Here is a 71841-nt window from a genome sequence, read left to right as displayed (position 1 = left end):
AAATATAATAATGAAAAACAGAAAGGAGTTCGTATTTCATTTTCTTGGGTCTGCTTGAACATTAATGAAAACATAAAGGGTATTTCTTAATACGTTCCTTTCATAATATTTAATATTTTTTAATATTATATTTTTATATTATGAAATATTTATTAGTATATATATATATATATATATATATATATTATGATCTATTCATTTATTATTAAAATAGTTATATGGAAGACTATTAAAAAATAGTTATATAGATTTTTTTTATAGCTTATGTTAGTCTTTATTTTCTTTATCTTTATGATTGACAGCGACGGTATCAGTCTTGATATTAGTTGTTGATCGTCGATATTCATTATTTTTCTTTTATTTTATTATAACGTATCTTTATTTTTTCTTATTTTTTATTCTTATTAATTCTACCTTTTGGCGCATATTATTCTATCTTTATGACATATTTTTCTCTGTCTCTATAACATGTTTTCGGTTGTTTGGTCGTTGTTTTTGTTTATTTTTTTTAGGGTTAAATTTGACATCTCCACGACTGATCAATATGACACTTATCTATTAACATAATGATATTCCCTGCTTTGGACTTTCGGATTAGATTTGGATATACGATTTGTATTCGTGTATAATATATGTTTAGGAAAATATTAACAAGATGATCTTATGTTTAGGAAAATATTATTATTATATGTTTAGTTTACAGTTGGCTAGATTTTAAGTGGCACTTATCTATTAACATGATGGCACTTATCTATTAACATGATGATCTTCCCTGATTTTTAAGTGGCTAGATTTTTTATGTTTAGGAAAATATTCTTATTATATGTTTAGTTTACAGTTGTGGTTGTACATTTTCATTGTAATTTAATTATTTTATATTTTTAATAAAATTTATAGCTTCTATAAAAATAATTATATAGAAAATGTTTAAACAAATATTAAGAATAATATCTATTATTAAATAATGATATAGTAGTATCAAATAATACTTTTATTAAAACTACAAATATTAGTGATTATATTAATAATTTATTATTTAGTATTAGAATAAAAATATTATACTATATATATGTGTGTTCAATACAATTTAAAGTAAATAATATTCTATTTTACATAAATATTTTCAAATTAAAGTTATTAATATAATTAAACTAATTACTTTTAATTTAAAAAATTATATTAGTTATAATGAGCTCTCTTCCCAAAAAAAATTTGTTACCTTTTTCAAGCGATGAAAACAACTTACAAAAAAAAAGTAACTGATGAATGAATAATAATAGTGTAGAATTTGAGAATTACATTCACTTTTTTTTACATTACTTGATAATATTAATATAAGATTATCAATAGTAAATATTATTTTAATTGATTTTATTTTAGAAATCAATAAGATGTTATACTTTGAATTTTGGTGTTGAGACTCCTCTTAATGATGATATTGTTCGATTGTGATCCTAATATAAACTGTGAACTTGTGCACAAAATAACAAATTCCCATGATTAGCTCTTATCAAATCTCACTGGTGCACACCAACTCTGTTATTTTGTAAAAAGGAGATAAATTCAAACAAGTTAAAATACATAGCAATTCATAACATACAGGCATGATATTGAGAAAATCCATTTTCAATCGTAAATATATCATACTTCCTCCTCTCTTTTTTTCATTTTTTTTTAACTTTAACTCATTATTATTTAAATTTTAGGATAAAGTATATAAATAGTCCTGAATTTTTAGAGTGTTTTCATTTTGATCACTCAACTTTTAAAATTTGTAATACAATCATTAAATTTTTAGTTCATTTTCAATAAAATCTCTGACATTATCCCCGTTGATTTTATCTGACGTGACACGTTACCTCCCGTTAACTATTCTTCTTCTTCAAGAGCTTAAACTCATAACAATTAAAAAATAAAACAAAACTCTTCTTTTTTAAAGCTTAAACCCATGACAAATAAAAAATAAAACAAAAATTATCCGTGTAAGTTTCTCTAGTCGGGTGGACCTCCACCTCAACCTTTTACGCCTCTTCACTCTTTTTTCTTTGTTCTTCACGTCCCATGCAATACTAGCTCTCGTTCATTCAGACTCAAAAGCTCTTTTCGTCATTGTTAAAGACTTTGGCATCAATAGTCAACGCTTCCTTACCACTAATCGTTGCACCGCAGTTTACGTTTTATATGAGCAGAGGCTTGTCGAAAATGAAACTTACGTTCTCAAAATCATCAGGCTCCTGCTTAAATCCAAAAGGTGTTGCGGAAGACGGCTATCGGATAGAGCAAAATCGTAACTGATAATTTGAGAAAATAAAAATAAAGATAAAAGAGACACAAAATTTACGTGGAAAACCCCTAAAATTATTAGGGTAAAAACCACGGGCAACGGTAGAAGAATTTCACTATGAGAAAATAGGAATTACAACCTCTCTCGATCTACCAAGGAGAAAACAATGATAATTCTCTCTTGATAAAAAGGAGAAAATAACTCTCAAGAAACTCTCTAAATTCTCTCTAGTATTGGAAGAAAGCTATAATGCTTTGGGATGGTTTTGAAGCTAAATGAGCTAGGGTATTTATAGTTGAAGCTTTAAGGACTAACTTGTAAATACCCTAAACTACAATGACTAAATTATGCTTATACCATTTAGCAATTTCAACAATTGTGTGCTCCTTTTGACCATTGCACCGAATTGTGCATTAATGCACCGTTTTCGGTGCTGACTTTTAACAATCTCCCACTTGAAGATTTGATTGGAACAATCATATCTTCACACCATTCTTTCTACCTTGTACCATCATGTTGCTTACGTTTCTGACAGGCCACATGAGGATCGACACCAAGTATATTTATCGGTATTGATTGCCTTTGTCATGAAATCTGCTATGTTGTCTTTGGTATGGATCTTCTGCATATCTACCGTCCCTTCTTCTACCTTTTCACGAATGAAATGGTACTGAACTCGTATATGCTTTGTCCTTGAATGAAATGCTGAATTCCTTGCTAGATGCAAGGCGCTTTGACTGTCACAAAATAGAGAGACATACTCTTGATTGTGCCCAAGCTCCTCCAATAGCATCTTCAACCAAATTGCTTCTTTACTGGCTTGTGTAGCTGCTACATATTCTGCCTCTGTTGTGGATGTAGCCACAACTGACTGTAATTTTGAAACCCAGCTTACAGCTCCACCAGCAACTTTGAACACATATCCTGTAGTATATTTGCTTTTATCCAAATCCTCTGCATAGTCAGAATCTACATACCCATTGATTAGTAAGTTTTTGCCTCTAGAATTTGATGTGTTGAATTTCAACCGGTGCTGCTTACTGTTATGCAATGCTCACACAAAGTAAGTGATACATTCGTTAAGCCTGGAAGTAGCTTTTGCTCACAAGGACTTTCATTCCTTGTTCTGACATGTGTCCAAGTTTCTGATGCCATAGCATTGCGAATCTGAATTACATGAGGCAACAGAGGCTTCTGCTTCTAGCAAAGTCTCTCCTTCAGCATGTACAAGTTTGCTGTACTCGAGACATCTCCATCCTCTCTTCTTCACTGCTAGGACTCATACTGGAGGATAATTTGAAGTTAATAGGAAGAGGGGTAGAAATTGGCTTACAATCTTGCATGTTGAATCGTGACAAGATCTTCTTCAAGTAATTCTTTTGTGAAAGCCAAATCTTCCTATTACTTCTGTCTCAGTGAATTTGCATCCCTAGAATCTTGTTTGCTGATCCCAAGTCCTTCATTTCAAATTCCCTAGCCAGTTGTGCCTTCAATTCTTCAATATGATCTTTGTTGGGTCCTGCAACCAACATGTCATCCACATACAACAGCAAAATAACAAAATCGTTATCACCAGCCCTCTTGAAATAAGCACAAGGGTCTGCATTAAGTATGTTGTATCCAAGGCACATAATGAAAGAATCAAATCTCTTATACCAACACCTCGGCGTCTGCTTTAGACCGTACAGAGATTTGTTCAACCTGCAAACCAAGTTCTTCTTTTCGTCTTCTTTAAAACCTTCAGGCTGGAGCATATAAATCTCTTCTTCAAGATTTCCATGAAGAAAAGCTATTTTAACATCTAGCTGTTCCAAATGTAAATTCAATGTAGCACACATTGCCAAGACTACTCGAACTGTTGTTAGTCGAACCACAGGAGAAAAAATTTCATTGAAATCAATACCTTCTTTCTGAGCATATCCTTTGACCACCAGTCTTGCACGATACCTCTCCACTTGATCGTCACCATTTCGCTTGATTTTGAAAACCCATTTGTTACCAATTGGCTTCCTTCCTTGTGGTAGTGGCACAAGGTATCATGTATTATTTTTATGAAGGGCTTCGATTTCTTCTTGCATCTCCATCATCCACAGTGAAGCATCTGAGTTGTTTATTGCCTCCTGGTATGTTGATGGCTCACCATCCTCTGTTAAAAGGAAGTATGCAATATTACCTTCTATAACATAATCTGAGTGCCAATTGGGACGTCTTCTCACACGATCTGATTGACGAGTTGTTGGAGCTTCAGAACTCTCTGGTTCTTGTTCATCATGGTGTTGGTTCTGCTTTAGAAGAATCTCCTTCTTCAAACTCTTTTTTCATATGTATCTGAGTAGTCTCTGACTTTTCAGCGCTATCAGCGTCTTCTTTTCTTTGTAGTTTATCTTCTACAAAGATAACATCTCTATTAATGATCACTTTGCGGGCAGTGGGATCCCACAAGCGATACCCCTTTACTCCATCAGCATACCCCAAGAATTTGCATTTCCTGGATTTTGGATCCAACTTTGAAATTTCTTGGGAGTTGTACATCACGTACACTATACTTCCAAATATATGGAGGTTTGAATAATCAGCTGGTTTTCCAGTCCATATCTCCATTGGTGTCTTCAGCTCTATTGCAGTTGATGGAGCTCGATTCACCAAATAACAGGCGGTATTGACTGCTTCTGCCCAGAATGATTTTTCTAGGCCTTCCACTCCATTTTGTTGAGGAGTGTTCGCCACTGTGAACTGTCTTTTGATGCCTTCTTTCCTGAAAAAGTCATCAAATTCTTCACTTGTGTATTCTCCTCCATTATCTGTTCTGAAACACTTGATTTTATTTCCAGAATCAAGTTCCACCCGCGCTTTGAAGTTTTTGAAAGTTGAAAACACATCGGACTTTTTCTTAATAGGGTACACCCAACATCTCCTGGAGTAGTTATCAATAAATGAGACAAAGTATTTTGCTCCGCCTAGGGATGTAACTGGTGCTTGCCATACGTCAGAGTGAACCAATTCTAGAACACTTTTGCCTCTAGAATTTGATGTGTTGAATTTCAACCGGTGCTGCTTACTTGTTATGCAATGCTCACACAAAGTAAGTGATACATTCGTTAAGCCTGGAAGTAGCTTTTGCTCCACAAGGACTTTCATTCCTTGTTCTGACATGTGTCCAAGTTTCTGATGCCATAGCATTGCAGAATCTGAATTACATGAGGCAACAGAGGCTTCTGCTTCTAGCAAAGTCTCTCCCTTCAGCATGTACAAGTTTGCTGCTATCTTTTCGCCTTTCAGCACCACAAGCGCTCCACGGAACACCTTCATGATTCCTTTCCGTGTTTCAATCTTGCTAGCATTATTATCCAACAATCCATAGGATAATAAATTTTTCTTCAGGCCTTTCAAGTGCCGCACATCTCGAACAACTTTAATTGTTCCATCATACATCTTCAATTTGATGGTTCCCACACCAATGATCTCTAAGGCATGATTATTGCAACTATACACAGATCCTCCTGAGATAGGTTCATAACGATGGAACCATTCTCTTCTTGAGGTCATGTGATATGTTGCTCCCGAATCAATGAACCATATATCTGCAAATCGTTTTCTACCTTCCACGGTGGTTGACGCTTCACAGCATAGAGCATCTCCATCATCTGAAGTGTTTGCGGTATTGCCTTGTGGATTGGAGTTTTTATTTAGACTCCAACAATCCTTCTTCAAATGACCCTTCTTTCCACAGTTGTAACACTTTAAATTCTTCTTGCTCCTCGACTTCGATCTACCATGTTTGTGACTGCTGCTTTGGCCACGTTCTGTTGATCTCCCTCTCATCGTTGTCAACGCTTCTGCTTGTTACAGATTTACTTGTCTGTCTTCATTGTTCTTGCACCGATTTTCTTCTTGTAGAACAGCAGCTGCAACATCATCAAAGATTAGACTAGTGACATTACTGTTTGTCAAGTTGATGATGAGTTGATCATACGAATCCGGTAGACTTTGAAGTAGAAGTTCAGCACGTTCTTGTTCTCCTATTTTACAACTTAAGGATGTAAGCTGAGAAAATAAAGTATTCAGTGTATTTAAGTGCTCCGTCACTGAAGTAGATTCTGGCATACGCAGAGTTTACAATTTTCTCTTAAGGAAAATTTTATTGTGCAGCGATGTGGCCTCGTACAATTTGGTGAGATGGTCCCATATCTCCTTAGTTGTCTTCTTTTCCTCGATGCTTGACAATACTTCATCTGCTAATGCTAGATGAAAGTTTGCCATAGCATTCCCGTCCATTTCGATCCATTTGTTGTCATCTGTGAAATCCACCGGCCTTTCACTGATAGCTGCTAGACAACCGTCTTTCCTCAGGATGGCCTTCATCTTCAATTTCCACAATGAGAAATTTCTCCCATTGAATTTTTCAATATCTAATTTCGTTGCCATAGCTTCTTTTACGGATAGCTCCCACTATTTCACTATCGTGAATAGTTCTCTGGAACCTTCAAAGAATGGGTAATAACTTCTTATTTTCTTATGTTGGAGGATCCACCTTTTGGTGGCAACCACAAAGACAATAAGCAGATATTACACACTCTAATCTAGCTCGGATACCAATTGTTGCGGAAGACGGCTATCGGATAGAGCAAAATCGCAACTGATAATTTGAGAAAATAAAAATGAAGATAAAAGAGACACAAAAATTTACGTGGAAAACCCCTAAAATTATTATGGTAAAAACCACGGGCAACGGTAGAAGAATTTCACTATGAGAAAATAGGAATTACAACCTCTCTCGATCTACCAAGGAGAAAACAATGATAATTCTCTCTTGATAAAAAGGAGAAAACAACTCTCAAGAAACTCTCTAAATTCTCTCTAGTATTGGAAGAAAGCTAGAATGCTTTGGGATGGTTTTGAAGCTAAATGAGCTAGGGTATTTATAGTTGAAGCTTTAAGGACTAACTTGTAAATACCCTAAATTACAATGACTAAATTATGCTTATATCATTTAGCAATTTCAACAATTGTGTGTTCCTTTTGACCATTGCACCGAATTGTGCATTAATGTACCGTTTTCGGTGCTGACTTTTAACAATCTCCCTCGATGGATTCTTGTCGCTTGAAGTCAGGAAGCTTACTGAGATTAAAGAGCTAACTATTTCTCACAACAATATCGTTTATCAAATCCCGATCAAAATCGTTGATGGTAAAAAACTCTAAGTTCTTGATCAGCCTCGATACGTTCATTTTGAAACCTTCGATTCAGTTTCTCACAACAAGCTTACCATCGATACGTTCATTTTAAAACCTTCGATTCTTCTAAAACAGTTTCTTTGAACGTTCAGCTTCATTGATGAGCAAAGCCGATGAAGCGACAGTTTTGAGGAACCCAAAACGGTACATGTTTGCTGAGGGAACTGATCCAAGAAGCAGTAAAGGAAGTCAATCTCAGCTCCATCACCTCATGGAAGAAACTCCGCAGCTGCTGAAGAAACACCACCCCGTCACAAACACAAAGGTCATAAGAAACTGATGGGATGGTTTTTGGGTTCCTCGGCAGAGGGTCAGGCGAGAGTTTTTTTGGGTTTATCGTCTCGGTTATGTTTAAACTGTCCATTCAAACTATTAGAGGAAGAAGCAAAGATGCATGTTAGATAATCCAAAGGATCAGAGACTTAAAACAGAAAACAAAGGAAGGCCAGAAATTCTTTTTGGCATGGACTTTATGGGTCTGAGTATGAACATCTTTGATGATCATTCTTCTTGCTATCTTCAATGCATGAGAAGATGAACGGCCGCACAAGAGTTCATACATGTTAATAACTCTTCTTTTCCATCAAGAAGTTATTAAGGGACTGGCCAATGAGTTCATTATTCCCAAAGGTGAAAATCCAAGGTTAGATATAGGTGATCAGTGATGGAGAGTCGGACACGAAGACAGAGAAGATGAACAACCGCCCAAGTGGGGAAAACAATTCCAAAAAAGAACGTGAGTTAACGGGAAAGAAATGAAGGAGGAGAACGGGGTAAAATGAGGTAACGTCATAGACCTTATTAAAAATAAATTAAAAGTTCAATTATTGTATTGTAATTATTAAAAGTTGGGTGTCTAAAATGCAAGTGCATTAAAAGTTTGAGGATTATTTATATATTTTATCCTAGAATTTATTATTAATAAAAATATAAAAATATTTTTAAAAAACTTAAATCAAATAGTAGTTTTTAAATATAAGTTTAATAAAATTTAATTGTTTAAAATATTTAAAATAATTACAATCAAACTTTAAAATTGTAACTTTTAAAAATCAATAAGGGACACAATTAATGAGACAAATGGAGTAATAGATATACAATTTAGCATCGTTACAGATATTAAAACACATCTAGTGACATTTACATTTAACATTTCATCTTATTATTTACTCGTATCGTCCAACTCTATACAATATCCCAATCTTATTATCTATATGCATTTCAACAATATCACTTAATCTATAATCATCATCACGCATCCAATTTATCACATAATGATTGATATATATACATCATTTAATATGTTATGCTCATTCCATATCCATTCATTTAGTAGCACAAGTATACGTATAGAGATTCTAATCGAGTACGTGGATCTCCATCTGGTAACTATGACATGTACACAAATGTGCATAAAGCTAATAATTATAAATCTGATGTGTGCGTAGCACAACTTACTATCCAATCGTTATAACATTTGTATATGATTTAAGATATCACCAGTGTATGTTAAAATGTGTATATATATATATATATATATATATATATATATATATATATATTTAATTTATATCTCGTTTTAATTTTCAAACTTTGGTGGATTTTTTTTAATCATATGTCCTAAAAATTATTGACTTTTATGAAAAAAAATTATGTGCTCAAATCTATGATTACTAATATTTTAGAATTGGTTTACTAATGGTTATCATCTATAATCAATAAATTTGGAAACTTTTTTAGGAGGACAAGTTTAATATTATCTTCAAATTTAGTCATTATCACCTCAAATTCCATTAATAGAATAAAACCAACATGTGAAAGTTGAATTCCAATGAATGTCTTCCATTGCATTCCCGAAGCAAGAACTATCTACACCCAAACATTATTAATAGAATAAAACCCAACATGTGAAATCACTACAGCAGAAGTGGTCTATAGCGGCCTTTCTTCCTATAGCGATGTTTAAAAGCGCTGTTAAAAATACTGTCGACGAAAAAAAAGCCGCAAATGTTAGCGGCGTTTTATAAGTAGAAAACGTCGCTAAAGGTCATGTTATATTGCGACATTTTAGAATATAAACGCCGCAATATGTTTGATATTTATAGGCGTTTTGCAAAAACATGATCGATATTCAATAGAATAAATATTTCACGGCGTTTGTAGTCAAAAATGTCACAATAGATTTGATATGTAGCGGCGTGTCTGGAAGAAACGCCGCAACAAGTTGGTCATTTAGCGGCCTTTTAATCGTAAAAACATCGGTATATATGCACTCTATTAGTAGCGTTTTTCCCCTAAAACGCCGATAATCGAAACTGATTTTAGCATATCTTTTTCATATTTTGTATTACCCAAATTTAACTTGTAACAATATCCAACAACTTATAGTAAATTTAATTAAGATTCGAATTAAGTAATTGTTGAACTATGTTTTGATATAACAATTTAAGGTAAAATGGTTTTTGGACTTGAATTGAATTTACAAAATGCTTTTGGACTTAATTGAATTTATTCAAAGTTTTAAAAGGTCTCAAAAATAATTTAAAGTCCATTAAATTCGGATTTGAGCCAAAATTCTAAAGGGTGTCAAAGTGCATCCATGTATCCCTGCAGTGCATCCATGCACCTGCACTAGTGCATCGATGCACCATGCAATGCATCCATGCACTCAAACACCGAATGCAATTAGTGCATCAATGCATCCTTCTGTGCATCGATGCAACAAGGTTGTGCATCGATGCATCCTGTTGTGCATCCATGCACGAAGGCTGCAACGGCTAGTTTATTTGAATTTAATGAAGGGGTATCGATGCACCATGATAGTGCACCGATGCACCATGTTATGGGCAGCCTTTTTGAGTAGAAAAATCATCCCCAAATAGCTCCAAAACATCCCCAACGGTTATATACGACATCAAACACATTCCAAGCTATAAATACAAGCTAAGGACACTTGAAGAAGTAAGAGAACAACTATCCAAGCAATCAAACACAAGAGAATAGTTTTTCATTCTTATTTCATCTTTCTCTTGTAAATATTTTGTTCTTGTGAGCTCAATCTTGTAAACACCTACCTTAGAGAGGTTTTCTTGTTTACTTATTTTATCCTTTTGTAAAGGGGAAATGTTCTAGCTTATCCCGTGTAAAAGCTAGGGAAAAGTTCTAGTTTAGCCCGGAAAAACTAGGGAGTTGTAAGGTTATCTCTTTGTCCTCAAAAGAAAGAACAAATTAGTGAATTTGTTGGAAAATCCTTGGTGAGGAGCTAAGGTAGTGGACGTAGACTTTTTTTTAGAAAGTCGAACCACTCTAAATCGCTGTGCAATTTTCTATCTTTCAATCTCCTTACTCCCTAAACTCAAAAATCATTCCTACCCCTCTTTACAAACCGTTCCGGTTGTCGAATCGAGCTTCCGAAAATCCCAACAATTGGCATCAGAGCCTAACTCGTTAAGAAGGTTTAACCACCTTGAGATAATCCTCGAAGAAGCTCTACCAATTTCTAACGCAACTGACAAAGAAATGACTTTTTCCTCCGGTGCTTATTATCTTGAAGAATATCCCATTATGGATTCACAACCGGTCAACAAGCCACCCTTCTTCAATGGAGAAAATTATGTACATTGGAAGAATAAGATGATGTACTTTATTTAATCCTATAATCTAGGAGCTTGGAGCTCAATCATGGACGGTTACTCCTCTCCACCCGGCAAGTACAACGATTGGAGTAGAGAAGAGCAGAAAAATTTCCAGCTTAACTCTAAGGCTATACATATTCTATTATGTGTTTTAGGCCTAAATGAATATGGAAGAATCTCATCTTGTTCCAGTGCCAAAGAGATTTGGGATAAGCTCCAACTCACTCATGAAGGAACCGACAAAGTTAGGGAATCAAAGAAAAGTCTTCTCAACCATAGCTACGAGAACTTCAAGATGAAACCCAATGAAGACATCAAAGCTATGACAGATAGATTTTCTGTGATTGTCAATGGTCTCAAGGGATATGGAGAAGTAATACCTAATGAGAAGCTTGTGAGGAAGATGATCTACTCTCTTCCAAAGGAGTGGCAATCAAAGAAGACAACCATTATCGAAGCAAGAAACTTAAAGTCTCTCACTCTCGACGAGCTAATTGGTTCCCTTCTCACTCATGAGATGATGGTGAAGGAAGATGAAGAAATGGAATAGAAGAAAAACAAGAAGAAGAATGAGGTAGGCATTGCCTTCAATCAACCAGAGGTTTTCTTGTTTACTTATTTTATCCTTTTGTCAAGGGGAAAGGTTCTAGTTTATCCCGTGTAAAAGCTAGGGAAAGGTTCTAGTTTATCCCGAAAAAACTAGGGAGTTGTAAGGTTATCTCTTTGTCCTCAAAAGAAAGAGAAAATTAGTGAATTTGTTGGAAAATCCTTGGTGAGGAGCTAAAGTAGTGGACGTAGACTTTGTTTTAGAAAGTCGAACCACTCTAAATCACTGTGCAATTTTCTATCTTTCAATCTACTTACTCCCTAAACTCAAAAATCGTTCCGACCCCTCTTTACAAACCGTTCCGGTTGTCGAATCGAGCTTCCGAAAATCCCAACAGTAATAATACATAAAAACATAAATAAATCAAAGTTTACAAATATCGAAGTTAAATATAATGTAGTTCAACATTTTTCAATAACATAAAGTAAGCATTAAGCTAAGAAAACACCTAGGGTATGAATTTTTTGTTTGATTTTACTGCATTATCTGCCTCATAGCTTCAATTTGTTGTTAAAGTTCTTCATATTTTCTCTAAAATATTGCTTCTCTCTCTGATTCTCTTGTTGCTCTCTCTGATTCTCTCGTTGCTTCTTTCGCTTCAGCTTCGGCTTTTATTTGAGCAAATATTTTATCAAATTGACTCATCTGTTGTTTTAATCGAATAACTTCTTGTTGAGAAGACTGTTTGTATGATGACATGTACTGAGACGAGCTAGATTCAAAGAATTTGGTTAGAGTAAGAAATGATCCCTAACAACGAACTCGATCATATCTTTCAAGACCGAAAACTTTAATAATAACTTGATTTTCAATCTCCTCTGCATTAATAGAAGCATGGGATGAAGTTGTAGCTTCGTATTCTACCCTTTTATCACTCAATTTTCCTTGATAATCAGTTTAGAACATAGAACAAATTCAAGAATTATTTAAAATACACAATTTCATACTATCAATATAACATATTGCAAATTTTATGTCCAGTAAATATACCATAATTTTTGTAGCTTCAGAAGCCATATGAGAACCATCTTTTTTTTGTATGTGTCATTTCAAAGAGTTGTATTTGACCAACTCTACTGTCGGACGTTATTTCATACAATGTAGAATACAAATTAATACTTACAAAAAAGTAAGAAATAATAGAAAAAAAATGTTGAAAACTATATGCTACCAACTTAAAATGACTATATGAATAATCATAATTAAAACATGAATACCTACCTGTTCATGAGCTACACGAGCAAAGCTCTTTGATCCAGTAGTGTAAATAAACTTTTGTTATTGTCTACTAGCAATACCAACGTGCTCTCGGTCCTACAATTTGAACTCCATGTGACTTATAAAGTTAATAATTTAGTGACATAATATTATTTTCAAAGTGTGTCATACCTCTCCTTTCTTTGAACTCCAAAACCTGAATGTATCTTCTCATTGATATCTGAGCATTCCAAGTGGGACATTTTGCAGCTTTCCTTCAAGGTTGAGATTGTTCTTAAAATATTTCTTTTTTAAGAAACTCTTGTGGTCTCTCCATTTCTTTCCTAATGTTTGCTTCAAATATCCATATGAGACCTCTAACAAAAATTTCTCCTATAATTTATACAAGTGTTGAAAGTAAATATATATTACTATTGAAGTACAATATATAATTTTTTATAATGAAGTTATAACCTTAATGCAATCCATAGCCCGGTTTTTGCTACTATTCGGTATCACACGCCATGACTCATAATTGATCGATAGAATACTTGCATTTCATGCAATTACACCTAGGTAACCTGATAGAACATGTGTTTCTGTCCCAATAGGTTAACCGACATCGTTACTTGAAACTCTAACGCGATCCCCAAGAGGAAGTTGTTACAATTCCTTCATTATCGTACGACCTCTACTCTTGCGCCTTTGACCATTTTCAGCTACATAAGAAATAATTTAGTGTAGTTTATCAAAATCAAGTCAATAACCAGTCACCATTTAAATAAGGAGTCGAACATTACCTTCAATTTCTACAGTTCCTTTAACGGTGTTCGGAACTTCTATAGATCCAACACCAATCGACTCTTCATTATTTGTTTCTTCCTCCTCTGTAGGATCTCGAACAATCTACATATCACTTAATTTTCTTCTAGGCATAATATCTGCAATAAACAAACAACAATATTAGTAAATATTGACAACAATACTAGTAATATATTTATTTGACGACATCAACATATATAAATGATAACATTATAAATTACTTAATTAAGATATAACATCTAACAACATTGTTATGTCAAACCAATTTTCATAAGTATCTTCATCCATGTCATCCTGGACCCATTGGAATTGTGAACTAGTACCAATAATAGGTTCATCTAAATTTTGTTCTACAAAAGGCAATTTTTTTTATCTTGTTTTTATGTCATCTCTACTTCCATCCGCGATGTCTATCAAGTCTCTAGGGGTGTTACGAAGTACAACATACCAACCCTCATCCATTGGATCATGGCAGTAAAAAACTTGTTTGACTTGAGAAGAAAACACATATGGCTCATCCATCAATTGTTGACCAATGTGAATTAATTGAGAAAAGTTCACCATTGTAAAACCTAATTGATCTCTTTTAATTCCTTGAGTACTATTTACATCAACCCAATCACACCAAAATAACACAACCTTTCGTTTGCCATAATAATCCAACTCAATGATATCTGTAAGGATTCCATAATATTCTACATCTCCCTCTGCAGAATGGTTGTCTCTAGCACTAGCATAACTTGTAGTTGAAGAAGTAACAAATACTCCACAATTTTGTGTCCTTCTTAATCTTTCACGAGATTTTGTGTGGAACCTGAAGCCATTAGTGATTATGACATTATATTTTTTTAATAATTCTATTCGGACATTGAGAAAGCCATTTAACCTCTTCACTAACTTCTCTCCCACTCCAAACCTATTACACATGAGAATTAAATTGGTTAGCATTTATATCAATATATTAAAACAATAAGAGTTATACATAGTTATTTTTGTCGTGAAAAGAGTTATTTGCTTACCGTATGCCCTAACCATTCATGAAAAGTTTCTGGAGAGTGATTGAGATCTTAAGACTTCTTTAAACTCATTGAGGTAGAAGATTATATGGTTAAAGAAAGAGAAATATGAAAGGTCACGAGAAAGTACATTAGGATTTTTCTTGTAAAACTTACATGCGTAAAGGATCTAATGAATTGTGATGGAAAATAACATATCGGTGTGCTTGTACCCCAAGACTTCTCATCTAACTGTGCAATTTCAACTTTCCCGAGTGATTCACCATAACTTCCAAACAAATAAGTCTCAGCTAAGTTATTCATATTGGACACTTCATTTCTATTTGGTCTATTCAATCTTGTTTCAGCATCTTCCAAATATCTAGAGCAAAAAGTTATATACATTCCTTTGCCAAATACCCTTCAACAATTGATCTTTCTGGATAACGCTTATTACGACAATAATACTTCAATTTGCACAAAAACCTAAACACCAAACACAACTATATATTAGTAGTTTTCATTGAAAGATATATGCAATATATATTGAATACGTATAACCCAACCAGTACCTCTCTCTAGAATACATCCACCGATAGAAAATTGTCCACCAAGTTTAGCTTCATGAGGGAGATGAACTAGAAAATGCACCATAATTTTGAAGAATGAAGGTGGAAATATCTTCTTCAGATTGCATAAAGTCAAGGCGACTCAATCTTGCAGTTTCTCAGCTTCTTCAACCATGAGAACTTTCCCACAAATAAATTTCATTATATTGGAAAGTTCAATTATACAAGATGTACCTTATTCGACATGCAACCACGTAAAGTAATTGGCAATAAATCTTGCATCAATATATGATAATCAAGTGACTTTAGAGAATAAAGTCTTCAATCTTTAACACTGACTCATAGAGATATATTTGATGCATACCCATTTGGGACTTTTATATCCTTCAACACCGTGCAGAAGATTTCTTTTTCTTTCTTTGACATTGCAAAAATAGAAGGCGGTATCCAAGATTTTCCATTAGGAAGTAATTGAGGATGAAGATCACGCCGAATTCCCATGTCAACTAAGTCAAGTCAAGTCTTTATATTATCTTTAGATTTACCATCGACATTGAGAATGGTCCTGATAATATTCTCACAAACATTATTCTCAATGTGTATGACATCAAGATTATGTCTAAAATAATATCCTTCCAATAAGGCAACTCGAAGAAAATACTTATCTTTTTCCACAAATCCACCTCATTTGGATCATATTCGACCATTTTCAGCTACATAAGAATAATTTAGTGTAGTTTATCAAAATCAAGTCAATACCAGTCACCATTTAAATAAGGAGTCGAACATTACCTTCAATTTCTACAGTTTCTTTAACGGTGTTCGGAACTTCTATAGATCCAACACCAATCGACTCTTCATTATTTGTTTCTTCCTCCTCTGTAGGATCTCGAACAATCTACATATCACTTAATTTTCTTCTAGGCATAATATCTGCAATAAACAAACAACAATATTAGTAAATATTGACAACAATACTAGTAATATATTTATTTGACGACATCAACATATATAAATGATAACATTATAATTACTTAATAAGATATAACATCTAACAACATTGTTATGTCAAACCAATTTTCATAATTCTTCATCCTGTCATCCTGGACCCATTGGATTGTGAACTAGTACCAATAATAGGTTCATCTAAATTTTGTTCTACAAAAGGCAATTTTTTTTATCTTGTTTTTATGTCATCTCTACTTCCATCCGCGATGTCTATCAAGTCTCTAGGGGTGTTACGAAGTACAACATACCAACCCTCATCCATTGGATCATGGCAGTAAAAAACTTGTTTGACTTGAGAAGAAAACACATATGGCTCATCCATCAATTGTTGACCAATGTGAATTAATTGAGAAAAGTTCACCATTGTAAAACCTAATTGATCTCTTTTAATTCCTTGAGTACTATTTACATCAACCCAATCACACCAAAATAACACAACCTTTCGTTTGCCATAATAATCCAACTCAATGATATCTGTAAGGATTCCATAATATTCTACATCTCCCTCTGCAGAATGGTTGTCTCTAGCACTACATAACGTAGTTGAAGAAGTAACAAATACTCCACAATTTTGTGTCCTTCTTAATCTTTCACGAGATTTTGTGTGGAACCTGAAGCCATTAGTGATTATGACATTATATTTTTTTAATAATTCTATTCGGACATTGAGAAAGCCATTTAACCTCTTCACTAACTTCTCTCCCACTCCAAACCTATTACACATGAGAATTAAATTGGTTAGCATTTATATCAATATATTAAAACAATAAGAGTTATACATAGTTATTTTTGTCGTGAAAAGAGTTATTTGCTTACCGTATGCCCTAACCATTCATGAAAAGTTTCTGGAGAGTGATTGAGATCTTAAGACTTCTTTAAACTCATTGAGGTAGAAGATTATATGGTTAAAGAAAGAGAAATATGAAAGGTCACGAGAAAGTACATTAGGATTTTTCTTGTAAAACTTACATGCGTAAAGGATCTAATGAATTGTGATGGAAAATAACATATCGGTGTGCTTGTACCCCAAGACTTCTCATCTAACTGTGCAATTTCAACTTTCCCGAGTGATTCACCATAACTTCCAAACAAATAAGTCTCAGCTAAGTTATTCATATTGGACACTTCATTTCTATTTGGTCTATTCAATCTTGTTTCAGCATCTTCCAAATATCTAGAGCAAAAAGTTATACATTCCTTTGCCAAATACCCTTCAACAATTGATCTTTCTGGATAACGCTTATTACGACAATAATACTTCAATTTGCACAAAAACCTAAACACCAAACACAACTATATATTAGTAGTTTTCATTGAAAGATATATGCAATATATATTGAATACGTATAACCCAACCAGTACCTCTCTCTAGAATACATCCACCGATAGAAAATTGTCCACCAAGTTTAGCTTCATGAGGGAGATGAACTAGAAAATGCACCATAATTTTGAAGAATGAAGGTGGAAATATCTTCTTCAGATTGCATAAAGTCAAGGCGACTCAATCTTGCAGTTTCTCAGCTTCTTCAACCATGAGAACTTTCCCACAAATAAATTTCATTATATTGGAAAGTTCAATTATACAAGATGTACCTTATTCGACATGCAACCACGTAAAGTAATTGGCAATAAATCTTGCATCAATATATGATAATCAAGTGACTTTAGAGAATAAAGTCTTCAATCTTTAACACTGACTCATAGAGATATATTTGATGCATACCCATTTGGGACTTTTATATCCTTCAACACCGTGCAGAAGATTTCTTTTTCTTTCTTTGACATTGCAAAAATAGAAGGCGGTATCCAAGATTTTCCATTAGGAAGTAATTGAGGATGAAGATCACGCCGAATTCCCATGTCAACTAAGTCAAGTCAAGTCTTTATATTATCTTTAGATTTACCATCGACATTGAGAATGGTCCTGATAATATTCTCACAAACATTATTCTCAATGTGTATGACATCAAGATTATGTCTTAAAATAATATCCTTCCAATAAGGCAACTCGAAGAAAATACTTATCTTTTTCCACAAATCCACCTCATTTGGATCATATTCTTCATCAGATTCATCATCACTTTGTTGTTCAACATCATAATGATAAACCTATTTTGCCTTTTTTCTTTGGTCGTATATTTGGGGGTTGATTCATCTTTCCATAAGTAAACTTCATATGTTTCAACATTGATAAGATATCCGACCCGATTTTTTGTTCAGGAGCTTTTATAAACTCTTCAGTACCATTAAACAATTTTTTTGATATTTGAATATGTGATTTTCACATAACCACCAACGATGTCCCATGTAATAGAATTGTTTCCATTATACAACCACTTTGAACATGTCTGCATAGCATAAGGAAAAGCATAACGACCTTTGGTACTCCAACCATATAGATTTACATAAGTAGGGAAATCATTAGTAGTCCACATTAAAGTTGCACGTAAATTAAAGTTCTCCTTCTTCAAGACATCATATGTTTTGACACCCACCCATAATTGTTTCAACTCTTCAGTAAGAGGCTACAAATAGATGTCAATATCATAGTCGGGACCTTTCTCCCCAGGGCTTATCATTGATAAGATAAAGGATGATTGTTTCATGCAAATCTACGGAGGCAAATTGTATGGAACAAGTAAAACATGCCAAGTACCATACGAAGTACTCATTATTTTAAAAGGATTAAACCCATTAGATGCAAGACCGAGCCTGACATTTTGGGGATCTCTTGTAAAACTTGGAAATTTTTTGTCAAATGACTTTCAAGCTAAACAATATGTAGGATGCCTTAATAATTCATCATCTATTCGCCCATCATGATGCCACCTCATAGACTCTGCAGTCTTTGAAGACAGCTATAGATTAACTCTATTGCGGCGTTTGTATAAAAATGTCGCTAAAGTACTATTTATCACGACATCTGTTGGAAAAACGCCACTAAGAACGAACACTATTGCCGTATTTGTAGAAAACGTAGCTAAATTACTACTCTATCGCGACGTTTATTGGAAAACGCCACTATAAACTAACCCTATTACGACGTTTGTATCAAAACGCCGCTAACATACTACTCTATCGCGGCGTTTATTTAAAACGCCACTAAAGTATCATTTTTGTGGTGTTTGGATTGTAAATGTCTCTATATGTTTCAAGTTTGTAGAGTTTACTCTCCAAACGCCGCTACAGAACAGTTTTACTGTAGTGATTCCATTTAATGTCTTCCATTGCATTCCTCGGGTAAGAACTATCTACTCTCGTGATTGTAAACATGCCAAGTGACATTCAAAAGTAGTATTTCTTTGATATAAGTGTGATAGACATGAATTCAAGTCGAATTTTGTTTACTCTTGTTCATGCCCGTTAAATGTTATGATGATAAGAAGACATGGAGCATGGACTTTGAAGAAGCCTGCAAGGTAAAGGAGGAAAGACAAGTACACAAATTTAATGCTAAAGAGAGAGTAATATTGTAAAGACAAGTACACACATCTTGTAGACGCAACTGCTCGAACTCAAGAACTCTAGAAAAAATAATATTTTCTTTTAGGTCACTTAACGATTTCTTATATAAATATGATTGATGATGTTTTAAAAAAATAAACTTACAAATATTGGTGAGGGTATTTTGTCACAATTGGAGTCCATAATTTAGATGGCAGAGAATATAGTAATATATGTATTAGGTACAATCAAGATCTTCATGGAGGCTTCAATATATGCTACTAGAATTAATTAATAATACTTCATTTACGCAAAGTTTCTAGGAGCAAGAAACGTGCATCCCCAAACGAACGTTAAGCTAAGCGTGAAACAAGTTAAAATCACACATATAAAGCATACCCCAACACAAATTATCCCCCACAATCACTTATCCAAACAAAATATCCCCATCAATTTGTTACCAAAAGCCATTTCTTCTTTCTTTTTTTGGGCAGAACCTCCTGATGAATACTCGTCTTGCTTGTGCTCTCCTCATCTTCTTTCCGGCCTTATCGGTGGTGTCATCATCTTCCAACGCTTCCATGAATCAGGGTCAAACAATGTATCCGGATGTGGTCCACTATCGAGGTGGCGGTGCTACCAAACCATGTGACAGACTCTCCGGTGAGTGCGACGAATATATAGATGAATGGGATTCGGAGATGACTCGAAGATGGTTGGCTGGGAAAAGGTACATTAGCTACCGTTCATTGATGCAGAATGCCGTTCCATGCAACGAACGCGGGCGATCCTACTACAACTGTGGCGCTAGTGGACGGGTTAATCCCTACACAAGAGGGTGCAGTATCATAACCCTCTGCGCTCGGATCACTGATTAAATGATGCAAATCTATTCTATGGCTTTAAATTTTCGCATACACTTGCTCTTCTTCTTTTGAAACATTTAATATATAGGTATGGGTTGAGATTTTGTTTTGGATGAGACTTGTTACATTTATTTGTTTTTTTTTTTTGATGTTTTTAATTTAATTATTTGTATTTTTCAAAATGATTGTCAGTGTATAAATTTACACAGTTTATGAAATACAAATGTATGTGTTTTAGATTATTTTGGTTAATATTGATGTGTACATATGCACATTAGTCTATCTGATCGGTATAAGATTTTTGGTAAAAAAAGTATAATTTTTAGTTAAAAATAGCTTAAATGATTTTTAAAAAAAATAAGTTAATCTTAACAAAATTTGAGATTTCATTTCCGAATTTAGTCAAACTTAAACAAATATATATAATATTAAATCATATATAAATTTGACTAAAAATCGATTTGACCTAAGTAGTGTAAGCAATTCCCTCTTTATTGAATATACAAACAATGCTTTACTTGGACATAAAACAACTTGTTTTATATTATTTATATTTGTTTAAGTTTGACTAAATTCGAAAATGAAATCTCAAATATTGTTTAGATTAATTTATTTTTTATTTTTAAAAATCATTTAAGCTATTTTTAACTAAAAACCATTTAAGTTTTAATATAAAAGATGTTAATATTTTAATATTTTTGAAAAAAAATACTTAATTAAATACAAATTTAAATGTAAAAACTTATCTAGAACTATCGAAATAGTGTAAGAGAATTTTTTTGATATGTTACTCAAATGTGGAAACTTTCATTTAATAACAAAGGTGAAGCTAATAGGGAACTAAGGGGTCTTGACTCTTGACCTCCTCAAATTGGGAAATTTTCAGTTTAAGTCCCTTTAAATTTGTAAAGTTTTAAGTAAATGTATATTGAAATTACATTTAAGCCTCTTATAATGGTAAAACTTCAGTTTAACCCCTTTAAAAACTAAAATTATAAGTTAATACACTAATTAAATTACATTAATTTTTCAAAAATTTATGATTTAATATCAAAATTGAAGATCTGTCACATGAATAGATTATAAATCCAGTATTACTTGTAAGCATTAACAATATAACCGACCAAAAAGTCTTCGCCCTGTTTAATTATATATTATACAAACTTTAATCTTTTCTTTTTCTTGTTCTCTCAAGACTATGTTTTCCGGATGCCATGGGGCAAACTGGGAAGCAACAGTGGCGTGATCCACTTATTGATTAGGCTGAGACGGTTAGTATGTTCCATTTGGAAATTCAAATTATTTTTGATTAATTATTTTTTTATCGATTATATCTATCTTAAAATTTAATTTATATTTAATTTGTATAAAAAAATTATTTTATTAATATATATTTATCTATGCTGAAAAATATTCATGAAATCGACATTATAAAGTAAAAGTAATTCACATGGTGATAGCTGGATGCTTGCTGCCTTTGCTTGGATTGATGTGGTGGCTGTAGGCTGTTGGTATGATGTCTGTCTTTTGACGGGATATATTTGATATGTAGTCAAATAATATATATATATATATATATATATATTATATATATATATATTATACATATGATGTTTCTTCTGGGAAGTATCGCAGCAGTACCCTTCTTGACCGCTGCAAAGAGACGACTTATTTTACCTTATAATAATCAAACAAACAAGATTGCAACTTCTTAATTAGAATACTTCATACGAAATTTCCTGTTATATTTTTGAATTTTGTATACTTTATATTCAGCAAATTCCTTCGTGTATTTATACAAGGGCATATTCATGAAGTACATGAACAAGAATAAACCTGTTTTCTCGGACCCCAAACAGGAGAAGGGAAAATAATAATAATCATCATCAGGATAGTCCCATGTCAAATATAGTCGGTGTTGTATGTTTCTTTGTTCTTTGTTTGAGTGGTGGGGGAATGATGGATGAATTTGCTGAAGCGAAGAAGATGGTGGATGTGGGAGTAATTGTTGATCTAAATTCACTGGTTGGATCAGTGGCGAACGCATGCATTCACATGGCAATCTCTGATTTCTATGCTGCTCATCCTAACTTCAGGACCAGATTGTCTCTGCACCTTCGGCCCTCCGATGATGTTCTTGGTGCTGCTTTTACAGGTTTTTCTTTTCTCTAGCTACTTGAAGAAATTATTTTATGAATCTTGTTCGAATAAACTCGACAATCAGGTCATTAATCTATTTAAAATAAACTCCCAATTAATCATTCACTTTCATATTCATATATAAAAAAGTAAGTTAAAAATGAGACGAATAATTTTTTTGTTTGAGACCATGAATGATAATGATACGATGAACATGATTTATGTAATAATTTTTCCTCCTCCTAATAGCAAATAATTTTTTTTTAGTGTTTTAGACCATTCGAATCTCAGTGACACCTCCTATCACCTCCACAAAGTAATGAAAATAATATGTTTGATAATGGATAAGTTTATAGTATACGTCGCGTACCGTAATGTATTACTAAAGCGATATACCGAAATATACCACAAGCAAATTTATCATTATTATGTAAATATTAAAAAGTATAAGGATTTGTTTAAAATTAATCATTCATTAAAATTTAATTATAATTTTCATAGAATTGTAATTAAATTATATTTTTATTAAAAAATAATAATTAATTTAAGTAATTTAATTTGTTTAGAATTAATATTATTAATGACCACCTTCACCTGAAAAATCAACTGCTACAACATATGACGCTTCAGTTCGCCATAAAATCAATTGCTCATGCTATTTTTAATAATAAAAAAATGGGTAAGCTACACTTTTAGTACTTAAACTATTACTTTTATTCTGTTTTAGTACCTCAACTTTCAATTATTTTCAAAATCATACCTAACATTTACTTTTTGTTTCATTTTAGTAACCCGCCGTTAAAAAGTTAATTGTACATCTTACTGATATTTTTTATTTGGTTAAACTACACAGGTCATCACTCAACTATATTCACGCACCTATTTTGATCACTAAAGTTTTAAAAATAAAAAGTTAATTGTACATCTTACTGATATTTTTTATTTGGTTAAACTACACAGGTCATCACTCAACTATATTCACGCACCTATTTTGATCACTAAAGTTTTAAAAATTTAAATTTAATCATTAACCTTTTGAACTGCTTCTATTTTGATCTTCTCGGACTATATTATTATTTTTAGTATGACATGATAAATTAATATTTAACATCAATTAATATTTATAATAAAAATATATAATTTTAATCCAACCCTTAATCCTCAAACCCTAATCATCGATTCAAACCCCAACCCCATCGACATCACCCTCCGACCACCACATAAGAATCTCTTGAAAAATCGTTTGCAGACTGGAAACAAATGAACACAAAGAAACAAATTTAAGTTTCAAAAATATAGCAACGACCATCACCTTCACAAAGACAAGAAAAATGTAAACATTGCTCAATATCCATAATTGAAATAACAAAAAGCTTAGAGTTCTTTTTACATAAAAACAAAAACAGCAACAACAAAGGGAAAGCGCACAAAGTAGATGAGAATGAAGTTGCCAACCATACTTCCTCATTTTCTCTTAAAATATTGTAGTTCCAGAAAAAATATAATTAAAATAAAGAAGAGATAAAGAGTACGAAACAAAAACAAAACAAAAAATCTAAGTTTCTGTTTATACTTGTTTTCTTGCACTTTCCCTCATTTTTCAAGTAAAATAAAGATAACCCATTTCACTAGATCACCTACCAAACAAAAGCAACATTACCCCTTTTTACTTTCACAGACATTATCATAAAATCAAAATGAAAAGAATAAAGAAAAAGAACAAGAACATGATGAAGATAGGTATGGACTGCAAGGTTATTTTTTTTATTTTTTGTGTAGTTTCACTCAATCGTAGCATTGCCTCGTGCAAGGAAAGAGAAGGAAATGAAAAACAAAAACAATGGCTAGTCTGGGCTTTTGGGTTTTCTTTATTTCATGAAGATGAAGTTAAGGATGGGTTTAGATCGACGTTGGGTGTGGAGATTTAGGATTAAGATTAACGATTTTGATTTTGATTTTAAGTTTTATTTGACATTAATAATAATAAATTTGTCATGTCATACTAAAAATAATAATTAAATAATCCACATCATCAAAGAGAGATCAAAATACAAGTAATTTGAAAGTTAAATGATTAAATTGAAAACTTTTAAATTTTAGTGACCAAGATAGAAATGAGAAAATAGTTGAATGATTTGAATCGTGTAATTTACCTAAATAAAAAAATACCACGTCAGCTGTGTTGTTAACTTTTTAACAGCAAAGGTACTAAAATGAAATAAAACATAAACGAAAGGTATGATTTTGAAAAAAAATGAAAGTTGAGGAACTAAATCAGAACAAAGCGATAGTTTAGATACTAAACATGTAGTTTACCCTAAAAATTATAATTTAATTATAATTCTATTAAAATTATAATTAATTTTTAATAAATACATAATTTTAAATAAATCTTATACTTTTTAATATTTATATAATAAAGATAAATTTACTTATGGTATGTTTAGATACATTGCGTTGTTGTATGTAATGGTATATGACGTACGTTGTAAAAATTTTCGTTTGATAATATTATAAGTTAGTGGGTGCCCCTTATTATTTTAGTTGTACTTAATATATTTTCTTAACAAAATGATTTATTAATAAAATATTAAATTAATTGTTTGAAATAATATAATATATTTCTATTTTATAAGGTCTTATTTTTTATCTTTTACTTAAAATTCTGAAAAATATCTGACACGACTTTACTTGATGTAATGAATGAACAAATTTAGTTGAAAATGTTGTCATTAGACATACGTAGTACTTCTCCGTCTAAATTATTGATTGGATATGATTAATAATAAAAAAGGTGATTTTATTTTTCTTTTCAAATAATATATTTAAAAGAGTTGACTATACATTCACTTGATCATATATTAAAACGAATTTTACAATTATTAAGAATAAGTTGATCTAGTGAGACTAGATCTCTTAAGAAATGTCAAATGTTTGAATTTTTGATATTTTGAATGAAGCAAATTCGGTTGGGAGGATAATCGTCGCCTTTACAATATGCAATCTGAATTAGTCGATTAATAAATTTGATACTTATACTAAACAATTATAATAATTATTTTTCATAATTATATTAATAATATTTTAAAAAATACATAAATTATCATTTAATTTTTTTAAAAAAAGGTAAATAATTATAGTATAATTAATTTCTTCTATTGATCATCGATACCTATCCGAATTGCAGCACTAGAGTTGATTAATGAGGAGGAAGTTAATGCCATCATCGGACCACAAAGTTCAATGCAAGCTAGAGTTGTAATGGATATCGGCCAAAAGGCTCAAGTTCCCATCATTTCATATTCAGCAACAGCTCCCTCACTCTCCACAACCCAGAACCCTTTTTTCGTTCGAACAGCTTTAGACGATAGCTCGCAAGCTAAAGCCATCGCCGCCATCGTTCATTTATATGAATGGCACGAAGTAGTCCTCCTCTACGAAGACACTGAATACGGAAGCGGTTTAATCCCCTACCTATCAGAAGAGTTTCAACGGTTCGACATACGGGTGAGTTCGAGGTTTCCCGTCTCCCCAAACTCTGGTAACTTGACCATCTTAAAGAAGCTCAACAACGTAATGGCGACGCAGACGAGAGTGATCGTCGTACATATGATGTCTTCGTTAGGGTCTAAACTATTTTTTCTTGCAAAAGAAGCAACCATGATTAGTGAAGGATATGCATGGATCATTACAGATGGACTATCAAGTTTGTTGGATCCCATGGGAGCCGATGTCATTGGCTCCCATGCAAGGTGTGTTGGGAATAAGGCCATACATACCACAGTCCAAAAGCCTTAAGAATTTTAAAAGGAAATGGAAACGTGAGATTCACTCTAGTTCGACCAAATTAAACATTTACGGGTTTTGGGCATATGACACTGTTTGGGCACTAGCTAAGTCTGTCGAAATGGTTCAGCGTGAGAGTTCCGATATTATGAGACGAAGTTACCGGAGAAAGGCAAGTCAGATTCCTGAAATAAGAGTTTCTACAATAGGTCGATCGATCCGAAAAGAGTTAGTGAAAACCAAATTTAAAGGTCTCAGTGGAGATTTCAGTTTGGTTAGGGGACAGTTGCAGTCTTCAGCTTTTGAAATCATCAACGTGGTAGATAAAATGGAGAAAGTTTTAGGGTATTGGACCCTTGAGAATGGATTGACAGCAGAATTAGGCAAACCTGTGAAGGCGACATATTCAACCTCCTTATATCATGAACTTAAACCACCTATCTGGCCGGGAAACATGAAAGCTATGCCCCGAGGTTGGACGATACCGGTTGTAGGTAAGAAACTAAGGATTGGGATCCCTGTGAAACCTGGTTTTGAAGGATATTTGAAAGTGAAACAAGACCCTTACAGCGATGAGTTCATCGTAACAGGGTTCTCGTATGATGTATTCAAGGAGGCATTAGCGCTTTTACCTTTTGCAGTCCCCCTTGAGCCTATTCGTTTCCCCATTGGTAACAACACAAGTTCAGGAACATATGACGAGCTTCTTTACGAAGTCAAACTTCAGGTGCTTCGCCTAGTACTTAACCCGAATCTCGAATGTTTTTCCGTTTATTTTGACCACTAATTAATAGCCTACTCTTTGTGGTGGTGTAGAAATTCGATGCTGCAGTGGGAGATATAACAATTCTGGCAAATCGATCTCGATATGTAGATTTTACATTGCCTTACTTGCAATCACATGTGTCCATGGTTGTGAAAATCAAAATGATGGGAGAAAGAACATGTGGATATTCTTAAAGCCGCTGAGTTGGGATCTTTGGTTAACAACAGGGGTAGCATTCACCATGGCCTTCCATTTTCTGAAGATATCGAGACTTCTGATTTCTTCTTCAGAAAATAAACCCACACCTTCCTTGTTGAATCATCGATGAAGGTGACATAATATAGTGAGCCTGCAAGAGATGGAACTGGGGATGGTCCCCATACATCAGTATGAACCAATTCTAACCTTTCTGTCTTGGGTGTCTTGCCAATCTTTGCAAAACTGACTTTCTTTTGTTTGCCAAAGATGCAATCCTCGCATAGTCCGACATCTACATTCTTTAGATCCGGCAGCTTCCCTTTTGACAAAAGTGTCTTCATCCCTTTCTCGCTCATATGCCAAGCCTTTGGTGCCATAGGTTTGATTTTCCATCAGCATCTCTACTGCAATGAATTCTCTAAATTTGAGGTTACATAGAGAGTACCAGTCTTCTTACCACGAGCAATGACGAGTGCTCCTTTGGTAATCTTCCATTCACAGCCTGAAAAGGTTGTGCTATATCCTTCTCCATCAAGCTGTCCAACAGAAATCAGATTCTTTTGAGGCCAGGAATATGTCTCACTCCTGTCAGCTTCCAGGTGGTCTGGTTTGGCAACTTTAGTCGGATGTCTCCTTTTCCGACGATCTTTAAGGTTTCATCATCAGCAAGATGAACCTTCCCAAAATCACCACTGACATAGTTCTCCATGATTTCTTGGCATGGGGTGGAGTGGAAAGATGCCCCTGAATCCAAGATCCATGATTCATCGGACTGTTGACGCTTAGAATCATGGCATCACCTGTCCTCTGTCACGTTTGCAGATCCTGTGCACCGGTATCTTTCTTCAGTGCTCGGCAATCTCTTTTAAAGTGACCTTTCTTGCCACAATTATAACAGGTAAAATCTTTCTTCCCGTTCTAGATTTTTCCTGTCTGGATTTTGATCTGCCACGATTTGAATATCTTTTCTGAAGTTCTTCCTCTAGACTCCGTGTGCAAGGCTGATGAGGTTGATGCTTCACCCGATTCTCCGTCGAATTCTTCACTCAGTACCAGATCCCGAACATCGTCGAATTTTAATTTGCTGTTTCCCGACGAACTGCTGACTGCTGTAACAGTAGCATTCCAACTGTCTGTAGAGATGATAAGAGAATTAAAGCTCGAACTTCATCATCGAACTCAATTTCCACTGAACTCAACTGGGTTGTGATTGTGTTGAGTTCATTTAGGTGTTGTGCCACCGATGCCCCTTCCGTCATCCGCAAATTGAATAATCGCCTCATCAAATGAACTTTGTTTGAGGCCGGCTTCTCATACATACTGGAGAGAGCCGCCATAAGACCGCCGTGGTCTTTTCCTTTGCTGTTGAAAGCAACATTTCGGGACAACGTCAGTCGAATGACTCCGAGGGCTTGTCGGTCGAGAAAGCCCAGTCTTCATTCTTCATGCCCTCTGGTTGCTTTCCTGAGAGAGGTTGATAAAGATTTTTCTGGTACAGAAAATCTTCAATCTGCATCTTCCAAAAGCCAAAGTCCGCACCATCGAACTTTTCAATTTTCACCTTCCCTTCGTCTGCAGCCATCGCTTCCACTCGAATCTGGCTTCTTTTGGATCGTTTCTGACAATTCTTGCGAACCACCGTGTATTAGAACACCACCGTCGCAAACTCGTATCGCCGACCGAAATTTCACTATTCACGAAATTCACTATTCACGTGAATAGTAATGAATAGTAACCTCGCAGAAAAATTGACAAAATTCACAACCAAAAGCTCTGATACCAGTTGTTAGGAAAATAACCGAGTACAAGTAATTCCCTATAACCAGATTAGTGAGAATGCGAAATAAAAGCGGAAAAATAATACCCAAAAATTGATAACGAGTTCAGCCAATTGTGCTACGTCTCCGGGCTGCTGCAGATCTTTTACTAAGAGAGAAAATTTACAGGTGTTTACAAAACACTCACTACTCACAAGAAAGCTCTCTAGTATAGAAGAAAGAAATGTTTTGGGATGATTTTGAAGCTAATGGGTAAGGTATTTATAGTATAACTTAGGGACTAATCTTTGAAATACCCTAAAGTGCAATGACTAAAGTGAATTTACCCATTCCTATTTTCAACAAACATCTACCAAATTTTACAAACTTTGAAAAACATTTTTCAAAGAAACATTTACCAAACTTTGAAAAAACATTTTCCAAAGTTGGTTGCCAAACTTTGAAACTTTTAACACTTAATTCCAAGCTCAAGAAGTGTCGATTATCATCCTTATCTTCACTAAATTCGAATAGAATGCTAGCACAAGAAATTACCACCTTAGTTACCTCTACCTAAGCTTTAGAGAAAGGGGAAGCAGAAGACAAGGGCATGAGAAAGATGAACAAGAAGTTTTCATCTTTCCCCCAAAATCTTCCTTGGTGACATAAGCACAACTCAATGAAAATCATTATTTTTATTAACTAATGACCCATTTGGTCATTTCTCATTTGACCGCAACTTAAAAAGCTCTTTTCTATAGTCATTCAAACCATAATCTTATCTGATTGGGCCTAACCAATGTAATCATATTTTCACATCAATCTGTAAACCTTTGACATCATTCAAGGCGTTACAACTTTCTCTTCTCAAAAAAAATTTGTCATTGAAATTTACTTGAATTGAACAAATCTGGATATTGAAGTCGCATGGACTCCTTCAACTCTTATGTAACCTCCTTCGCTTCATGGTTTATCCACAAAATCTTCAATAGTGGAATTATTTTTGTTTCGAAGTTCTTTAACCTTTTTAGCAAAGATCTCCAATGGTTCTTCTTCATAAGACAAGTCCGAGCTAATCACAATATGCTCAATATAAACGATGTGAGATGGATCCAGACAATACCTCCTCAACATCGATACATGAAAAATATTATGAATACACATATGATTCATCTCCAATGATGAAATCAATCTATAATTTATGGATCCAATCTTATCTAAAATATCATATGACTAAATAAACATTGAATTTAACTTTACTCTTAAAAAATAATAAACTTTTTTTTGGGTTAAAAATAGATCTCATTATGAACACAAAAATTATTGTGGTGTCCTACTATTATTGATATTACTCGAACCAACTACTTTGACTTATTTTAGGGTAAAATGCTTAAATAATCTCTTGATTATAGGGAAAATTTTTCAAATCCTTTTATTTAAAAAATTATAAATTAATCATCTAATTTAAATGATAATAAGCCAATCAAAAAACTATTTGAGTATTTTATCCTAAATCGGCCTATCTTAAAACTGCCCTATTTTGACTTGGACTCTTTCCACCGCATTTTTGTCATGCCTTAAATATTTTTTTCCCAAGAAAAAGAAAAGATCCGCTTGCCAAACACATTTTTTTTCTTCATATTTTAGAATGGGTAAACCCACGGCAGATGAATAATAAAATTATTAAAAATACATACAAGAGAAAAGAAAATATTATTCGTTACCTGTTAAAAATCATTTTTAAGAAATTAAAGTAAATTATACTATAAGTTTTATAATTATTAGTACGACTATAAATAAATCATTTAATTTTAAAAAATTATATATGAATCATTTAATTATTCTATTCGTACTTGGTAGAAATATATCCTTGTACAAATAAAACTGTTATTAGAAAACGATATTAAAAATATCTTTTAATAATTTTCTTACTGAATAATTATATCATAAGTAATTTAATTTTAATAAGATTACAAACGGGTTACCAATTATTACTAATATTACAAATAGGTTTCTTAATTTTAAAAAATTATCAAAAAAATACTTAATTAATAAAAAAAATATAAAAGGAAACACATTTTGAGTTCTGAACTTCTCAAAGATTACAAATGAATCATTAATTTTGTGTTATAATTGACCCAGAAATTAATATTAAAAATGTGAGTAGTTTTTCAACAAAATGGAAATAGTATTTTTAGCAATGGAGTGGAAAAAGGGAGATTAAACGATATGAGTAAATAATCATAATAATAAGGAACTTATTGAGTTGCATCAGTTGTTAGAAAGAGTATTATTCTCCCTTGAGATTTTATTCGAATAGTTACGTCTGCAGAGTGTGTATTGTCAATGATTAAGAAAAATTATGAACATATATTACCTTATAATCACCCCATACTATTCAAAATGATAATAATAAGTGTAAATTACTCGTTTAGTACTTCAATTATTATTTTTGATCTAGTTTGTACCTAAATTATTATTATTTAGCATCGTTGATTTTTTAACAATGGGTGTCAAATTGAAATCTAAACTAAATATTAAATATGATGTTAAAAAAAATGAAGTTTAGATATCAAAATAAAATAAAAATAATAATTTAAATACTAAAGATATAGTTTACCCTAGTAATAATAATAACAATGATATAATAATATTGTCAATGAAAGTCGTCGGCAAGAACGCGTCCATTTCAAAACAGGCGGGGGAGGAAATGCTAAATTCACACCAAGGTAACATATTAGGCAGTCAACGCTCCCTTCCTTCTCTCTGTCTCTCAATATAAACTGCTTTTTACTTCCCTCTCTGAAGTTTTTCTTCTTCTAAATCTATTATTGTGCTTCTCTTCTTTCAAGTTTTTGGAAATTTTCAGTGTTAAAAAAAGGTTGCTTTTGCTGCTTAGTGCGATAAACCAAAAAGAAGAAACTACGACATGCATGGGAAAGATATTCTTCAAAAAATGAAGGTCAGTTGAAAGTTTAATCGTTTTTCTTAATCTTCGATGTACGTTTTTTTAAAGAAAAAAGGGGTTTCATATTGTTTAATTTCTTGCTTTGTTTCATCTGTTTATTTTGCATTTGGCGGTAGATTCAATGCATAAAACCAGAGTAGACTTTCTTGGTGTCACAGTTGGCTAATGGGTTTAAAGATTGTAATTTTAATAGTTTCTAGGGATGAGTTTGGGAAATTGTTTAATTGGGTTATGCTCATTCCATCTCAAAGGATTGTATGATCTATCTTTGAATTTTAACAAGATTGGTGCTGGAATGGAGCTCTTCTGATGATTAGTCGTAGTGGAAACAGTGATGGACTGAAGGCGGCTGGCGGTCACCCCTAAAAAATTTAAAATTTAAATTATCGTATAATTTAGATATTTTCTTTGTATTCTGATAATATGTTTTCGCTCCTAGAATTTTATAAGTTTGTCCCCCTCAACATTCATTTCTCCTTATGGGAAAGGTTCTGGTTGACATAGGAAATGCTTCATTTCAATATAATTGCATCATGTAGTTGAAAGTAAGGTATTTAGTCAATCTGTGATTCTAAGCAAGGTTATTTATCTTCGTAATTGGACCGTATTTGTCCAAGTTGTCGACAATCCGTCGGATGCTGCTGCTTGAGAATGTTCTGTCATAATATGGTGAATTGGTGACTTTCGTTTGTGGAACCGTGTAATGCCATTTTCATGGAAGACAATTGTCATCTTTGTGTCAAAAGCTATACGTTGCTGCTCTTCTGCTGTATACAGAACGAATTCGTGAAAGAAATTACCTAAGCATGCTGTTTCTGTGCACTTATATTACCTAAGTGTTTATGTTATTTACCTGGTGTGTTGTTTTCATCTGAAGGCGGGGCTCTTTCCGTCTGGGGCCGACACGGGGAAAGGAAAGAGCAAAATGTCGAAGCATATTACACATGGTTTTCATTGCCTGAAGGGAAAATCAAATCATGACATGGAAGATTATGCTGTCTCTGAGTTCAAGAAAAAAGATGATAGTGAGTTAGGTTTATTTGCAATCTTCGATGGACATTTGGGTCATGATGTTGCAAAGTATTTGGAGGGCCATCTGTTTGATAACATCTTGAAACAGGTAGAGATTCGTGTGATAATCGACCTATGATTCTGTCTCAATCCTTAAATAATGTATGTTTCTTATTGCATGCAGCATGACTTTTGGACTCAAACGGAGGATGCAATAAGAAGAGCTTATCACTCTACCGATGCCGAAATACTGGATAAAGCAAAGCTTCTAGGCAGGGGAGGCTCAACCGCCGTGACAGCAATACTTATCAACAGTCAGAAACTGGTAGTGGGAAACGTAGGTGATTCTCGGGCAGTTATATGCAAGAATGGTGTGGCAAAACAACTATCTGTTGATCACGAGCCAAGCAAGGAGAAGGGAATGATTGAGCGTCTTGGTGGCTTTGTATCGAACCTCCCAGGTATCTAGAATTCATACTAGTAATTCTGCTTCCACATGCCAAAAACTCGATTTTGATGGTTTATCTGGTATCTGGAAACTTGAACGTCCCTTATTATCTGATCCTCATAGGGGATGTTCCACGCGTTGACGGGCAGCTGGCTGTAGCAAGGGCTTTTGGCGATAAGAGTTTAAAGTTACACCTTAGCTCTGACCCAGATGTGACAGTGGAGGTGATCGATGATGACACGGAGTTCATAATTCTGGCCAGTGATGGGATATGGAAGGTATAACAAGTTTTACGATTCTAGTTTCATCCAACAAATCGAGATTCGAGATTTGTCGTATTTATCCCCGATCTCTTGGCAGGTCATGTCGAACCAAGAAGCAGTGGACACTATCAAGAACATAAAGGATGCGCAAGCAGCAGCAAAGCTCTTGATAGAAGCGGCAGTCTCGAAGAAGAGCAAGGATGACATCTCTTGCATTGTTGTATGGTTCCGGTGATATTTCTTTAGACAAGTACCACACATTTTCCCAAACAATTGGAGAAATTTAATAGCTAAATACATGTATATCATACCAAGCTTTTTTGAACACTTCTTAGCTTTTGGTGGTGTTGTTTTCTAATGCAATAATTAAGCAATTGTACTTTAAGTGCTTTCAAATGAATAATTAATCACCCTACTTAAGACCTAATTGACAAACGATTTACGTTTCAGGTATGAATTCTCTGAACTTCAAGCAATAGTGTTGATGGTAAAATGTGGTTTATGTGGTCTCAAGTATGAATTCTTGAAATTTTATGCAATAGTGTTGATGGAGAAATGTGAATTATAACAGTTAGAAGTTCATCCCTTTTGGTTTGGATGGAGAGTCTAGTTAATAAAGATGGACGTAAGATTTTATGTTAGAGAGCAAACTTCTAAAATTTTAGAGGGAATCGTACTTATAAAATTCTAGGGGAAGAAAATAGATTATCAATGAAAAAAGAAAAAAAATTAAAATATATGATAATTTGAGATTATTTAAGGGTGACAACTGTCTCCAACCGCTCCTTCCCTCTCAGTCGATCTCTAATCGATAATATTTTTCAAAGAAGAATGATGACGATCAACAATAAGAACGAGAAAGATAGAGAGATTCCTTTTTACCCATTGTGTCTGAAGGTTTATATATTGACCTTTAGTACATGTGGGTGTCAGACTTAAGATAATTATCGTTATTCATAGGTTAATAAAGTAAATTGATATGATTATTATATGACATAATTTATCAGTGATGAAATTAATATGATCAAATCAAAAGGTTACAATTATTCGGAAGATTTTGAAACTGTGACTTTATTCCGAAGACATTGATAAGAAATAGTAGGAATTGGAGGACTTTATTAAAGAAAAGCAATCTTTTTATGCAATGAAGAGATTGGTGGATGATTCGTTCCTTCATATCCTCATTTTATGTGGGAAGTTCTACGGTACAGTAGTTTTAATATACGATTAAAAAAAAGACGTTATCGATTTTGTTATTATTTAAATAATAAAATTAGGTAAAAAATGACTGAAAAAATTATTATTTCTATCGATTTTGTTATTATTATTAATTACCGATATAGGTAAACACGATAGAAAAACTCAATAAAAAATAATATTTTAGATAGCGCTTTACCGGATATATTACCAAAACCGGTAAAGCATCCAATAATAATAAAATCAGAAGAAATAATAATATTTTCGATTATTTTTTATCAATTTTATTATTTAAATAATAACAAAATCAATAACACATTTTTAATCGTATATTAAAACTAACTCATGTGCCCATTTTCTCTAACTTTAAGTTAATGAATGAAACCCCTTGGAGAAGGGGAAAATGCTTAGTCTTCTAAAAATCATTGACCGAACACACCCATAAGGCTTAAACACGTGTCAAAACCAAAATAAAACCGTCGGCCATTATATATATTAAATGATCGACAGCAGCTCACCCAATTTCCCAAATAACTTAAAAACCCTAGAACTTCCCAATTTGTGTTTATATACCCATCCTGCCCTCCCTCCCATTAAAATCATTCCCAATTCCTAGGGTTTTAGACAAAACCAAATCCTCCGATTGAGAAATGGCTACCGCGACGGGACAGGCGAACGCTAAGAGAAAGCCGGTGTTTGTGAAAGTGGAGGATTTGAAACCTGGTACGACTGGGCACACTTTGATCGTCAAAGTGGTGGAGACGACTCCTGTCAACACTTCCTCCAGGCCCAACAGGTCCCGTGCTCTCCTATCTCGACCTGCCCCTCCGACCCGAATCACTGAGTGCGTTGTCGGAGATGAGACCGGCACCATCATCTTCACTGCGCGCAACGAACAAGGTATCCTTTTTTCCCTCTTATCAATGATTCAATATGTATGTTGTTCAAAATTTATAGCCTCTGTATTTTCAATTGATTTCATTTGCTGTTGGACTTTATTGAACAATCGATGAAGAAAATTGGTTGTATTTGTATATAAGCTTTGTCTTTCTATTTCCAGAATGGGGTGTATTTTCTTATTACTCTGATATTTTACTTTTGATTGCGGAGTTGATCTTGAAACAGAGAAGAATATTAGTGGGGGGTTTTCGATGATGTGCCTTGGTTTTTTGTTGCTTGCGTATTACCATATCATGATTTTGATGATGATTATGATGAAATTTAATCTGTCTGATACAGTCGATCTTATGACGAAAGGCGCAACTGTGATTTTACGGAATGCTAAGATTGTTATGTTCAAGGGAACTACAATGAGGCTTGCTGTAGACAAATGGGGCCGGATTGAGGTAACCGAACCTGCTAAATTCGAGGTTAAAGAAGATAACAATCTTTCTTTAGTTGAATATGAGCTTGTTACTGTTCCTGATCAGGGTATGAATTAGGGGCTGATCTTATGAACGAATGAATATATATATAGGAGGTGAATACTTTGGTTTGGTTTAGTGTCATGATTAGTCCTATGAGATTGTTGTAGTACTTAATAGTATTTGGACATATCTCATTGTGAAATTGATTTGGACTTTCTTTTGCTTCTTGTTTATGCTATGAACTATCCGGCTTAACTTTGGAAAAATAAATTGTAGTAAAAAAGCTCTGTTATTCACTTCGACTTCCATATTTGTGATGGTACTTGATCATTGCACTCTCTACAAAATTAGTTTAATTGGTGTGCATGGTCGGAACGATGTAAAATTTGAAAGAAAATACAATTTTCAGGGGCGACTGCGTCCGCTCACTTCCCCTTTGGTCCATCTCTGCACGTATCCACCTAAACTTCTTGTAAATCCGCCATTGATTTATGGTTAAAACACAAAAGTAGGGTTTATGGTTAACTTTTAAGTCACTTCTTGACAAAATTTGAAACGCAATCTCCTCGACTAATTTAGAACCATTTGAGACTTGAACACTTTTATGATTTGTCGTGAACTTTACACTTTATTCAATTTAATCCATAAATATGATTTTTGCAAAAATAATCTCTCCATCAATTGATCATCTTACTCTCAATTTTCCCATGTGCCTCTTGAAAACATGAAAAGATTACTTGCATTATCGTGGAGATTAATAATTAATTCTTGGAGAGAGGGCAGCCAATTCCATGGCGCTTACTAGGGAACGAAACAAACAAAAGGCAGCCTATGGCTCCAATGCATTCAGGCAACAACTTCAGCCACAAATCATCACCGTCCTACACTGTCTTCGGATGAAAGCAGTTTACAACATTTTGCTCAAACAAAACAAGCGCTATGAAAATCATTACGGATACCAAAGCATGGAAAAAATCAATGAACTTGAGCTTATACTTGTTTGCCTCCTCTACTGATACTTCAACCTTGCCATCCATCACCCATAGCCCTCTAAACGTAGCCACCCCGTATTGGACCTTGCCTCTTTCGTCTCTGACTGTCAGAGAACAAAATAAAGAAATACATGCTTGCGCAAAATGCAACGAGGCCGAGCAGCGAGTTTCGACAAACCTCGGTTTTGCACCTGCCGTTGTTTGTTAAAATCAGGGACAGTAATTGGAACATCAGGGCAGAGCCCGTAGGCAGGAGCTTGGACAAAACGGTGGTTCCTTTGAACGTCTTTCTCACGATCTTTTGTTTCTTGGTCTTTGGTTGATTTAATATTGGCTGTAATAATGGACATTCCGACTTGGTTTCCGGCTTCGACATTCTTCAAGAGAGGTTGTTCGTGTTCATCAGATTTGATGTCCATGAAACTAATTGCTTGAGGTTGATTTTGATCTTTCCACAATGTAATCTGCAGAGATTGTGCGATTGGTGGGAAAGAAATGGGAAGCATTTGTAGGGAAATGGGAACCGTCGAGTGCATTGGAAACAGCTAACGAAAACATCAGTAAATTTGGTTCCAAACAAAACAATCATCCTACAAGTTCTTAATGTGTGTATATGAACAAAATAAGTTACGTTTTAAAATATTTTAGTTTGTAGAATACTAAACGTAGTTAGTTTAATGATATGATAATTTTATTAAAGAGATTAAATTTTAATTTAAGGTTAATTTAAGAAGAATTTCAACCTAAAATATTATTATGTTCAATCTAAAAAGTTAAAAAAATTATAACATTTTCAGTTACAACAAAAAAGTTAGATTGTGAGAGTTTAGACTTTACAATTAAAAATATTATGCATAATATAACATTTTAGATTGTAACTTATCTGATTTAAAAAAAATTACTCTGTCTAACCTAAAAGGTTACACTCTTATAAATTCTTAATTACAAATAATATTTTTTCTATTTTTTAACTTTATATTAATAAATTGTATTTTAGAATTTTCTTATATCTTCCATTCGTGCCTGTTAGGTGTTGTCTTAATTAGTTTACTTCATCACATAAATGTGTTAAGTCATTATGGTATTGCTCGATGTTAACTGTTAACTTACAACCCACGAGTAACACATTTGAAAGCTACTTCCCATTTTCTTATTTTTTTTCTATGTTTATATCAGCAATTTCTAAAATTCACACTTGCCCACCACTTGTAAGTTATTTAAATTAATTTTTGAAAATTAAATATTTTTAAAGTATCTTATTTAAAATTTAAAAAGTATAATGATAAAATATCTCAACATTCATATAAATGATAATTTTGTTTTATATCATTTTTTAAAGCATTTTACTCATGAAATTTTAATTTTTGATCAAAACAAATTTTATTGGATAAAACCGTTAGACATTAGTTAACTAATAATCAACTCATGTTATGGCATGTATAACATTAGTAATTAGAGGATGTTGATACAATATTGTATCAACATCATAAATTAATCGTTAATAAACTAACAATTTTCATTTAACATAAGCTTTTTTAATACAAAATTAAAATACCAAAAGATAAAATATTTTTTTTAAAAAAGCAAAATAATCATTCGCACAACTCTTATATCCTATATTGGATAGAATGAAAATTTCTGTCTCCACCAAATTTACAATTATTAGACTGAAAGCTGTGGGTTATAATTTTAATTTTGTTGGGGAAATAATAAATAATTATAAATTTTGGGATGCATGAAACAAAAAAACAATATATATGCGAAATTAACGGATCTTACAAACTTGACGTTGAATTAAATATGGAGACGTCGGTCATGAAATCACCGACTGGACTGGATAAGAGCCATGATGGGGGGGGCCAAGTTCTGTACACCTACTCCGATGTTTAGGCCGATTTTCATAATTTAACCAAATTATTATTTTTATTTCCAAAAGTTGACCTAAAAGTAAACGCTATTGGCGCGTGTTCCCAAGAGCATGACCATTTCAACTACAGCTGCTCTTGGATTCTTCCTGCAATCACCATTAAACCCTAATTAAATTATTAAAAACATCAGGGAAGATGACATTTCTTCATGATGGAACAATGTGTGTGCTTTCCTTTTGTCTTTTTCTGGGTTTTGATTCTCCTCTAAATGGACATGCTAACACATATATAACCTATTTTTCCTTCGTTTTGGAAGATATGGTCTTCACTTCTAAATTTATAGACTTGCATGTAAATGAAGGAGGATTTTCCCTTCAAATTAAGAAACAAAAACATAGGGATTTGTCCAAGTCAACTCGGAAACAACGATGAGTCAGACGGGACCTTCAATGATGATGACGTGCTTAGGCCCCTCGCCTGCTGTGATGATGTTTCCATGATGCTGCACGTTCCTTCCCCTTATAAAATCAATGGAGAAAAGAAGCTCAAATATGTTTTTACTATCTTTTTTTTTCTTTCAGCTATTGAAGAAGATGAAGATCTTGGTACGTGGTTCAATCATGACAAGAAAAGGTCACAATTTTAGTTGAATAAATAACAGTTCCTCCTGCAAGTTTAATCCTACAAGAAAGGGTAATTTCTTTGATTTTCTCCCTGCTCTTTCCTGCTGCTAATTTGGTGAAAACAAGTAAACTTCGATGGAGCAATAAAGGTTCAGAGTTAGCGTTGCCGTTATTGACTTGCTTGCTTCCCATTAAATCCTGAAGCTTTGTAGTTTGTTATTCGACCGTAAAGCTTCAGGATTTGTTGCTTTCAACTAAAGGGGTCACCATGTCTTACTTGCCCGCTCGAAAGGGGAGACACAGACAACGGTACGAGGATCATCTGAGGCTTGTTGCAGGGTAATCTCCAAATTTCACTGCTAATTCGTACTTCTGTAGATGCATCAGTGCTTTATTCCTGGTGTTTGTGGTGCAAAATATAGGTGTATTCCATACAGACTGGAGAATGATGCTGAAGAAAGCAGGATCAGTGTTCTAATGATATCCACGCCGAATCGTGATGATCTTGTTTTCCCCAAAGTATATATACTTCCCCCCTCTTCTCCATTCCCTAATTAGATGCTACACATGGATGAAAAATTTCATGTCAACATGATTTTCCAGGGTGGATGGGAAGACGACGAGACCGTGCACGAAGCGGCATGTCGAGAGGCCCTCGAGGAAGCCGGAGTCAAAGGAATACTCGATGTAGGTACCAATTTGATCGAATTGTTAATGAACATACGAATTAGTACATGCTCCATTGGCATGATGATGAAGAAAGACACTTCGGTTTTTATCCAGGAGGATCCACTGGGAGTGTGGGAGTTCAGAAGCAAGAGTAGACAGAACAGCTGCAACCTTGAAGGTGGTTGCAGAGGCTACATGTTTGCCTTGGAGGTGACCAAAGAACTCAATTCGTGGGCCGAACAGATCACTTACAACAGGAAATGGGTCAGTAATAACCAAGAAACCAAGCCTTATTTTTTTAACAGTACGAGATGATTACAAAGTAGTATCTTTTGTTTAACAGGTTTCTCCCGAAGAGGCTTACAAATTGTGCCGGTATGATTGGATGAGAGAAGCACTGGGAGCACTGTTGAGAGGGATAGAGAAAAACAGCAAGACGGAGGAGCACCAGCACCAGATATTATCAGCTGGTTGCTCTGCAAACCCATCAAACCTTGAAGAGTCTTTTACAAATAAGTGTATTGTGCAGGGTTAATGACTGCAACTCCTAGTCCTAGGCAAATGTTTGAGTTAGATATTTGGTTGTTGATAGCAAATGTGAAGTGGACATGTTTGTTAATGTAATTAATAGAATGATTTTCATTTCCACAAACATTTTCCTTTTATCTTGCTATTTTGGGTCCATGGTGTACCCTGCTTTCTCAATGGTCTATAGGAAGAAAGAAATGAAAGGGGTCCAGCCAACCAAGAATTTCCTTTGTTGAAATAACAAACAAACAATAAATAATGTTATAAAGCCAAAATGCTAGCTGTGAACCTTTGTTTGGTATAATGTACAACAATTTAGATTATATAACTTCTTTTTAAGTGATTATAATTAATATATACTCAGAATCTTTCTTAATATATATTCAGAATATTTTTTAATTATTAACGATATGTATACACTTTACAATTGCTTGAATTCAAGATTTTTAGAGAGAAAATAATCTCTTTTTTACCACGAAGACTACTCAATTATATAACAATCACATCGCTTGCAATAATACTATTAAGGGTAAATTACACGTTTAGGACCTCAACTATCACTTTTGTTCCATTTTGATCATCCAACTATTTTTTTAAATTATACACACGTTACATTTTGGTCACCCACTATTAAAAAGTTAACAAAACTGTTGACATGACATTATATTATGGTAACACGTCAACATCATCATTAATTTATTAACGATGAGTGACCGAAATAAAACTAAACATTAGGCATGATTTTGAAGGAAAAAAAATTGAGTGACCAAAACAGAACAAAAGTGATAGTTGGGATACTAAACATGTAGTCACCCTATTATTAATTAGTTGATTTGAAATTTCAACGTAGCGTTGCTTCGTCCTTGTTCCGTAGCAACTTGTTTGAATGAAAATGATGGGATTGTGATCTGATTCCGAATGGACTTTACACCGCTGCCATTGATGAAAGCTTCCAAAAATCCTTTAGAAGAAACACCAAAGGTGTTTGTACAGTAAAAACAAACCTTTCTGATTTAATTTAATCCTTCACATACAAATCAAACCAATTACAAACCACAACCTTCCTTCCTTACAAACACAAATAAATCCTAAAACCAACACTCTAAGATTGTTAATATACTTTCTGACTATAATTTTTAGATGAAACCAGCTTGAGTGGCCTTTTCTACAAACATTCTCTCTATCCATGAAACTGTAATCCGTTGCGAAATCGGCAGCCAGCACAGTTATATTGGGTGAGATATCCCAGTCGGATTTGTCACTCTGGATCGTGTGCCTTGGTTGTGTTCCACACCTCTCCAATCCACTAACATTATCGATCCGGTTACGTATTTCTTCAAAAACCTCAGCAGCAACGGCTTGCCGCTTTCCCATCTTGATGTCAAAGCTTCTTCTTGGCCTCTCTGTGATCATAGGCCGAGCCAATGACATTGATGAGCCAAAGAGAGGAGATGACTCCACCCTGACCATTGCCCTGAAGTTACTTTTAGACTTGGGGATGTTGGACAAGAATATCTCGAAAACGTTGCGAATACAACCGTGGTTATAAGGATTCCTTTTCGAATCATATCGGCACCGGAAATTCTCATATGTTGTCTGCAAAAACATAAAATAAGCAAGGCAAAGAAAGACGATACAAAATAAGAAATGAATGTAAAGAAGAGATCAGAACCTGGTTGGTAAAAATCAAATAGAGATGGAACACGGTGAGGCCTCCAACGAACCAGGCAGTCATAAATGTATATAGTATAAGAATCGCAGAAACGGGGGACTTGACGAATGCACTCCAGTGGTTACAATGATATTCAGCCATTATTTTCTTAATGTTTATCCAGCAGAAGACCAAAACGTACAGGCATAGTATGGTTGTCGAAAACACAAACATGAAGTAGAATCTATAATTTCTCTGTCAAGAAACGGCTTTTACATGTCAGCCTCGAGGATTAAAAAGTTCCAATGACGAAAGCCAGCAAAGCACATGAGAAATCACATCTATGTCATAGAAACCTATCTTAAATCCTACCTCTTAAATTGATTCTTACAAAGCTGAACAGGAAGTTCATGTTAGGAAAGTTCTATGAGCAGCATATTTTTATAACAAAGAAGAGTTCCAATTTACCAATGACGGAAAATGTGTGATTTTTTGAATTATAGATTGCATGATCTCATCACTAAGTAGACTCCGATATAACGAATCGAATTATTTTGTTGTTACTACTTCAGAGTACCAAGCAAGACATTATTGACTAACATGAAGAATTTGTACTTCTAATCCCTTTGTGAAAGGAGATACATGAAGGCAAGTTTCCAAAGATGAAAGCGATTGCTTCTTTTGGTTCAACAAGGATTAAGCTAACCCACATTTTCCATGAGCTGAAAAAAATTAAACACAGAAGCAAAATACACCTACCCAATACATTGCCCCACCCAGGGACAATGGTGATCGAAACGCTCAACGCAGTTATTGCATATCGAGCAATGTGAGCAACGTAGTGGACGGTATAACATACACGTCTGGCAGTATTTAACCTTGACAATCACCCCATTAACCACAACATCTTTGGTAGGAGGTAAATTAGGAAGACCAGCAATGCTCTGACTCCCTGGCCAATCCGTAGACATAGTCGAAACATCTTCCTCCGTTCCGGAGGATGGTCGTTTCGAGGAATAATACCAGGATCTCTCCCAGAAGTGAGCAGCAGCAGAATAAGATCCTGAACTAATTTGACAGGAAAAACAATATTAATCACTGAATGAACCCAGACAATAAAAAAAACCAAAGAGATTTGTTCAATTTTCTTCAGTTAATAGAAGATGAAAACTTCCATATATGGATAACAGAATTAGAATAGCTACGATGAGACTGCCCATATGATTGTCGAATGCACGAATGATTCTTCGAGAAACAAAAGCGCAAAACAAAACGACTGGGATCACAACCAGAGATATCGTAAGGAAGATTGACCTTACATCTGGACCAAATATAACTCTTACCTCCAAAGAAAAATTTCTGGACAGAGATTATCAAAAAAAAATGTTTAAGTGCAAGAACAATTATTTAAAACAAGAAACCCAAAAATGGGAAAGAAATTGCTTCCTTTCCAAACTTGATAAACTCGAACGGGAGTGGCATTGTAGTCGATGACACGGCATTCGGAATAAGAGAGCTGAGCCGACAACGGTGCTCTGTACATCTCTTGAAACCACAATCAGATATCTCTATCTATATAATCTAATTCTTCGTCCTTTTCAGTGCTATTACAATTTCCCACATTATTGTAATTATTTGGGTTTTCCTTGTTTTGGGGAATGTAGATAAAGATACCCCACAAAGAAAAGATTGTTTTTGTTTTTTATTTTTACCTGGAAAAAGATGGAAGGGAAAGGGAAAGTTTGGTTCTTTTAATGCAACAGAAGGGGTTAGGGTTAGGGAGCAGAGTGCAGGGATGTGTCTCCAAAAAAGCTTAATGCCAGAAGAGATGGAAGAAAGAGACAGCAAAGGATTGTTACAGACAAATGGACATGGAGAGAAACGGGATATTGCATATTTCCTTCGCGTGGCGACTTTCAGCCACACGAGTCGGATCGCCTAGTTTGATGACTATCTGTTGTACTCTTTTTTGTTTCGACTTTATTTTTAGGGTAAACTATACAAATGATCCTTTTACTTCTCTTTATTTCATCGTCATCCTTAATATTAATGGAAAATTCCAATACAATCCAAGCATATTTTTATAGAATGTTAACTGTATTACAAAAAAAAAAATCTGCACATATGGAAAGTAACTATCAAGATATTCTCATCACAAGGTTCATGTCATGTGAAAATCACAGACAATCAATGTCTAAGAAAACATCAGCAATACCTCTCGACCAACTCATTAGCAGAACATAAAGCCGTTTCCTTAAATATTTTCGACTGCTTTAATATAAAAACTAGACCCTTTCCCTCTTTTGTTATACTCGATGATGGGTAAGTATTGTTTCATTTTTACGTTGTTTTATTCCTCTTTATGCGATGAGAAAAGACCGTTTTTTTCAAAGTTACTGTTTGGGGATGAAATGGGTTTACTTTGTAACGTGATTAGTCCCAAATAAGATAGCAGTTTGCCTGCATTGCAAGCTGAAATGGGCGCTTTTTGCTGCTGTTGGGGTGGTGATGACTATGAAGAATGTGTAAATCTGATGTAGGGGGATCCGAGACAGATGATGCTGAGCTGTCAGATTGCACGTTGATGGCGCTGAGATACCATGAGTTGGCAGATCAGCGCAAAGGCGGGAATTGATTGTGACATGTTCCTTATTGGGGTCGTTTTGAATATGTTTCAGTCTTTTGGCCATAACTTTGGCTACAGGTGTCAGAATCGCGCATAAGACCCCAATCCGGAAAGCTCTTTTCGACGCGCACGAGCTACGCTCCATGTGGCCTTTTTTTCAACCTCAAATTCTGCCGTTTTCCCCTCCGAATCACTAGATTTAGTTATTTTTTACTATTTATGGTAATATTTCGATTGTTAATTAGGAAGTCAATTTAAATCCGATTTAGACCGGATTTTTGGGAGATTGCTTATTTTATTTCGAATTTCAATTTAGAGTGATTTTCGGGATTTTGCTATTTTTGGCAAAATTCGAATAAATACGATTTTTGCTATTTTTGGCAAAATTCGAATAAAGACGATTTTTTTTGCTATAACAGTCCGGCTTGTGGACTGCTTTTGAGATAGTTATTGATTTTATAATATTTTATTAAACCTTAGAGACTTTTTTCTCTGGTTTTTGGGCGAATTTTCTCTTGTGAATCGTCTGTCGGAGCTAGCCTACAGGATAATCACTATTCTGTCTGGCGTCAGTTGGTATCAGAGCTTCAACATCTTCTTGGGAAATTTCACCAGTTTCAATGGCTGGAGGTCGTGGTCGTGGTCGTCGTGAGCAGGTTCCGAATGAGGAAGCCCAACGCCGTGATCGCAGCGTTCAGGATGTGATGATTGCGGATTTGCAGAGGCAAGTCGCAGAATTAACCCAGCGCCTGGCGGCACAGGATTTAGAGGATCGTGAGGCCTCTGATCACGATACAAATTCCACTTTCGAAAACCCATATCACAATCGCGCAGGATTCCGGGGCGCAGGATTCCGGGAGCACCGTGGTCGGGAGGAGCGTCATGGAGACCTCGGTTTTCGGGTCGATCTCCCTGAGTTTTCTGGTACATTACAGGCCGAGGGATTCGTGGATTGGATTAATGAAGTGGAGCGTATTTTTGAATATAAGGAAGTCCCCGATCGTGTGAAAGTGAAACTGATCGCCATCAAACTCAAGGGCAGAGCATCTGCGTGGTGGGAACAGTTACGACGTTCACGAGAAAGACAGGGCAAAGCCAAGATCACTGATTGGGAGAAGATGAAAAAGAAGATGAAGGGCCACTTCCTTCCCTTCGGCTACACGCAAACCTTATTTCAGCGACTTCATGCGTTGAGGCAGGGCGCGCGATCAGTCGATGATTACACGGAGGAGTTTTACCAATTGGTCGCCCGGAACGATTTATCTGAGACGGAGGAGCAGATGGTGGCGCGATATTTGGGGGGTTTACGCCAGCCCTTGCAAGATGTCCTCAGCCTTCATTCATTGTGGAGTGTTTCGGAAGCATACCAGCGTGCACTTGCTGTTGAAAAACAGCAAAACAGGAGACCAGTGATCAGGAGCGATCACAACAGTCGACCAGTTCACCCTCAAGAGTCCCGTCCTGCTCAGCAGCCACCGTAGGGTAATTCTAACCCTACTATTAGATGTTTTCGTTGTGGTGAACAAGGGCATAGGGCGACTGATTGCAGGAAGCCTGCTAGTCAAAAGGGCAAAAATTTGTTGATTGAGGAAAACGTGGAAGACGAGACTGAGGAGATTGGCGAACCCGTGTATGACGATGATGAGACTGATGATGTGTTGTATGGAGATGGTCATGAGACTCTGGTCGTTCGCAAGAGTCTACTTACCCCCAAGGGCGATTCAGGGGACGATTGGTTGAGAACCAATATTTTCCACACGACTTGCACAGTTGCAGATAAAGTCTGCAAAATGATCATTGACAGCGGCAGTTGTGAGAATGTAGTGTCCGAGGAGGTTGTCCAGAAATTGCAGTTGAAGACGGACCATCATCCTAAGCCATACAAGTTGTCATGGCTAAATAAAGACAGTGAGGTAACAGTTGATAGGCGATGCCTGGTGTCTTTTTCAATTGGTAGAAAATATTTTGATAATGCCTGGTGTGATGTTGTGTCTATGGATGCGTGTCATATATTGTTGGGTCGACCTTGGCAGTATGATCGCAGTGTCATTCATGATGGACGGAAGAATACATATTCCCTTAGCATCAAGGGAAAAAAGATTGTGTTGGCACCCCGGCGGGAAGGACTTACTCCTACCCCAGTAACCCATAATACTAATCTGCTTTCTATGTCCAGGTTTTTAGATGAGATTGAGCATGGCGACGTGGTCTATGCCTTGCTACCTTGCGAGAACAATGCAGTAGACGTGGATACAGATTTACCAGTAGAGGTGCAGCGGTTGCTAGCAGAATTCTCTAACTTGATGCCAGAGGATCTTCCTCCTGGACTACCACCTATGAGGGATATTCAACATCAAATTGACCTTGTTCCTGGGTCAAGTTTGCCAAATCGACCAGCATATCGCCTCAGTCCCAAGGAGGCCGAAGAGTTGCAGCGACAGGTGGAAGAGTTGTTGGAGAGGGGCTATATCCGAGAGAGTATGAGCCCATGTGCAGTCCCTGCTCTGTTAGTGCCAAAGAAAGATGGTTCTTGGCGTATGTCTGTTGACAGCCGAGCGATCAACAGAATTACAGTGAAGTACCGGTTTCCAATTCCCCGTCTAGATGATATGTTGGATCAGCTATCTGGTTCTAAGATCTTCTCAAAAATTGACCTTAAGAGCGGTTACCACCAAATCAGAATAAGGCCTGGAGATGAGTGGAAGACGGCGTTTAAAACGCCACAAGGGTTGTATGAGTGGATGGTCATGCCTTTTGGGTTATCCAATGCGCCCAGTACATTCATGAGATTTATGCATCAGGTCTTGCGGCCTTTTATGGGGAAATTTGTTGTAGTTTACTTCGATGATATCCTCGTTTATAGTCCGACATGGACTTCACACTTCGATCACCTCCGTGCTGTTTTTGAGATGCTGAAAACGGAGTGCTTGTTTGTCAATCAAAAGAAGTGTTCTTTCTTCACTACTTCTGTGACTTTTCTTGGTTTTGTTGTGTCTACTGATGGTGTTCATGCAGATCAGTCAAAAATAGATGCAGTCTTGGAGTGGCCCAGACCAAGAACCTTACATGACATCCGAAGTTTCCATGGCTTGGCGTCTTTTTACCGTCGATTCATTAGAAATTTCAGTACTCTGATCGCCCCTATCACAGAGTGCCTCAAGGGGCGTGATTTCCAGTGGTCTGAGGAGGCAGAGGCCAGTTTTCAACTGGTCAAGCAGAAGATGACCGAGGCTCCAGTTTTGGCACTTCCAGATTTTGACAAAGTGTTCGAGGTAAATTGTGATGCATCTGGCGTTGGCATTGGTGGTGTTCTGAGTCAGGCAGGTCGTCCGGTTGCTTTTTTCAGTGAGAAGCTATCGGGATCAAAGAAAAATTATTCCACTTATGATCTGGAGTTCTATGCCATAGTTCAGTCCCTGAAGCATTGGCGTCACTACCTAGTACAGAAGGAGTTTATTCTGTTTACCGATCATGAGGCCTTGAAGTACATCAATGGCCAACACAAGCTGAGTAGACGTCATGCCAAGTGGGTAGCATACTTGCAAGAATTCACTTTTACGCTGAGGCACCAAGCAGGGAGTTTGAACCGCGTCGCAGATGCCCTGAGCCGTCGTACCTTACTTCTCACCACCATGAGTACTAAAGTTGCAGGATTTGAGACGTTCACAGATATGTATGCAGCTGATCCTTCCTTTGGAAGGATATTTCAGGAGGTAACTGAGGGTCACCGTCATGATTTTGTTTTGCATAATGGGTATCTGTTTCGTGGATTACAATTGTGCATTCCAGATTGTTCATTGAGGCAACAAATTATAAGTGAACTCCATAATGAGGGACACTTTGGCCGAGATAAGACATTGGCCCTTATCTCTTCTGAATTTTATTGGCCCAAGTTGACTAGTGATGTGACCCATTATGTGGACCGTTGTTATGTGTGCCAGCAGTCTAAGGGAGTTCTCACCAATGCGGGATTGTACACTCCCTTACCTGTTCCTGAAGCTCCTTGGTTCGATGTCAGCATGGATTTAGTACTAGGCTTACCCCGCACCCAAAGGGCCTCTGATTCTATCTTTGTTGTGGTTGACAGGTTTTCCAAGATGGCTCATTTTGTAGCTTGCATAAAGACTATGGATGCTGACCGGATTGCCCATCTCTATTTCAAGGAGATTGTGCGTTTACATGGTGTTCCTCGATCCATCACTTCAGATCGTGATACTAAGTTCATCAGTCATTTCTGGAAGAGCCTGTGGGGGAAACTGGGAACACAGTTGAATTTCAGTAGCGCCTACCACCCCCAGACGGATGGCCAGACTGAGGTGGTGAACCGAAGTTTGGGAAACCTTTTAAGGTGTTTGGCAGGAACGAAGCCGAAGCAGTGGGATTTGGCATTGCCTCAGGCAGAATTTGCCTACAACAGATCAAAAAACAGAACCACAGGTTTAAGCCCATTTGAGATTGTCTATGGTCAGAACCCATCCGGGGTGTTGGACTTAGCCCCTATTCCACGTATAGGACGTTTCAGTCCTAAAGCAGATGAGATGGCAAAGTATCTTCGGGGTATCCATGAGCAGGTGAAACAGACCATTCATGAGAGCAATACCAAGTACAAGACTCGGGTCGACAATCATCGTCGTCAGGTACTTTTTGATGTTGGTGATTTTGTTTGGGCTGTATTAACTCGTGATCGTTTTCCTGTTGGTGAGTATAATAAGCTTAAGGATCGGAAGATTGGACCTTGTGAGGTCGTGCAGAAGATCAATGATAATGCTTACAGGTTGCGACTTCCCAGTCACTTGAAGACTTCTGATGTCTTTAATGTGAAGCACCTGAGTCATTGTTTTGTGGATCCTGATGACACTACTCTGAACTCGAGGACGAGTTCTTTCCAACCCGGGGCGACTGATGCAGGGGGATCCGAGACAGATGATGCTGAGCTGTCAGATTGCACGTTGATGGCGCTGAGATACCATGAGTTGGCAGATCAGCGCAAAGGCGGGAATTGATTGTGACATGTTCCTTATTGGGGTCGTTTTGAATATGTTTCAGTCTTTTGGCCATAACTTTGGCTACAGGTGTCAGAATCGCGCATAAGACCCCAATCCGGAAAGCTCTTTTCGACGCGCACGCTCTCCACATGAGCTACGCTCCATGTGGCCTTTTTTCAACCTCAAATTCTGCCGTTTTCCCCTCCGAATCACTAGATTTAGTTATTTTTTACTATTTATGGTAATATTTCGATTGTTAATTAGGAAGTCAATTTAAATCCGATTTAGACCGGATTTTTGGGAGATTGCTTATTTTATTTCGAATTTCAATTTAGAGTGATTTTCGGGATTTTGCTATTTTTGGCAAAATTCGAATAAATACGATTTTTGCTATTTTTGGCAAAATTCGAATAAAGACGATTTTTTTTGCTATAACAGTCCGGCTTGTGGACTGCTTTTGAGATAGTTATTGATTTTATAATATTTTATTAAACCCTAGAGACTTTTTTCTCTGGTTTTTGGGCGAATTTTCTCTTGTGAATCGTCTGTCGGAGCTAGCCTACAGGATAATCACTATTCTGTCTGGCGTCAAAATCCTAGTTATTCAATATATATATATATATATATATAGGCACTGCATCTGCCTAAGATTCTTCTTCTGCTAACTATTCACTGGGGTATATCTCTTCTTCTCATGTGGTTATCGACATAAAAGCAACATATTTCCATTTTTATGCTGAAATACATGTCCCGTCTCGAGTTACAACATCAGAGGATTCAGCCAATGAAGCTCATGTTACAATATTTAGACCAATCACTTATGATGCTGAGAAGAGATGCTCTCGCTTGCTGCTTGATGTCTCTGTCTCTAGGTGTGATAAGTCTGCAACCCATTTTCAAGAAGAAACAAACCACTACGAAGAAATATGAGCAGCTCTGGTGTGGAACCATTGGGTATTGGGAGGAAATGGAATGGAGTCTAGGCAGAAGTAGGGTTGCACATAATTCGGATTTCAATCCAATCCGGATCGGTTTTTATCCGATCCGGTTTTTTCCCATAGAAAAAAAATCGGTTTATAAAATAACCGGTTCGGTTTCTAACCGGTTTGGAGGGTTGGATATCCTAACCGGTATAACCGGTTTCGGTTTTAAAAAAATCGATTTTTTTAAAAAACCGGTTATAAAAAAACCGATTTTAATATTCCAGATTGCTCATAGGGAACCGATTCCTCACTGAATGGTTTGGCTCCGAGATTTCCAGAATGCTCGGAGGGAACCGATTCCCCCATTGGGGTACCGATTCCCCCTATTCAACGGTCGAAATATTTAAATTTTACACTTAGGGAACCGATTCCCTATGAGAGGAAACCGATTCCCTATGAGAGGGTACTGATTCCCCCATGCTCCAAGCATTTTTATTAAATGTTTTCACACTTAAACGGCTATATTATCTTCATTAATTATCACTAACGTTCAGAAGTGATTCAAGGTGTATTTAAGCAAGCTTAGAAGCCATTGATCAAAGACAAGAAACATCAAGCAACTAGAATCAAGAGAGAATCAAAGAGAAAGCATCAAACCTCAAGTTCGATAAATTCAAATACTTAATTGAAATACTTAATTAACTCAACATAATTGAAATACTTAAATACTTCCAAGTTTGATAAATTCAAATACTTAAAAACTTCCAAGTTCGATAAATTCAAATACTTAAAAACTTCAAGTTCGATAATTGAAACAAAGTTTATGATAATTGAAATAAAGTTATAAAATAAACTACATTGCCATCTCTTCTTCATCATCTTCGCCTTCTTCGTTTGGAGGGGATATTCCAAGTTCGACTTCTTCAATGTGTAAGTTTGCTTCCAAATCGGCATCAATTGCATCTTCTAGGGTGGTGATATGTTGCTTACGAGCCGCTCCATCCAAATAATCCTTTAAACAAATGCATACTTCCACCGACTCGGGACTTAGTCTTGATCTCCGTTGTGATATAACCCTGCCACTAACAGAAAAAGCGGATTCCGAAGCTACCGTAGAAGCTTGGACGGTTAGTAAATCACGGGCCATGGCGGCTAGAATCGGAAATTGTGCTTTCTTTTCTTTCCACCAAGCCAAAATATCCAAACTTTCAAACTCTTCAAATGTCATTTTTGATAGAAAATCGCATGACATGTAATTTCCCAACTCGCTACTTAGGGTGGTAGTACGTGATCGTTTGGATTGGGAATTTACAAGAGTGTTAAAAAGATTCAAATTTATGTTACTTGGACGTCTACTAGATGATTCCGCATTCATTCTCATTTGATCGTGTATTACACTACTTGATCCGTATTTAGTTAAATAAATTGCAAACATGTCTCGAAAACATTTGTTAAAATAATTTATTTGGTTTTGGACAAAGTTGGGTTCATCATCGGTTAGATTAAAAGCAAACGCAATTTGTTCAATTAGTGTTTCAACCCCACCAACATTTAACGTTGGGTTTAAAGCGGCGGCACAAGTAAAAATGGGGGGAATCTCCTTAAAATATTTTAAAAGTTTTTCCTTCATTGCAAAGCCAATTTCTTGAAAAACTTCGGTTTCAAATTCAAAGTCATTTAGTCGGGTAGCCAACAAAAATATTTGATTAAGAACCAACGGGCTAATAGGGTAATAAACACCGGATAAAAAAGTTGTTGCATTTTTTAAAACCTCAAGCAAATCGGTTATTTTGGCTATAGTTTCCCAACTCGAATCCGGATAAATGTTTGGGACATGACCCTTCTCGAAAAGCCGATCGTGAAATGTTTGCAATGTTTCCCTTTGCCTTAAGGCAGTATGCATCATCATCCAAGTTGAGTTCCAACGAGTTGGACAATCCAAATTAGGACCCAAAGCTTTTTTATTAACAGACTTACAAAATCGTTTATAATCATTTAGTCTTTTGTTGTTGTTACAAAGAATCGATTTTATCATTGTTTTAAATTCTAATCTAATTGGCTCAATAACCTCCAAACCGGCTTGCACGGATAAATTAATTATGTGTGCAACACAACGGGTATGAAAAAATGCACCGTCTAAAATCGGTGAAAGTAATAATTTCAATCTTGGAACCGCGTTTGTATTATTCGATGCATTATCAAAGGATATAGAAAAAACTTTATTTTCTAATTTATAAAGACAAATTACCCGTTTTAAAAGTGTAAATAAATTAGCACCGGTATGCGGCTCACCGAATAATTCAAACGCGATTGTTCTTTTCATCATTTGCCAATTATCTTGATCTAACCAATGTGACGTAACGGCTAAAAAAGAATTTTCGGTATTATGAGGGAAACTCCAAACGTCACATGTAAGCGACACACCATAACGGTGTTCTTGGAATCCTAAAATCATTTATTCCCTCGCCGTACGCCACATTTTTATAGCATCTCTTCTAAGGGTAGTACGACTTACTTGAGTATAACGTGGTTGCATTAGTTGTTGAATTGTTGTCGTGAAATCTTCATCATCAAAGTGGTCGAACGGCAATGCTTTTGTAATCACGAACTTTGTAAACGCTTCTCGTAATTTTTCGTTGTCGTAAACAAAAACACCACCTTGCGGTGTAAGATTCGATTGACTAGGATCCGATCTTGAGCGAAGTGCCTTGCATGATTTTGTCAAATGGTTCTTCAACGTTGTATTTCCTTCCGATACAAGAAACTTTAGACAAAGTTTACAACGCGCCCTCCTCGAGCCATTTGACATCTCACATAAATCGTAGTGATCCCAAATATCTTTGTTTCGAGTGTGTTCGATCACTCTCACGACTTCAAGGTTTCCCCCGACGGAAGATTCAGCAGTGTTACTCATGATGAACAAAAAATTACAAAACTAAGATTTGAGAGATGTTTAAGTGTTGTATAATAAGATTTGAGAAAGTTGTAATCAACCAAATACATCTCCAACCTATTTATACATGTTTAGGGTGGTAAAATGGTAATTTTTTAAAGAAAAAAACGGTCAAAAACGGTCACAAACAGCTATATTAACGGCTAGTTTTTTAAACCCAGACCGGTTTTTTTTTCGGATAAAAACCGGTTTTTTAACCGGTTTTTTTCAAACCGGTTTTTTTCAAACCGGTTTTTTATCCGGTAAAAAAACCGGTCTGGGTTTTTTTATCCAAACCGGTTAAAATAACCGGTTTTAAAAAATTCGATCCGGTTAAAAAAAACCGGTTTTTCCCAAATCCGGTTTCGGATATTTTTTTCGCAAAATCGGATATTCGGATTTTTTGTGCACCCCTAGGCAGAAGAAGACTTCCCATCTGAGTTATCAGAGAGCTTTGGCACCAAAAGTTGCACATGGACCTAACTATATGCAGCAACCTTCAGCTGAAGATGAGGATGTCTGCCTTACTTGTCTTGATGATAATTTTTCCTTGTACTCTTCATCGTATCATCGAATCTGGCTCTGGAGCTTCATAGTCGAGGAATTCCAGCATGCAAACTACTGAAGATACTTAATATTTTACCGATTGACAACCAGTATGACAACCAATGCCTACTGTTTGAGGTGGCCTCAGCCAGAGTGCCAAACTGAACATGACCTACAAGCTGCACCTGAGCCTTGTCCAGTCTCATGGCTGGCTTGATCGCGACCAGTTCAGCATTACACTCCTTTGGAACAACCGCATGGAGGCCTAGTCGTCCATTTGAATATATATAGTTCAACTACGCACTTGATGGAACAAGAAACTTCATACTTGAACAATTTATAATGTTAACCAATGACAACACATGCAATAGCAGTAGCCATGATAGGGCAGAAAACAAGCACAATATAAAAGTTCCATTAAACAAACACTTCCATATTACATGATATCCAACATTCCACGTAGCGCTCACCAAGCACCAACCAAGATCCCGCTCCTTTTATTTGGTTGCAGTGACGGACAAACCTAAGATGTCACAAATTTAAGAGTGTTTGCCTTCTCTTGTAATGTGTCAAGAAGGCTGTCAAAGCTTTTCTTGAAAGACTCCACTCCCTCGTCTTCCAGTTGTGAGCCGACTTTGCCCCAATCGATCCCCAACTTCTCTAGTGCACTATAGATGCCTTCTGCTTCAGACACGTTGGCATCTATCGTCCTTGAAACCGTGCCATGATCTATGAAGGCTTGGAGAGCTTGGTCGGGCATGGTTGAAACCTGCAACCACCACAAATTGCCGAAAATATTACCTGGTTATTCATCAACTTGAGTTGAAAATAAAACTATATTCGACAAAAAGATAGCTCACTGTGTCAGGTCCGATAAGAGGAGCGACATATAGAGTGTCAGGGTAGGCAGGGTTCTTGACACTAGTTGAGGCCCACAGCAACCTCTGTTTCTTGGCACCCTTCTTCACCAAAGCCTCCCATCTTGGACCGGAGAATTTCTTCTGGTAGAGCCTGTATGCCAGTGCTGCTTGCGCTACTGCAGCCTAAAGGAGAGTAAACATACCATGACGTAAGCGAATTTTGACATGTAATTCGGTGCATATTTGAAGTGCACACAAGTGTATATTGTGGTTTAGTTACCTTTCCTCCGAGATCAAGGGCTTCTGGTGTTCCAATTGTTTCGAGCATTTTGTCAATGAGGGTGTCTACCCGACTGACAAAGAAGGAAGCCACACTTGTAACCCTGGAGAGATCACTCAACCCAGAAGCCTCAAGGCCATCCAGGTAGGCATCAATGACAGCTTCGTATCTAGCAAGTGAAAATATGAGCTGCATATACACGTAGGAAATGAAAATAAAGTTTAGAACATAAAAGTAACAAATATAGTATGTGTACATGCAAGTTAAGTCCGATATTTTCTAAAACTTCAGCGGAACAAGCCTAGAATTATAATAGTCCAAACAGTCTCATGATTGGAAAGATTTTCTGATCAGATGAAAACAGTCATCGAGTTACAGCTAATGGCACATTTAAATGCTAGAATAGGTATAAAAGTAGATGCTCATAAGAACTTTTGTAAAACAGAAGCGTGTAGCACAAGGCTACATCTTCCAGACTTCCACTCTAAGTTAAGCAAGGGAAATCGGAAATACATACGGTGACATTCACACTTATGCCGTTCGCGATAACTTCCTTGATCGAAGGAATGCATGGTGCTGTTGCAGGGATCTTAATGTACACATTGGGACGATCAACCACTTTATGAAGATATTTGGCTGCCTCAATTGTCCCATTAGTATCATCAGCTAGTCTGGGAGAAACCTCGACAGAAACATAACCATCACCTCCATCTGTTTGATCGTAGATTGGCTCAAAAAGTTTGCAAGCATCTTGAATGTCCTTCACCACTAACTCCCAATATGCGCTTTCGATATCTTTTCCTGACTGTACAAGTTCCCTACAATTTCCAGCATTTTTAAAAGACATGATTATTCAAAAGAGAAAATGGTATCATCATACATCAAGACATCAAGACATCATGATAACCAGCCAACTAAAGCCTTATTCATTTTTCTTTCTGCAGCAGCAATGTATTTAGGGTATATTATGACATGAAAAGATAAGCTTCAATGTCTGAATAAAATAACAGAATGAACACACAGATTATACAAATTTTATGTGGAAAGCCGAAAAACCTAGACAAGAAAAAACCACGGACAAAAGAGAGAAAAATTCAATATAATCGAAAATTGTATAAGTTAAAGATTGCAAAAACCTTAGGTTGACAGACCCCATTTTTTCTCAACGAACAGAGTGCCGGACCACGAACTTTTAGTACCGAACCAAACAAAGTTCCGGTTACTATCTCTAACATCTATGTTATTTAACATTACTTAAAACATTGGATTCACTATGCATACCTGAATTGGTCATTGTAAGCATTTGATGACGATATAGCTTTCTGGAAAATCTGCAATAACAAATTTAAGATTGTTACAGGGGATCAAATAGACAAATACCAGAAAACCTAAAACTACAGATAAAAAAAATTTTAAGATTGTTACAGGGCAATTACCGCTGGGTTACTAGTGACACCTCTAACTCCACTTTCAATCAGCGGCAGCAAATCGGTGACCGGCCGACAAAGGTTGTCATACCATGGACTCTGCCCTTCTTTCTCATAGAGATCATGCAAACTAGTCCTCTTCACTGAACTACCATTTCCATCAACAACAGAACATCTGACACTGCAAATAAGAAAACACATTTGCAATCAGAGCAAATTCATTCCCACATCAAATGAAAAATCGACGATAAGAATCAAAGCAAATTCATTCCCACATCAAATCAAGAAATGGGATCAAAACATCTGCATGCATCAACAAAAGAAAAAGAAAAAGAAAACCTTTAAAGAAGACAAACTTAAACAAACAAAGGGCTTTGACAAAAAAGAGCACAAATACTTACACCAAGGAGCTCTTGAAAGGGTGGTTGTTAATCGAGGACAAGGATGAAGATGAAAGCAGCTTGGAGTTGAAGCCGGGTTTGGCAGGGAAGCCAACGAAGCATTTAAGAGAGGAAGAATATCTGGATTTGAAAGATGATGAAAGGGAAGCGGCTGGGGTGGGATTAGAGAGCTTGGAAATGGTGGCCATGGAGAAAGAACAAAGGGATCACAGGCTGAACAGAGAGGAGGTTGGTGAAGGAGGGCTCTTATATATAAAAATTAAATCTTTTTTCTAACTTTAGATTTTAACAAAAGAGAATCGGATTGAGAGAGGCGTTGGGTTTTAGATGCAGACGAGGTGGGGTTGGAGGGTAGGAGTAAACAACTACACCTCACCTAATTATATTTGTATTTATAGTAAATTTTTATACTTTTTTAATTATATTTTTCTATAAAATGTATATTCATAACTAAATATTTATATACAATTCATCAAGCTGTCTTAGTAATAAAACAAAAGGTTTTTTTTCTTAAAAGTTTTAGAGTCAAACGGTTTCTTTCAAAAAAAAAAATAGAGCAGTTGTATTTATAGGATGTATGAATTATCAATAGGTTAAAAAATCTAAATATATATTATCTTATAATCATCTTTGATTATTTATATATGTAAATTTATTAATATTATATTTAACTTATTAATTAGCGATTCTTATTATATTATTTAAAGTTTATATAGAAATATAAAATATATATATAATATTAATTATTAATTAAGAGGATAAAAATATTTTTAGTTATTTCAAATACATTACTATTCAATTAGTTTAAAATACCAATTAATAAAAAATGTATAATAAAAGTATATTTTTTTAAAAATTATATACATATATGTAAATTAAATTTATATAATTTTAATTATTTAAACTTTAAAATTTAAAATTCGAATCTCAGCTTTATAAATCATAAATTTTAAACCTAAATTATAAGTCTTAATATATATAATTCTAAATTCTAACTAAGATACATTACATTAAAATAAATGTCATTTAATTATTTTCGTCGCCACTTATTTTCTTGTTTTTATTTTGGTTACTCAATTATTTTTTTAAAACCATATTTAATATTAAGTTTTATTTCTATTTTGATACTTTACTATTAAATTTAACCGTTATTTAAATAAAAATAATAATGTAATATAATAATAATTTTAATCTCTAAAACTTATCCATTCTATTAAATTAATCTTAATTTAATAAATTTATAATATTTAATCCTGCTACCATTTTTTAACGTGGAGATGAATGGATACGTATTATATATATCTCACTAAGATACCTGTGTGTGGGTAGGTGAAGTGGTGGGTTCCATTTGAGGAAAGTTGGAAAGGTAGGAGGAAGGGTAATTTCGGTAATGGATATTTCATCTATTCCAATTCCTCATTGCTTACGTCAAAATCTGTTCTATTTCGTTTCCGTAAGTAATGGGCTATTTAATTTCTAGCATTTTGCAAGATTTTATCTTCTTTTATATAATACAAAATGTTGATCGTACCATTCATGTTTAAAGTTATAACAATTCTTTTTAAAAATATCATATTCAATATCCAAACATAAAACTTCGTTTGAATACAAAATCTTCATAAAAGTTGTAAACTAAAATAGTTTATATTAGCAGGGCTGCCTTTTTTTAAAATTATGGCAACCAAATTTGAATTCAAAATTCAATTTCTCAAGTCAATTAATTGATCCTAGCCTCGATACTGAATCCCTCAAGTATAGAGAATCAACCAATAAACAATAACCTAAGCAGCTTCAATCTCTCAAATCAACCAATAAACATCTGTTAAAAGAGACATCAACAGATGGTCTTGCCTACAGAATGTTAAATTCAGATTTTTCTTTTAATACGGTAATCTCCATCAAAATTACCATGAAAACTTTTACTACTCCCAACTCGGATATTGTGTTATTATGTCACAAATGCAAGCTCGAATTTCGAATCTCGAATCACTTAATCATCCGCTGACCCAGAGGTGTGATGGGGAAACTTTTCCCACACATCCTCCCATGTTCTGTGCCCATCGGTCACGGACTTAACGATCGAGGCAGCCTCTTCCACGCTAACACGCACTTGGAGCTTGCTGTCTCTCTCCCGGATTGTCACATCTGCTGTTGAATCGACAGTAATGGCAAACGGAACACCGAGTTCATCTGTTCTAGCATACCTTTTACCAATTGAGGTACCTGTTAATACCAGAAGGGATCAAGGGATGAGTTGATGGCCATGTATAACTGAAATGATGGAAATGCCAATCTCTACAATTACAGAAACATGAAATTTGCTATAGTTGAATGCATTAATCAAATATATCAGGCAAGTACTCTTAAATGCAAGGAAAATTTCAGAGCAAGAAAACACAGAGGTCTAAGCAAAAAATTCAGGGCATACAAATGCAGGAAGATGGAAGATAGACTAAAGAGGCATCTCATTCATCTTCAATCAAATACCTGTAATGTCTATCTTATGCGAGATTCCAGCAGCCGTCAATGATTTCGAAATAACTTTTGCAACATCCTCATACTGTTGATTTTGAACCAGTGGAAATACAGTACATTTAATAGGTGCCACTAGAGGAGGAAACCGGAAAACATTCAACTGCTCATCTCCAGCTTTGCTTGGCCTTGTGTAGAAACAGTGCTCGAAAAGGCAATAAATTATCCGCCCAATTCCAAAGGATGGTTCAATCACAGATGGTGTAAAAACTCTCTGGTGTTCTTTCCTTTTCTCCTTAGAAATTGAGACCATATTCTTTTTGATGGGCACATTTTCCCCAAGAGTGCAGACATAGAATTCCACCTCCCCTTTGGATTCCAAAGCAGCCTTCATTTCCAGAGCTTCTTTTTCATTCATTGCCTAACCAAAAAAGAAATTCATGTATCAAGTGATATGGTCAGACAGTACATGGTATCAAAAAAACTATTTTATCATTTACCTCCAAAGCTTCGACAACATTCTTTTGGTTTCCCTTGAATGCAAGGCCCAGTTCTTTCTTCACAGGAGCTATAACCAGTTTCTGAAAATATATGAACAAGGCATCAATTTATTTACGACTACATGGAGTAAAACTAAAAGGATTTTTCTTGCATTATAAATATATAAACAATGTAATCTTTAACATTAGCCTAATCTATGAAAATGATAAGGTAATCTGCAAATATACCTCCACTTCTCTAGGTTCTGAAAACTTCTCAGCAGCCACAAGCGGGACGCCACTTTTCTCCTGACATAAACAGTAAAATGATGTTGCTTGAGTCAATCTATTTAGTATACATCATATTTGAGTAGAAAATAATAGTTTTTCCTTTTGTGTTTCATCTAGCTTTTGATAGCATGGCTGGATATCAGATTACTCCTAAACGTACCTAAGAAGTCACAACAGCAGAATGGATAAAAACCAGATTTATTTTGATAAAATTAATGATATCCTCTCGTTGTTCCTCATAGAACATACTGTTCATATGGCACTCCTAAACATAACCAAGCTGACCAGCTTACCCTCATAAATTATGATATTAAGATATTTTATAATAACCACCTTATCAAAATAAAGATAAGATGAAGACGGAGACAAGATCATACCGAGTGAGCACGCAAGTCATAAGCAGACCTGTCAGCAATACCAACACATTCAACCCAGCCATACGAGCATTCGATCTCAGCATCCCAACAATCTGCAGCATAATGGGCCATTTCATTGGCAAGATGCTGCCTGAACTGTAAACGGTCTTTGTCTATACCAAGACGAGTTAGGAAAAGATAAACTCTGCCAATAAAGTAGCCAAGGGTTTCATTGTTGACAATTCCCTACAAGAAGCACAGTGTCATCACAAAAGGGTAGGAAGAGGGATGTTAGCAGGAAAAGTGAAATGGTAAAGCTTCGACCAACCTTTGAAACAGCATCACCGAGACAGATTTTCTTTGCAGATTGTCCAGACATTTGCTCTTCTCTTGGGAACATCAGGAACTCCAAGTCCGCAACTTCTGGGTATTTTGGATGAGATTTATCTTCAGGATCAACAAAGTGCTCAATCTCTGCTAGAGTGAATTCTCGAACCCTCAAAAGCCCTTGGCGAGGGGATATCTATACATATAGAAAATTGTATCATCATATTTCATCTCTCTGATGTTGCATGATATAATGTACCGTAATGAGAGCAACCATCTTAACAACTAAGAAAGCAATAATCCAAGAAACACCATTTTATGGGTAGCGAGTCAACTTCAGTTTAAAAAATACAAGCTGTAAATTTGCAAACGCACAAAAAAATCCAACAAGGGAATAAATTGACATATTTTAAGATTTAAAAGACAGGTTTTAAGACCTCATTTCGGAAAGCTTGACCAATTTGGGCTGCAGCAAAGGGAAGCTTGTTCCCATTGTAATAGTACAAATCTTTAAAATTCACAAATATTCCTTGTGCTGTTTCAGGACGCATATACCTGCACCAGAGTAAAGTTGCACACAATTCTTTAGATAGAATGTTTCATTTATGTTGAATAATTACAAGAAATAATAAGTTCTGAAGTCAACTAACTCTTGCACCACCAGAATAAATAAAACACATGCCCCAACATGCTAAATCAAAAGCACTTACCCAGGGCTCAAACCAGATGGACCAATTGATGTTTGGAACATTAAGTTGAACGGATATGGATCGGATAGAGGGTCTTTAGTGTCCGGAGCAGTAATACCATACTCCTTGATCTTTGCACCCAGAGCTTCAGGCGACAGATCATCCAACGTAGCAAGTACATGCTTAAGCTCAGCAGCCTTCTCTGCACTGATGGTGAGTTCTTTTTGAAGCTTCTCATTGCAAAAGTCCTTCAGCAAGTGATCAGCTCGATAGCAGGTTCCAGTCTTTTCATCCTTAACCATAAGGTCAGTAAATTTTTCAACATGACCAGATGCCTTTAGGACAATCTCAGGTGTCACACAGGGACAGTCAACCTCCAACATGTTCTCTTCAAGGACAAAGTGCTGAAAGAAGGGTATTTCAAACAAGCTAAATTAGAACTGTTTTGGGTTTAATAAATAATTGTCTTATGAACGTCCATCAACGCAACTAAGAAAGTATATACGAGAAAAGTGGCTTTAATTAGATTTGAAAAGATCGAAACAGAAACAGCTCCAATTTGAATAAAGTTTAATTTATACTATCAATTCAGTAAACATCCGCATGCGTCCTAATTCTTTGCTAATGCTTTCAAAGTAAATAAGATTCTCTAAAATTGCAAGAGCAATAAGCATGCAATACCTGACGCCAGAAGGCAAGAACGTTGGATTTAACGGCGCAACCCGGCGGCCCGTAGTCATAAAGCCCAGCAACTCCCCGATAAATCTTGAAAGACGGGATGTAAAACAAACGCCGTTCCAAAGTATTTACAGCTGCCTGACGGAAGGCTTCCCTGCTAAGAGCACCATCACCATCGCCACCACTAACAGCAGCCTGGAGCTGCTTCTCGATCGACGATTTCTCAAGCTTCAAGTTGTTCAACGCTCCGATTGCAGCGTCGATTTCCGGCTTGGAGGCCTTGGCAGCTTTGAGAGCTCTGACAGCGTTGCCCTGAGCTTCCACAGCTGATAGCTTCTCGACCAGAGCTTTGCGGAGCGATTCCTCTGATGCGGCCATGGGTGGCGGCTGACAATTGAAAAAGGATGGTACGGTTGAGCGTTGGGAATTGGCTGAGAGGGAGTTTAAGAGGCGTGAGGCGACACGATTGTGACCAGAGGAAATGGATGAGGATATGAAAGGAATGATAAAGCGCATGCGAATCCGTCGACACTCAGCCTAAGAGTGTGGGTGTAACTAGGGTTTTAAAAAGGAAATATCACTACTTTGGATCGGAAACCAAATTAACCGGACCGATCGTTCCAAATTATTTTTAAAATATTAATTTAAATTATTATTTCACATTTACCGAGTTAAATTTGAAGTTCAAAACCTTGTACCTAAATATATAGTTGGAATCAAGCAATATGAAAATAAAAGATAATCATAAAGAACATAAATATAATTGTATACATAATGAAAAGAATTATTGAAATCAATTATATATTAAATAATGAAATAAAAATTATTTTAATATTAAATAAATGGCTTAAAGTAAAAAAAAAATCCTTAAATTATGTTTCCTTTTTGTTTTAGGACCCTAAACTATTTTTCTATTAAAATAAGTCCTTAAACTATTATATGTAACCACTTTAAGTCATGTTACTTTTTAATTAAAAAACTTTTTTGGACTAATGAGATGTTGACATGTCACATAAAATTAGGTACTTGTTTTAATAAAAAATAATTTAGGGACTTAAAGCAAAAAAGAGCATAGTTCAAGGTATTATTTTATCAAAAAAATAGTTTTAGGTATGATTACATTTTATAGTTTAAGGATTTATTTTGATAAAAAAATAGTTTAGAGACTTAAAGAAAAAATTGTAGTTTAAGGGTATTTTTAGTTCAAGCTTAAATAAAAAACTAAAAGTTATTAAAATCATATTTAGATTTAAAACTATAATGAGTAAAATATTTTATACTTTTTTATTTTAAACAATAAAAAGATATTTATATTAAATATAATATATATAACCTTGTATAGGATGTGTTTCTTAAAACAGATAAATAATATTTGATACTATTTAACTTATGCAAGTAGTTTTGTTTTTTATCTTGATAAGAAAACATTGTAATTTGTAAACTAATAAAGTTTGAAATATTTAAAATTTTCCAAATATTAAAAAAATTGAATTAAACATTCAATTTTTCTTATAAAAGAAATTAGTTTTATTAAAATAAAAAAATTCAGAATTATAATAAATGTTTAATATCATAACAATAAACTAATCGTATAATTAGAACTTTTTATATAACTATTGACATAATAACTAACCACTTAAGATCATATTTAAGATCATATAAGGAAAAGGTTAAAAATTCAATAAAAACTCGAATAAAAGATAGATACGAACAAATTTGACTACATCGATAAACAAACCACAAAAGAGTATCGAACTATTGAAAGACCACCGACAAATCATAATCAGCGTCAACGTGAGAAAACTATCATGAACGCAAACTGTATATCAAAATTTAAATTGAATGTCCAAAATAAGGAATATCAATGAGATAACAAATCAACACTATCATGATCCGAAAAAAAAATGTTAAAATACAGAGGAAGTTGTGTAACCATCATTTTTCATACCCCAAATCCCATAACCCCCAAACCTCAAAGACTCAAGCCCAATAGACCCTAACTAAACCCCAAACAACCCGAGCTCAAATAAAACTCAAATATGTTGACCCGAGTACAGGCCCAAACCCGGTACATAACCTAACCTAACTATACCCAAGGGATGTCATTCAGCAGCCGCCGCCGATGGTTCCAAGTACTGTCACTGCCACGCCGGTCAAAGCCTGTCAGAGATATCAACAAAACCACGGAATATCTGGGGCATTAAAAGCACATCATCATCAACACAGTATCACCACAGTAGATCTAGGATGGTTTTTATTTATTTATTTATTTAAACCTATGTAAAATCGATTATAAGAACCGAACCATATAATAGAGAAAAGATCTTCTTTCCTCTGGTTTTTTTCAGCAGAAATACAGGAGCTTTTTTTAAGGTAGTTTTCTAAATTAAGAGCAAGTTTACCTGGAGTTTGTTGTGTTCCTCGTTAAATAGGGTCGTAGGGGGAGTGATTAGAGTTGGGTTAGTGTAGTTTGGGCAGCAGCGCCGCCGTGTGTGGTGGCTTTCTTTTGGGTTAGGACCTTTCGGCCAAGGCAGACGAGGAGCTAGGTTGTTTGGTTTCATCGGGGTTCATCGGCGATAGGTTTCGACGAGGCAATGGCCACTCATGTAGGGTGGCCGAGACGGTGAGCGTTTTGTTTCTTTGGTGAGTAGCCACCGTGAGTTGAGGGAGGAAGAAAAGGGAGAAGGAATTAGGGATTTGAGTGTATCGGGTAGAAATGAAATATGGAAAGGGGGAAGGTATTGATATTTTAGGATTTTTGGGTAAATCACGCTAAGGTCCCTATACCTTTAGCATGTTTTATCTTCTGGTCACTAGTTTAGGGTTAAATTACCCTGTTGGTCTTTTTTGTTTAATGTGATCAGCGTTTTAGTCATTTTTAGGGTTAATCGTGCCTTAGGTCCCTTTAAGTTTAGCGTTTTTGTGATTTGGTCACCATTTCTTTTATTTTACATGATTTGCGAATTGGATACTTGGTTTTGTATTATTTTAATTTAGTCCTCTATTATATGTATTATTTTTTGTTCGGAATTGGGTACTGATGTTTATGATTTTCCATTTTAGTCCTATATTTATGGTTTATTTACGATTCTAGTGCTCCTGTTATGTGATTTTCTTGTTTCATGCCATGATATTTGTTTATTAATGTTTAGGATACTAAGGTTACTATACATTTATTTTTGTCACTATGTAATGAATAGATATAAATGTATATTGTTTATTGGTACCATTAAAGTATGTTTTATGTTTTAGATATTTATTTTGCTTATATTATATATTACTTTATTTTATGCATAATATTGTATATAGAGCATGATATTAATATTTTATTTTAAATTTTTATTATATTTTAGAATAAATATTATGTTCTATGTTTAATATCGTATTTAGAAAATATGTATCTAGTTATAAAGTAAAATAAAGTTAAAAATAGTCTTAAAATTGTTTTTTAGTCCATATGTGTATTTATATATTTTTTAAATGCTTCAATGTATCATTTGTATTTCGTTTAAAAGCCTCATTAGCATAACTCAACTGATTACATAATTGAATTAAGGGTAATATTTATTTATTTTAAAATATTAAGAAGGGACAGCCTTAAGACAACTAAATGTTCTTTTCCGATATTTTAAAATAAATAAATATCCCACTAGAAAAACCTAAAAAATTGATTGATTGCATTTAAAATTAATTAATTTTGAAGGGAAAAGGAAATATTCACTATTTTAAACTTATAGAGACAATTCATCTAATTTTATTAGGGATTTAGTCTCGGTATTTTTAAATAATTGAATATCTCTTATCTCTTCTAATAATAATAATTCGTATTAATGGGTTTATGTTGAAAACATTTTGATATTTCGATATAACAAATTAAGTTAAATGAATTTTAAGATTTTCCAAAAGATTTTCTAAGTATATTCGTTTTAATTATTCGAATATCAAAATATTACTCCAAATCTTTCAAATGTCATTTTTAATCCTTACTCAAGTGTAAAATTAAGTTTTAATCTTAAAATAATTTCAAAATAATTTTACAAAATATTTCGAACCATTTCAAAGCCAAAAATTCCAGATTGCTCAGAGGGAACCGATTCCCCCCCAAGGGGGAACCAATTCCCCCCCAAGGGGGAACCGATTCCCCCCCAAGGGGGTACCGATTCCCCCTGAATGGTTTGGCTCCGAGGAAAAAAGAATGCTCGGAGGGAACCGATTCCCCCCTGTTCAACGGTCGAAATATTTGAATTTTACACTTAGGGAAACGATTCCCCCCACACTCCATGCTGTTTTATTAATGGTTTTCACACTTAAACGGCTCCATTGACTCCACTAATCATCCCCAACATTCAGAATCAATTGAGGGAGTATTTAAACAAGTTATGAAGCCTTTGATCAACAAGAAATGATAGAGAAACAAGAGAGAAAGCATCAAACACCAAGTTTGTGCAAATCAAGCCAATTTTCCTTTCAATATTCGTTTTGCTTTCAAGAACACCATTTGTGCTCATTTGTAATTATTTTTTATTGTTCTTTCCTTGTTCTAGAATTGTGCAAACATCTTACCTTGTGAGGTTTTCCTTGTAAGTTTGCAAATTTGTGTATTTCTCTTTGAAAAAAAGTGTGCTCAAGAATTTGGGGTATAATTCTTGAGGGAGTTGTAAGGCTACTCTTTGTCCTCAAAAGAAAGAACAAATTAGTGAATTTGTTGGAAAATCCTTAGTGTGGATAGCTAAGGTAGTGGATGTAGACTTTGGTTGAGAAAGTCGAACCACTCTAAATCGTGTGTAAATATTTTCAATTTTCTGCAAAAGCTTCCACCAAAATTTTAATTTCTAATTCACCCCCTCTTGGCCATTTCCATCAATCGATTAACTCAACAATTGGTATCAGAGCTTGACTCATTTGAAGGTTTAACAGCCTCTTGAGTAGATCCGGGAAGAGTTAAATCGATAAAGATGGCATCCACTTCCGGTTCATTCTCCATGGAAGAATCCAGATCAATTGACGTGCCTCCACACTTCAATGGAACAAATTATCGTCGTTGGAAGAAGATTATGATGATATTTATCCAAGCATTTGATATAGAAGCTTGGATGATGATCGAGAAAAGATATTCTTCTCCTACAAAGAAAGCAAAGAAGTGGAGTGATCAAGAACGGAAGAAAGCTCAACAAAACACAAAGGCTATGCACATGTTGTGTTGTGTAATTGATCTTAATGTATATAAAGGAGTTTCTTCTTGTTCAAATGCCAAGGAGATATGGGATAAGCTTGAGGAGATCTATAGAGACAAGGAAGAATAAGAACCAATAAAGATGATATCTCTATTAGCTCTCACAGAGCCAAAGTTATCTTCTAACTCAAATAGATTAAATTCAAAATCTTTTAATGAGTTACAAAATGCTTATGATGAATTATTTTCGGAGTTTGAGACCATGAACTCCAAATATAAAAATCTGATTTCTAAATTTATTGCTAAAAATGATCTTCTTTTGAAAGCTAAAACAGACTTGGAAAATCAAAATGAAATGTTGAGAAAGGAGTTAGAGCTTTCAAAAATAAAATCTGAAAACTCTGAAAAAGAAATTTTCAAATTAAACAAACTTCTTCTAGAAACGAAAATGGATTTTGAAAATCAAAATGAAATCTTGAAGAAGAATTTAGAGCTTTCAAAAATGAAATTTGAAAGTATTGAAAATGAAAATTTTGATTTGAAAGTTAAGCTTGAATACTTAACAAAATAAAAAGAGATCATTTTAAATAATTCATCTAGTTCAATAATGACAATATGTTCACATTGTCATTATCATGGTCATAAGGAACATACTTGTCCTTTAAAGAAAGGAAAACGATTTAAAATTAGACAAGTATGGGTTCCAAAAGGAAGAAGAGGTATTGAAACTAATGTTAAAGGATCCAAAGCAATTTGGATACCAAAATCTACTTAAATGTCTCTTGTAGGTGTGTGGGAGCAATGGTGATGAAGATGATGATATTCAAGATGCTCTAGCCACATATGAAAAATGAATGGGTAACCTCTAAACTTAGTGTTTTTATTTTATTTGGTTGCTCATTTAGTTTATGCATGCATGAGGTTTTAAATGTTGAATAATTCTAAATGATTATGTTTTATCTCATGTATGTTGAAAAATATTGTATGATGAACATAGTAATTTTTTGTAATGTTTTATAAACTCTAGTTCATCATATTAATTTTTTTGGGTCAACATTGGTTTTTAAAATGTAATTGAAATCTCTTTAACAATTGATATCGATTTTTCAAGAACTTTGGTTTTACAAAATTTTGACCTTAAATTTTTCTTAATGTTTATGCATAGATTTTTTTTAAATAATTATAAAGTTTTAATGCATAACATTTTCAAAAACTTTATGCATGTGCTTTTAATCTCGATAATCAACATTGCATAATGTTTTGTATGTGAATGGATTAAAGCATAATCCGATTAGATAAATTTGAAAAAAGATACAATGTCTTATTTTTAAATTAAGTGTTTGCAAAATTGATTGACATTGCATCTATTTTGATTATGCTTGTTGGTCATAGAATAGGAAACATTTACATGGTGCATTTAGACTCTATAGAAATGACTAATTTATGCCTAGTTGCTAAGGATGAGCATGATAGTTGGTTATGGCATAGGAGACTAGGACATGCTAGTATGAGTATTTTACAACGGTTAATTCAAGGAGATTTGGTTTGAGGGCTGCCTAAACTAAAATTTGATAATGATAAAATCTGTGATGCTTGTGCTAAAGGAAAACAAAAGCGAGTTTCTTTTAAATCCATTAATGATGTGTCAACTAGTAGAGTATTGCAATTGATCCATTTAGATCTTTTTGGGCCATCTAGAACTACTAGCTTGGGTGGAAAACAATATGCATTTGTATTGGTAGATGACTATTCTAGATATACTTGGGTTCTATTTTTAAGTACTAAAGATGAAGCATTAGAAAAATTCATCACGTTTTCAAAAGTAATCCAAAACGAAAAAGGTTACTCTATAACTAGTGTTAGGAGTGATCATGGAATTGAATTTGAAAATCTTGGATTTACCGAGTTTTGTAATTCTAATGGTATTAGCCATAATTTTTCAGCACATAAAACCCCTCAACAAAATGGAGTTGTTGAGAGGAAAAATCGAACTTTAGAAGAAATGGCTAGAACCATGCTTTGTGAAAACAATTTGCCAAAATATTTTTGGGCGGAAGCCACATATACCGCTTGCTATGTTATTAATCGAGTAATGATTAGGTCTATTTTAAAGAAAACTCCATATGAACTTTTCAAAAATAAAAAGCCTAACATTAGCTATTTTCATTCTTTTGGATGTAAGTGTTTTGTTTTAAACAACTGTAAAGACGCAAATTTGATTCTAAAAGTGATGAAGGAATTTTTCTAGGTTATTCCTTAAATTCTAAAGCTTATCGAGTATTTAATAAAACAACTTTAGTTGTAGAAGAGTCTATACATGTTGTTTTCGATGATAACCTCCTTCCGAGGAAGGATTCTTGTGTGAATGATGATGTAGGTGTTATAAATAAAAATGATGTTAGACATGACGTTGGAGAACCATCATCAAAGGAAGAAACAAAAAATGAGGAAACTCATGATCCTCTCGAGAATCCAACCATTGAAGAAAGGGAAGTCTCTTACCCAAGGGAATACAACTATGTCAAGGATTGTGAGATTATAGGTGATCCATCAAAAGGGGTAACAACTCGATCCTCTCTTAGAAATATTTATAATTATGTGGCATTTATCTCATGCATAGAGCCTAAGAATATTAAAGAAGCATTAAAAGATGAACATTGGAATATGGCTATGCAAGAAGAGTTAAATCAACTTGAGAGGAGTAAAGTATGGATATTAGTTGAAAGGCCTAGTAATAAATCTACTGTAGTTACTAGATGGGTATTTAGGAATAAGCTTGATGAAAGTGGTAATATAGTGAGAAACAAGGCTAAACTTGTTGCTCAAGGGTATACTCAAGAATAGGGCATAAACTATGATGAAACATACGCTCACGTAGCTAGGATGGAAGCAATTAGAATGTTATTAGCATTTGCATGTTTTCATGAATTTAAATTATATCAAATGGATGTTAAAAGTGCATTTTTTAATGGTTTTATAAAGGAAGAAGTGTATGTGGAACAACCTCCTGGTTTTGAAGATTTAAAATTTCCAAATCATGTTCTTAAATTGACAAAAGCATTTTATGGTTTAAAACAAGCTCCTAGAGCTTGGTATGAAAGATTGTCAAACTTTTTAATTGAAAAAGGTTTTTCAAAAGGGAAGGTTGACACTACATTGTTTTTAAAGCATAAAGGTAAAGATTTATTAGTAGTTCAAATTTATGTTGATGATATAATATTTGGTTCTACTAATGATGTTATTTGCCAAGAATTTTCTAAGCTAATGCAAAGTGAATTTGAGATGAGCATGATGGGGGAGCTCTCATTTTTCTTAGGACTCCAAATCAAGCAAAGAAAAGATGGCATCTTCATCAATCAAGCTAAGTACGTTAAAGGAATGCTCAAGAAGTTTGGACTGGAAAATGGGAAACCTTATGACACTCCAATGAGCTCATCAACAAAGCTTGACATAGATGAAGGAGGTAAATGTGTGGATGTTAAATTATATAGGTCAATGATTGG

General features: G+C 34.9%; 6 protein-coding genes and 2 pseudogenes across 6 annotated transcripts; 5 read left to right on the top strand and 3 right to left on the bottom strand.

Moving 5' to 3' along the window:
• The first annotated feature begins 22486 nt into the window (after nt 1-22486).
• LOC120188427 (glutamate receptor 2.2-like) lies at nt 22487-27548 on the top strand. The gene is given in 4 exon segments (XM_039191875.1): nt 22487-22817; nt 25989-26499; nt 26501-27314; nt 27404-27548. Coding segments are annotated over 4 exon segments (1665 nt in total). The 5' UTR covers nt 22487-22621; the 3' UTR covers nt 27548.
• Nucleotides 27549-32112: 4564 nt separating this feature from the next.
• On the top strand, nt 32113-34321 carry LOC120188426 (probable protein phosphatase 2C 58). The gene is made up of 5 exons (XM_039191874.1): nt 32113-32270; nt 33154-33396; nt 33472-33748; nt 33859-34013; nt 34096-34321. The coding sequence occupies exons 1-5, from the start codon at nt 32238-32240 to the stop codon at nt 34231-34233; spliced, it is 846 nt and encodes a 281-aa protein (XP_039047805.1). The 5' UTR covers nt 32113-32237; the 3' UTR covers nt 34234-34321.
• A 1406-nt stretch (nt 34322-35727) lies between these two features.
• LOC120188382 (uncharacterized protein At4g28440-like) lies at nt 35728-36786 on the top strand. Its single transcript, XM_039191828.1, has 2 exons — nt 35728-36095; nt 36435-36786. Exons 1-2 carry the CDS (start codon nt 35846-35848, stop codon nt 36635-36637), a joined length of 453 nt encoding a protein of 150 aa, XP_039047759.1. The 5' UTR covers nt 35728-35845; the 3' UTR covers nt 36638-36786.
• A 3490-nt stretch (nt 36787-40276) lies between these two features.
• Nucleotides 40277-41344, top strand: LOC120188321 (nudix hydrolase 13, mitochondrial-like). Its single transcript, XM_039191776.1, has 5 exons — nt 40277-40384; nt 40468-40564; nt 40649-40732; nt 40829-40978; nt 41058-41344. The coding sequence occupies exons 1-5, from the start codon at nt 40314-40316 to the stop codon at nt 41247-41249; spliced, it is 594 nt and encodes a 197-aa protein (XP_039047707.1). The 5' UTR covers nt 40277-40313; the 3' UTR covers nt 41250-41344.
• Nucleotides 41345-42268: 924 nt separating this feature from the next.
• On the bottom strand, nt 42269-44768 carry LOC120188398 (annotated as a pseudogene).
• Nucleotides 44769-45370: 602 nt separating this feature from the next.
• Nucleotides 45371-54984, top strand: LOC120188439 (annotated as a pseudogene).
• A 318-nt stretch (nt 54985-55302) lies between these two features.
• LOC120188476 (transaldolase-like) lies at nt 55303-58181 on the bottom strand. The gene is made up of 7 exons (XM_039191900.1): nt 57874-58181; nt 57482-57653; nt 57327-57376; nt 56563-56863; nt 56046-56234; nt 55766-55948; nt 55303-55674 (listed from the first exon to the last, which is right to left on the bottom strand). Exons 1-7 carry the CDS (start codon nt 58059-58061, stop codon nt 55429-55431), a joined length of 1329 nt encoding a protein of 442 aa, XP_039047831.1. The 5' UTR covers nt 58062-58181; the 3' UTR covers nt 55303-55428.
• Nucleotides 58182-59725: 1544 nt separating this feature from the next.
• LOC120188431 (glycine--tRNA ligase, mitochondrial 1-like) lies at nt 59726-63722 on the bottom strand. The gene is made up of 9 exons (XM_039191877.1): nt 63169-63722; nt 62509-62891; nt 62236-62353; nt 61800-61994; nt 61493-61717; nt 61074-61133; nt 60846-60926; nt 60361-60766; nt 59726-60096 (listed from the first exon to the last, which is right to left on the bottom strand). The coding sequence occupies exons 1-9, from the start codon at nt 63679-63681 to the stop codon at nt 59864-59866; spliced, it is 2214 nt and encodes a 737-aa protein (XP_039047808.1). The 5' UTR covers nt 63682-63722; the 3' UTR covers nt 59726-59863.
• Between the last annotated feature and the right edge of the window lie 8119 nt (nt 63723-71841).

Source organism: Hibiscus syriacus, unplaced genomic scaffold, assembly GCF_006381635.1.
Source record: "Hibiscus syriacus cultivar Baekdansim isolate YM2019G1 unplaced genomic scaffold, ASM638163v2 tig00116944_pilon, whole genome shotgun sequence".
Taxonomy (NCBI): domain Eukaryota; kingdom Viridiplantae; phylum Streptophyta; class Magnoliopsida; order Malvales; family Malvaceae; genus Hibiscus; species Hibiscus syriacus.
Note: the sequence above shows the minus strand (reverse complement) of the source record. Positions and strands in the feature narration are given on the sequence as shown.

What these genes read in the sequence shown, in the direction of transcription:
- LOC120188476 (XM_039191900.1), bottom strand. Translation starts at nt 58,061, where the DNA reads ATGGCCACCATTTCCAAGCTCTCTAATCCCACCCCAGCCGCTTCCCTT. An exon ending in GCATAAGTGTGAATGTCACC is followed by an intron (nt 56,235 to 56,562) that starts GTATGTATTTCC and finishes GTGTATATGCAG; the next exon opens with CTCATATTTTCACTTGCTAG. An exon ending in CCCTTGATCTCGGAGGAAAG is followed by an intron (nt 55,949 to 56,045) that starts GTAACTAAACCA and finishes ACTCTCCTTTAG; the next exon opens with GCTGCAGTAGCGCAAGCAGC.
- LOC120188321 (XM_039191776.1), top strand. Translation starts at nt 40,314, where the DNA reads ATGTCTTACTTGCCCGCTCGAAAGGGGAGACACAGACAACGGTACGAG. An exon ending in CATCTGAGGCTTGTTGCAGG is followed by an intron (nt 40,385 to 40,467) that starts GTAATCTCCAAA and finishes TGCAAAATATAG; the next exon opens with GTGTATTCCATACAGACTGG. An exon ending in GAGTCAAAGGAATACTCGAT is followed by an intron (nt 40,733 to 40,828) that starts GTAGGTACCAAT and finishes GTTTTTATCCAG; the next exon opens with GAGGATCCACTGGGAGTGTG.
- LOC120188431 (XM_039191877.1), bottom strand. Translation starts at nt 63,681, where the DNA reads ATGCGCTTTATCATTCCTTTCATATCCTCATCCATTTCCTCTGGTCAC. An exon ending in GTCAAGCTTTCCGAAATGAG is followed by an intron (nt 61,995 to 62,235) that starts GTCTTAAAACCT and finishes CTATATGTATAG; the next exon opens with ATATCCCCTCGCCAAGGGCT. An exon ending in CAGAACCTAGAGAAGTGGAG is followed by an intron (nt 60,927 to 61,073) that starts GTATATTTGCAG and finishes ATATATTTTCAG; the next exon opens with AAACTGGTTATAGCTCCTGT.
- LOC120188382 (XM_039191828.1), top strand. Translation starts at nt 35,846, where the DNA reads ATGGCTACCGCGACGGGACAGGCGAACGCTAAGAGAAAGCCGGTGTTT. An exon ending in CACTGCGCGCAACGAACAAG is followed by an intron (nt 36,096 to 36,434) that starts GTATCCTTTTTT and finishes TGTCTGATACAG; the next exon opens with TCGATCTTATGACGAAAGGC.
- LOC120188426 (XM_039191874.1), top strand. Translation starts at nt 32,238, where the DNA reads ATGCATGGGAAAGATATTCTTCAAAAAATGAAG. An exon ending in TTGATAACATCTTGAAACAG is followed by an intron (nt 33,397 to 33,471) that starts GTAGAGATTCGT and finishes TATTGCATGCAG; the next exon opens with CATGACTTTTGGACTCAAAC. An exon ending in CTTTGTATCGAACCTCCCAG is followed by an intron (nt 33,749 to 33,858) that starts GTATCTAGAATT and finishes TGATCCTCATAG; the next exon opens with GGGATGTTCCACGCGTTGAC.